The sequence below is a fragment of the Hippopotamus amphibius genome, chromosome 3, assembly GCF_030028045.1.
Source record: "Hippopotamus amphibius kiboko isolate mHipAmp2 chromosome 3, mHipAmp2.hap2, whole genome shotgun sequence".
NCBI lineage: Eukaryota > Metazoa > Chordata > Mammalia > Artiodactyla > Hippopotamidae > Hippopotamus > Hippopotamus amphibius.
This window is the reverse complement of record NC_080188.1, coordinates 111,635,247-111,707,335: the sequence shown is the minus strand read 5'-3', so window position 1 is coordinate 111,707,335 and position 72,089 is coordinate 111,635,247. Positions and strand designations below refer to the sequence as shown.

The 72,089-nt window shown below is 35.9% G+C and overlaps 4 protein-coding genes and 2 pseudogenes across 4 annotated transcripts in view; 3 read left to right on the top strand and 3 right to left on the bottom strand.

Annotated features, from left to right (window-relative positions):
• LOC130849237 (olfactory receptor 5M3-like) overlaps positions 1–8,191 on the top strand; it is a 15,712-nt gene extending 7,521 nt beyond the window's left edge. Inside the window, exon 2 of the mRNA XM_057727981.1 lies at positions 7,250–8,191. Within this exon, the coding sequence (XP_057583964.1) occupies positions 7,250–8,191 (942 nt within the window). The remainder of the gene's footprint in view (positions 1–7,249) is intronic.
• A 6,773-nt stretch (positions 8,192–14,964) lies between these two features.
• LOC130849596 (olfactory receptor 5M9) lies at positions 14,965–15,906 on the top strand. Its single transcript, XM_057728590.1, has one exon. The coding sequence runs from the start codon at positions 14,965–14,967 to the stop codon at positions 15,904–15,906; it is 942 nt and encodes a 313-aa protein (XP_057584573.1).
• A 7,762-nt stretch (positions 15,907–23,668) lies between these two features.
• Positions 23,669–24,625, bottom strand: LOC130850239 (olfactory receptor 1038-like; annotated as a pseudogene).
• Positions 24,626–47,521: 22,896 nt separating this feature from the next.
• On the top strand, positions 47,522–48,481 carry LOC130849539 (olfactory receptor 1038). Its single transcript, XM_057728505.1, has one exon. It carries the CDS (start codon positions 47,522–47,524, stop codon positions 48,479–48,481), a length of 960 nt encoding a protein of 319 aa, XP_057584488.1.
• Positions 48,482–53,731: 5,250 nt separating this feature from the next.
• LOC130849899 (olfactory receptor 5AL1-like) lies at positions 53,732–54,546 on the bottom strand (annotated as a pseudogene).
• Positions 54,547–63,577: 9,031 nt separating this feature from the next.
• Positions 63,578–64,519, bottom strand: LOC130848675 (olfactory receptor 5AL1-like). The gene has a single exon (XM_057727094.1). The coding sequence runs from the start codon at positions 64,517–64,519 to the stop codon at positions 63,578–63,580; it is 942 nt and encodes a 313-aa protein (XP_057583077.1).
• Positions 64,520–72,089: the final 7,570 nt, after the last annotated feature.

Sequence of the window (72,089 nt, the reverse complement as noted above, 5' to 3'; positions counted from 1 at the left end):
CTACCCAGCACTAGAGCTTACAGGTTCTTTGGTGGGACTAATGGTGGCCTCTGGGAGGGCTCACACCAAAGAGCACTTCCCAGAATCCCTGCTGCCACTGTCCATGTCCCCTCAGTGAGTGACAAGTGCCCTACACCTCTGCAGGCAACCCTCCAACACCAGTAGGTAGGTCTGGTTCCACCGTCTATGGGGTCACTGGTCATTCCCCTGGGTTCTGGTGAGCACACTGTTTTTTGTGTGCCCTCCAAGAGTGGAGTCTCTGTTTTCCCCAGTCCTGTAGAGGTCCTGCAATCAAATCCCACTGGCTTTCAAAGTCTCATTCTCTGGGGATTCCTCCTCCCACTGCCGAACCCCTTTTTGGGAAGCCTGAAGTGGGGCTCAGGACCCTCACTTTAGTGGTTGGACTTCTGTGATATAACTATTCTCCAGTTTGTGAGTCACCAACCCAGCATTTATGCGATTTTATTTTAACATGATGGTGCCTCTCCTACCATCTCATTGCAGCTTCTGCTTTGTCTCTGGATGTTGGGTGTCTTTTTTGGTGAGTTCCAGTGTATTTCTGTCAATGATTGTTCAGCAGTTAGTTGTAATCCTGGTAATCTTGCAAGAGGGAATGAGTGCCCATACTCCTACTCTGCCATCTTGAACCCTCCTTTCCTTTATTTTTTTAAAGTATTTTTTGTTCTTGATCATAGTAGAAACTAGCTGAACCCTCAGTAGTTCTAGTACCTTCATTTGTAACTTGTGATACATTTTTTATCTGATTTCAAAATTAACACATCATTAAAATAACAGATGCCCTGAATTTTGTTTTTTACAATACTGTTGCCTCGTTTTCAAAATGCTTTTATTTGAAAGATGAGAAAAATTTTGAGTGTGAGTTTGATTGTGAATGAATGAAATCTATAACCTTTTTTGTTAAGATTCAAGTCCTACTCATTATCTTTTATTTACCAATATTTTATAAGGTCATTCAAAACTAAAGCTGAATTTTCACAAATAAAGGAAAATTATGCATGTATTATATACGCAAAAATATACATTGTATATGTTACACATATATATGTTTGTACATGTGGGGATATTTGTGTGTTTTTACCTACGTGTGTGGGTGTGCATGTGTGTGTGTGTTTCAGAGCTGTCAACTTGTTCAGTACTTGCCAGGATTTCTATTTAGGAATTTCTCTGAGGTTCCAACTGTTGTCACATAATATAACTGACATGATTATATCATTTATATATTATATATTATAATATTATAATTATAATGTATAACTATATATTACATATTATAATACATATTTACATATTATAATTATAATATTATATTCTATCTTGTACATCTTTTTCCCATTCTACAACATGTACAATTTCAAACTGCCTACTTCACCAACAATGATATCACTTTATCAGTTTAGGTATATTCTGACCATAAGTTATAAAACTTAGTCAATTTGAAAGCCAGACAATTTCAGAGATTGTTATGGCCACTAGTGTTATTTCTAACTAATATGAACAAACTACATAATCATTCAGATAAAAGTTCTTGTAATGCATACATATTTAAAATGTTTACACTTAATTTGAATCTTTTAGAATTTATTATTTGCATGAACTTTGAAGCAAGATACTAACACTAATTCTCAAAAACATTAACTACCATTAGTTATTTAATAATCTCTTTATCTCCACTCATTTTAAAATGCCAATAATCATATACATAAACTTGTTTATATTTCTTTTGATCTATTTCTCAGCATTTTAACCTGTTGTTTAATTAATTAATTCACTCATTCATTCAGCAAACATTAGCTGAGTGACTATTATGTACCAGGCTCTGTTTTAGTTATTTGTGATCAATGAGCAAAACAGAAAAAAAAAAAATCCTTGATCTCATGAGGCTTATATTCTAGTGGTGTGAGATAAGAATAAACAATTAGCAAAATACATAAGTAAATCATAGAGTATGTTAGTGATTATACGGAAAAATATATTGTAAGATAAAGAAGCAAAGGAATACCTCTGGCTTAGACATGAGAATGAAGGTTGATTTCATTGAGAAGATGATAATTGAGCAAAAACCTCCTGAAGATGGTTTAGAGATCAGCCATGGGGGTGCCTAAGGGGCAGGGTTCTAGGCAGTTGGAAGAGCTAGTGAAAAGGCCTCAAGATGCAAGCATTCAAGGAGTGTTTCAAGGACAGATGGAAGCCATTGTGGCTGGAGCCCAGGGCAATGAGAAAATTAAAGGCATAAGACATCAGAGGCATAATAGGGGATTAGTGGTCAATCATTTAAACTCCTGTGAGCCATCAGAAGACGTACCCTGAGAAAATGGAAAGCTCTGGGAAGGTTCCAAGCCAAGAAGCAATGTGAAATAACTTGCTTTTAAAGACCCACTGTGGTTTTTGAGTTTAGGATGGAGTATAGATGCATGAGAGCCTATAATTCAGGCAAGAGAGGTGGTTGCTAGAACATAGCAGTAAAGGTGGTGAAAGGTCCTCAGATTCTGGAAATATTTCTTCTGCTTTGATATGCCATAATTTTGGTTATAGGGAATAATACTTGTTTCACCTTTCACTGGAAAAGCCAAGTAGCACAGATTGTGAAGTACAGAACATAGGCTGGGCTTAAGCAGGGTGAGTGATGCCATTACCGAGTTCAGTGTGATGCAAACCCAGAGCAAATTATGTTACTTGCTCCCAGGACACTTTCAAAATAACTTGAGTTAGGGAAAAATTAAATTGTGTAAATCTGTTACAAAAAAAAAAAAAATCAAACCTCAGCAGTCGACTCTCCCTTTAGAGATGTAATTTCCCCTGGGTCACTTCCAGATGAAGACTCTTAATTGCTTCTTCTTCTTCTTCTTCTTCTTTTTTTTTTTTTTTAAAGCAAACATTTAAAGGAAACTTCTCTTGTGGACTTCCAGTTTCTCTTTTGTCTGGTATTATCTCTTACACAACAGTCACTTTTCCATCCTGCTTCCTTATTGGAAATACTTCCCTTGATTCTGAGGTTGGTATACAAATACATCTATCTGGAACTTGAAGATGAAGCTTGTACTGCATATTTTATTTCCTTTTATTCACCACTAATTAAGATTAATATCAATTATTCCATGTATGTTATCCCTGTGTGGAGCTGTATATTTGTGTGTTTGTCAGAAAGAGATAGAAATTTTCTATAGAGATTTGATTATTTGATGATTATGAACTATTAATGGAAGCTACAATTTCTAGGAGTGCACTTAATAATAATTGTACCTTGTATATTGATTATATGTTAATGTGTAATATATCTTTTCATATTCACAAACACACAATGAAATTAATATTGTTATTGTTACATCATATTAAGACAGAGAGAAATTAAAGATGAAACAAAATAAGAATAAAACCTGCCCAAATTCATAAAGTAAGTCATGGAACCAAAATTCATGCAACGTTTGACAATAGAACCAGAATTCTACAACTTCGGTACTTAATGTTTCCTCATTCCTGGTCTTGGGGGAAAAGTAATCCACACTTATTGGTAACAATTTCAAATACAGAGTGATACTACATGAGAAGTTTGTGTATATATTTTTGCCTGGAGATAGTGAGGAGAATTGTCTAAGGTCTCCACACCCTTCACTTTCTTCCAGACCTCATACCCTCTAAGATCAGACCTGATCACTCCACTTTCCCTGTGAGTTCAGTATTGCTATCTATTACCTGGCTAATGACCACTGAGGTTTTCATGTATTTAGCCTCTGCAAAGTACTAACACCACCTATGTTTTATATCCTTTCTTTCTGTGTCATCCTTGGTACCATGCAATTAGACCTGACTTTCCAAATAAAAATTCTTCTATTGCTCATCCTTTGAAAATGGGTGAAAAATACAGGCACAGTCTGTTGGCTCAATGTCAGTGTGCTCTGCTAACATGTTTATAATCTCTTTTTAGGCACAGAATCTTTCCTTCATCCTTGTGTTTTCTCTATCATTTATGATGGTGTCTAGAACACATTTTTCATTAATTTCTCAGTCTTTAAAAATCCTTTTTTTTTTCATTTTGGGCATTCATTTCTTTCAAAAATTAACATTATTTTTAAAAGTTTTTATTAAGTTGCATTGCTTGGTCGGCTTACAAATACTCTGTGTTCTATTTTCTTATTCCTGTTTCCTTGGACTGAGCATGTCCACAGGCAGCTCAAAGTAATCCCGTGGCATATCTGGGACAAATACAGTCCTCCCTTAGTATCTGAGGGGGAGTGCTTCCAGGATACCACCCCCCCACCCCATGAGCCAGGATCCCAATATCTGCAGATGCTTAAGTCCCTTATATAAAATAATGTAATGTTTGCATATAATCTATGCACACTTAAAGTCATCTCTAGATTACTTGTAATACCCAATACAGTCCAAATGCTATATAAACTATTGCTATGGTGTGGCAAATTCAAGTTTTGCTTTTGGAAGTTTCTGGATGTTTTTTCAAGTATTTTCTATTTGAAGTTAGTGGGATGCATGGATGAGAAATCCACGGGTAGGACTGACTGTACACATTTCCTCTCCCTGCCAGACTTTCCAGGATCATCTCCAAACCTGGCAACCTAGCAACACAGTACAGAGCATACAGCCAACAGAGAGGGAGGATAGTTTATCAGGTGTCTTTCTGCTTGGTATTACCTTTTTTTTTTTCTTTTTCCCAAAAATATGAAAACAGCTTTTCGAGGGTAAAAAGCAAGGTTAAACAACCAGTGTATAATTTTTTTTAGATTTCAGTATTTAAAAGTTAGTTAAAAATAATTTTCTGTTTTTGTCAGCAAGGTTCTGCAGAAGCTTAAAAAAAGAAAAAAATGTGATCCATAATTGGGTGATCACAGGTAATACACGCATAGAGCAGTTTGTAACACTTTTACTTCACACTCTTGAGAGGAAAGCAACACCATCCATCATATTCTCTCAATCCCTAGTCATAATGCAACTGATGTATAATTTTGTTTGCACTGAGTTTTCCCTTTTTTAGCTTTACGAGAGTCATATAAGTGCCACACACAAATACTGTGTATATCTGAGAAATTTTGTAATAGAAATCCCCAAACAAAAAATACTCTTATATTACTACTTTCCACCTTGTGATTTGATGTTATCTTTTAGTTCTTAAAGACTCACAAATATATTCCTTACCATGGTGATCTAACTTTTGTAACATGAATGATAAATTGGTAGACAAATAATTTTGGTGAATGTGTTAATACACATGCTATGAATAGTAAGCTGAAGGATAAGAAAGCCAAGTGCTATTGATTGAGTCTTTAATACAATTTTAAGGAAACTGTGTCTTAGGCATAGATTGATACTCACCTATAATTCAATGTGATCACATCTATTATCTATGTTTCAATTTATCTGTTTACATTTGTGTATTCTTAAATCCAAACAAACATCTCAAATTGACTGTCGAAAACCTCTTTAAGAGGAGAATGAGTTCCCTGAAAGTAAAGTGAAGCCTTGGGATTGGGGGTGGATGGGGAGAAGAAACCAAGATTATACAGAAAGGGTGGTATTCTTTAGATCTTTAATAGTTGTGATTCTTAATTTTTAAGCTATTTGTTCATGCCTTAATTTTTCATTAATTAGCTTGATACTCTGGAGTCAATTAGCCTCAGTCTAATCTGCTCCGGTTGGTAGCTTTCTCCTTTCTCCTGAGGAAACATTTTGTTTTTTTCAAAATGGGGTGAGTAGAGGCCATGGGTTACCTTGATGGATAAGAGAGTATTTATTTTTACTATGGCAATGAAGTTTCCCTTCCTGCCTGCTTACATCTTTCCTGGTTATCACCCAGGGTTAATTGTGAATAGGTTCCCTCAAATTGTAATCGCACAAAGGGTCATCCTGGAGGGTAAAACAAGGGAGCTGGGAATAATTGAATGACATTTAACCGTTAGAGAGCATGGCACAATCCCAGCTCCAACAAATTCATTGTCCTGTTGAAAAGCTATCTCAAGATGCTTATTGAATAGAATCACACTGTGTTCTACAGCACATAGATGTTTGCTGATGCTCACAGAGTCTCTCTCTCTCTCTACCTTGCTTCCTCTTGCCTTTCTCTCATATGTAAGCTAAGTAAATGCTAGCTAGACTAAGTGTAATAGAATTCTTTCCCACACAGTTCTGCATAGCTTATTTTACTAGACCAAATGCATACCTCTAAGAATTTGGAAGAGATATAAAGATTTCTCATTATTTGATGAATAGACACTTGTGGATTTTTCTCCATAATACTCATTAACACAAAGCAAGGCACTAGTGTTTTCTCAGGAAAATAATTTGTGAACTATTGTACTGCAAAAAGGTTCATAGGATACAATCTATATTTGAAAATAAATCTGTAAATATCCAAGAAGCTTTCCTAGAACTCCACGGCATCGCCAAAGATGAGTCAATCATTCCTCACTTTTGGCCCCCAGAATAACGCGGCAAGACTACATCATGGTTTTGGAAAGTTTATTTACATTAATGCCACTCTCACTAATGACATTAATCTCCTTGTCTCACTTACCTTTGAATCTGCAGAACATAACAATGGAGCATATCTAGCAGACTATAACTACCTGTTAGATATGCAAAACAGTCCCTATACAGGGAATATGCATAATGTATGAAAGTGTTTAAATGGTTTACTCCTCTATTTTGAAGAAGACTGTTATCAGTTTGTCCCTCTTTAAATGAGTGCAAGTATGACATTAGATTAAAAATAATTTTTTATTTGACATTTAGTGCTGATAAATTATTGGACTAAATGGCTTTAATCTATAATCATGGAGAATATGCCTCTAATAAAAAAGAGAAAAAAGTATTATTTTTGAGCTATGTTAAAAACAGAATCGTAACCCTCCATAAATTTCTTAAAATATGTAATTACCAAACATGCCAGTGTTGGAAACAAGGGATATTTAAGAAGGAAACTTGGACAATTGGTCAATTATAATTTTTAGAACTAGCATGTTTCAATCACATTTTGTACAACAGTTACGTAACTGAGGCTGTGTATTTATCCTTCTTGGTAACCTTTAGCATGTGATTTTGCAAGTGCTCAGAAATGATTTGCTGAAAAGAGCAGCAAAGTGCAGTCAGAGATGATTAATAAAGAAAAAAAAAGGAAAGGGGGCATGAATAAAAATATAAATTAATAATAATCAATACTTGATTTTTAAATGTTTCCTTTTAATTATCACAGAGACTTGTAACTAATATCGACCTAGAGCTGAGAAAAATGCTCAATTTCACTGATGTGACAGAGTTCATTCTTTTGGGACTAACCAGTCGTAGGGAATGGCAAGTTCTCCTTTTTGTCATTTTCCTGGTGGTCTACATCAACACCCTGGTGGGTAACATCGGCATGATCCTGTTGATTAAGGTCAGCCCACAGCTCAGCAGCCCCATGTACTTTTTCCTGAGTCATCTGTCATTCGTCGATGTGTGGTTTTCTTCCAATGTCACCCCTAAAATGCTAGAAAACCTGTTATCAGAGACAAAAACCATTTCTTATGCAGGTTGTTTGGTACAGTGTTTCTTCTTTATTGCTCTTGTCTATGTAGAAATTTTTATTCTTGCTGCGATGGCCTTTGATAGATACATGGCGATAGGGAACCCTTTGCTCTACTGCAGCAAAATGTCAAGGGTTGTCTGTATCCGACTGATTGCTTTCCCTTACGTGTATGGTTTTCTGACTAGTTTGGCAGCAACATTATGGACTTATGGCTTGTACTTCTGTGGGAAGATTGAGATCAACCACTTCTACTGTGCAGACCCACCTCTCATCAAAATGGCCTGTGCTGGGGCCTTCGTAAAAGAATATACAATGCTCATACTCGCAGGCATTAGCTTCATATATTCTCTGACTGTAGTTATCTTATCTTACCTCTTCATTCTCACTGCCATTCTCCGGATGCGCTCGGCAGAAGGGAGGCGCAAGGCCTTTTCCACCTGTGGGTCCCATTTGACAGCTGTCATCATATTTTATGGAACCCTTATTTTCATGTACCTCAGACGTCCCACAGAGGAGTCCGTGGATCAGGGGAAGATGGTGGCTGTGTTTTACACCACAGTGATCCCCATGCTGAACCCCATGATCTACAGTCTGAGGAACAAGGATGTGAAAGAGGCCATGAACAAAGTGATCAGCAGAACATGTTTAACAAAATAAAGTTGTGTCAATGTTGTCCTCTACTTTTCATGAATATTTGTTTGTCAACAGATTATTGCTTAGCACATAGCTTGACTTTTTACAGAGCTAAAAAGTTTTGTATTGAAAAGAAAAGCAATAGAAAGACTAAAATTTACAGAAAAAAGTAGATTGACACATTTATGTTGATTAAAAAAAGTCAAGCTTAATTAAAAACTAATTAGTATAAAATAGTATTTGAGCCAAAGTTCACAGGTACACTCATTGAAATTGTTCCCATACTTAGCTAGAATGAAAAAGTCTGTTTTTTCTTCTTCAAAAATACAGCAGATGAATTTAAGACCTAGTTATCAATTTGCATATTTAGAGAGGAATTTAGGTCAGAAAAAAATAACATATTTCATTCATTTTTCTAGTGTGAGGACATAAAAATTGTAGCCTTGTTAATGGTTTTGACATTGTGTGATATTTAATGATTCTTTCAATGTGAAGTGTAGGTCTCTTCAGAGAGTACCATTTTGAAAATAGCAACCCTATCATTTTTAATCTTTTCAATTTTTTGGTGTTTGAGAGACACAGCATGGTAAGCGTCTCTCTTTTACAGATTCCAGTAATAATTATATTTCAACTCCAAGTTTGCCTGGGACCAGATTGTTCACACCTCATGTACCCAAGCCAAAGTGTGTTCATTCTGACTGAAAAGTGGGTAGAATTAGTGGATGTGTCATTTTGAAAGCATAACATGCCAAGGCAGAAACAGAGACACAGATGTAGAGAACAAATACATGGACACCAAGGGGAGAAAGTGCGGGGGGCAGCGGTATTGGGGTGGGATGATTGCGATTGCCATATATTCATTATTAATAAGAAAAAAATATCAAATTGTACACTTTAAATATATGCAGTTGATCGCATGTCAAAAAATAAAATAACATTTAACTGGCAAAGAAAAAAAAAAAAAGAAAGAAAGCTCAGCACTCCAGATTACACTTGAAAAATTAAGTTGATATTTTGTGAAAAACATTTTGTGACTGACGTATGGTACTTAACTATTTTTAAACAATTTTTGTATTTGAAAGAAATAATGTATTTGATGTGGTCTACTTGTTGTTAGCAATGGTAGGTACCAAAACAAAAATATTAAAATAATTTTGCTTCTCTCTTGCAGCTGATTTTGTTAAATACAAACATGAGGCAACAACTTTACAACTTGGACGTCCAAAACGTTTCTATGTCCTCCGATGTAATTAAATGAATAAATAAATAACCTGCTGTCTTGATGCAGAAAATAGATAACTGCTGAAGTATTATTCGTGCATTTCAATTATGCATTTACGTAATCAAAAATTTATTTGCAAAGATGCAAATATAAAATGGGATTGATGCAATTTGAGAACAGACATTCTTTGTCCATTTTTAAGTTTTTACTTTCCTCAAGGGGAACCAGAAATGCGCATGAACTCATTTCCACTTAGATGCACATATATCACGAGCAACATTTTAAAGCTATTTGCATATAAACAAGTTGTTATTTTAAATTAAATTATAATAATATTACTGTGTCTATCATTTTAAGTCTTAATCGTCCTAAAGAATTTGAGATTTTACTTATTTAATGTTACCTTTTGGGTAAGTTAAAGTAATTTCTTTTGGTGGTAAAATCATTGACTTACCGTTTGTTGGAAACTTTGAATATATCAAATTAATTGCTGATAAGTAATACATTTTAAAACACAGTTTTAATGTATTTTAATACTTTATTAGCAAGTAGATTTGCATGGTTTTTGCTGCCTCTTTTTTTCAAAGTCAAACCACTTTCTTTGCCTTTTTTTTGAGAGTTGGTTTAGTGTTGTTTGAAGAATGATGATGTCAAGGTCAATGGTTTTATCATGTTCCTGTTTTTAATTTTCAAATTTCAAATCAATTTGTGGATAATTTGGAACCATTCATTTTTGCAATTCATCCAGTTAAATTTTAGGTCACAGTATCTAATCTTTAAGACCTCTTCTGGCTTATAATTTCCCCGAGTCTGGATTCTTCAGCAGAACTTCAAGCAATTTTGCCATTTGCTGAAAATTCAAGATAGTTTTTGTAAAATACTCATCAAAATAGATCTCATTGTTATATTATTTCTACATCTATCAACATTGTTATATTTAAGCATCTCCAGTATAAAATGTATTTATCTTTCTCTCTCTCTCTCTTCCTTGCTTTTTCCCTCTTTAACATACACATGCAAGCGAGCACACACACACACTCACAAACACAATACTTTCTTCTTTTCAAATCTACCTTTTATTGAGAGATTGCATGTTAAGTTATAATAACCTGGTGCCAACGGGTTTACCTGACGCACCTTCTCTGTAATAGGTAAGCAGGACCTCAGAGGTCCTGGGTACTTGTGCACTGCAGCAGGCAGAGGAAATCTACACCTGAGCATTATTCTGTCCATGATTTTCCAGGCAAAATGGAGGTGGTGTGTTGTTTAGAGTTTATGAACAATAGTTGGTGCCCTGGTTCTTTATCCTGGTAGCTATCTATACTTGGTAGAAAAAATTAACTTCATACTTAGTTTACATATGCATATTTTTACTCTTCAACATAGGGATAATATTGGTCACCATCTAATAGAGATGGTGAGATCCTACTTGTGAACTGTAAATGGGTGAAACTGCACAAATCATTTCAATACTTTTAGTGCTTCATATAAGACAGGCGTGGTACTAAGAGTCATCCCAATATTCTCTGAGATCACCACCCACACTGTGAGATAGCAGTTTCCCTATTCTCCAGATGAGAATTGAAGTTGAGAATAATGACTTATTTAGACTCGTAATTAAGGTGCAGAGTCAAGACTTAATTCCTGATCTCTCTGACATCGAAGTTGATGCTCTACTGACTCCCAGAAGCATCTAAATTATGTGAGACAAATTATTCTACTACAATCAACTTCCTCACCAATGACCTCTATTTTTACTCATTCTCCCTACACATTTCCATGTGATCTATACTTTTGAGGCAACTGGAATCTATAAAACAACCACAAGATGCATAGGGCATGCATGGCTGTGATCCTCTGTCCTGGCAGATGAAGCTTATGAGAATTATAGTACAGCAGAAAAGAAAGTGACTGACCCAAAATTTATAATGTAAACCAATAATATTTTCCTGAGATGCATAATTGCCAAGCGTGAATGAAAGAGGGCAGAACACATGTGAAGGTGGGAGAGATTACACCATAATATCAAGAATTTTCATTTCTTAATTTTATCATAAGAATTATACTTCTGATCAATACTCCTTAACTTTTCCCCCTGAGATGTTTCTAGGATTTCAATTATTACTTGTTTCATAATTACCTGGATAATTCCTTGGGGGAGATGCTCTCAATGCTTGTAGTGTTCAAGATGCTGTTATAAATAGTGAGGGATTATCATTTGCTTTTCTTTGCTGCTGAAGGTAGGTTTGCAAATTTTACACCCTTTGCAATAGAGAATAATGTAATCACTTCTTTTAATTTTTATCCTGTTTCGAAGAGGAGACTAAGACCTTCCTTGTAGACTTATTTGTTATCACAGTGTTTTATTGTGTGGAATTATATTACTGGGAAATATTATTATTTATATTCATAGCTTATTTAAAGCATGCTAAGAATGATCTTGCTACGATGGGATTTACACAACTTTCATTCTTTATTTTTTCACTCTTTTGCCTCTTCTCTAGAAAGACCATTGATTTTCACTTTGTGTTTTAAAATGTATCTGGATGGAGTTGAAGTTATTGCATCAGTAGGAATGGTTGGACCAATAGTTACATCTTCACTGTTTTTCTTCATTAGAAATTCCTGAAAAGTTAATAAAAGTGATTTTTTTGAAATTTGTAAACTACACATTGTATATTATTAATTGTTTTAATAGATGAAGTATGCATATAATAAAGTGGCTTTCTCCCAGAAGCCACTAGGGTCAACTGATCCTAGGACTATGGAACAGCTTAACTTTGAGAGGAAAAGAAAAGCAGTGGTCCATTAACTGTGGTTCAGCCTCCTCTAGGGCCATGCCAAGCTCTTCTGGTCCATCAAGGATGAATTATCAAAAGGATAACTTACTTCTTTTTTGGAGGATAATCAAAGTGAATTTTCAATGTAAAGAAATAGAGTATTAAAATAAGTTATCAAATAGGTGGCAGCGATATAAGTTTATTAAGGGTATACGACTGGAGTCAAACTAATAGGTTTGCATCTCATACTGGCCAATTAGTAGATGTCTGATCCAGGGAGACTTTCTCAGTCTTTCAGTGCTTCAGTTTCCTCATTTTTTAAAATGACTATGCTAATAGAACCTGTTTCATGGGACTTTTGCATGCCAAAGATTTTGTAAGCTGTTCTTACTAATATCTTAAAGCTGAAGCTGTTGCTGCTAGAAGAATATTGCCTAGAGAGCTTATTAACTATGGATACTGTATAATGCATTATATGAAGTTGACCTGGAGATCAGGACACTTAAAAAATCATGTGTGAATATTCCTGAATATCTATAATATGTAACAACTAAGGTAGTCTGTTTGAAGTGTTCTAAGATGGAAGAGACAAACTCTATTACCATAGAGCTAATGATTATTAGAAGAGGAAGAAAATGCACATATGATACAAGAAGCAAAATTGCAGAAGTAGTATTAGTTTATATTTCTTAATTGCCTTGATGCTTTTTTATATATTTTATACTTAGTAGAATCATTAATGCGAGTCAGACTCCATTAATTAGAGAACTGTGGGTTCACTGAGCACTGTCAGGGGTTTTTATACAGGGAAATCCTTGATCTTATCTCTATTTCCCAACCAGAGTCCGCAACTCTCATCTGGCTAAGTATTTCCACACTTAAAAGAAGCCAGAAGATCTACACTCATGAAAATCTAGAGTAAGGGGAACTCAGATCTGAACCAGAACTTCAGTGCCTGTTATGTTCTGTGCCCATTCATTTTATATATGATGTATTTAATTACTGTATGAATAATTTCAGGGGTAGGAAAATAGTCCACAGGGATTAATTACGTTCCTAAATGTGCTCTGTTACTAATTGGAGGGGGCCATGATGCAGTCATAGAGTTTATACACTTTTTAATATTAGAGGAATATCTCTAGCAACACTCTTTGTCAACATGGCAGCTGATAGTTCCTCTTCTAAACTTTTCAGTGTTTATTGTCTTCTTCCCCTACATCCCTACGTAGCTGGCTACTTCCCCCTAACTCAAAAGTCACATCCTCAAAGAGATCTGTGACCACTCTGTCCGCATCCTGCCTCTCCTTATTTCTGATGTTATCAGCAGGCGTTTTGTGTGTGTGTGTGTGTGTGTGTGTGTGTGTTGTCAAAGCAGGTTCACTCTGTGAAGTATTTCCTTTGCATATTTATCATTTACTCCTTTTCAATAAGAATAAAGTATGAATCAAGCCAGAATCTTGTATATCTTGTTTAACCCCATATTTCCAGTATTTGAAATATTTCTGGATATAATATTACTAATATATCTGACATGTAATTGGCTTTGATGTTAGTATAATGAACTAATGTAAGCAATTATAAACAAAGGCCATTTATATTTCAGTTATATCCCCTTCAAACACTGTTATTAAATTAAATTAAACACAAATTCCCAAATGATGCTAATCCTACAGTGCATCTTTAAGAACTCAGAGCAAATTTTTACTTCTCAGAAGAGTCAACTGGGGAGGTATATTGAAGGGAGGCAATATTATTTGGGGATGTTTTCCTTGTAGCCATATTGAATTTGAAAATAAATAACTAGACACAGAATTGATTGTTGCTGAATCAGTAGAATGTGAAATGAAACATAGTAATTTTTAAAATGTCAACTGAATTTTATTTTGTGATATTTTTCTAGAATTTATCTGTTGACATAGTTTTGATAGTGGTGATTGAACCACTTTTAGTTTACTTTTCTGAGATAACTATTAAACTGATGTAGTCTTTGCTGTTAATACTTCTTACCTCAACCTGCAAGTAGCAGTAGTCAAGCAAGTAAAATGTATAAACAAAATAAAACATGACTAGGAATTTCATACACTGAAAGCCTATGATATCACATGCTGGCATAACATAGGGAAAATATGTCAATGACTAGATTGTAGGACCAAGGTATAAGGCAATTGCCACATAAAATTACATAGATAAGAAGTTATCTTCTAAGGCACATAAAAATGGGTAAGTTAATTTTGAATGTGTATTTGTATTTTTATTGACATTCTGAGGTAAGTATCATACATGAAAACAGTATTCATGAAAATAGTATTCAATGGAGTTTCAAAGGATTCACTCTTTTTATTTCCCTAGTTTGCACTAAGTGGCTATCTGACGTTGGTTGAATATTTAAGATTTATGTGTCTCAAGGTTTTCACAAGACAATATGTTGGAATGGATTTAGTCATTCTCTGACAGCTCTCCATTTGGCTTCACTCCTACTAGAGCCCTATGATGTTCATATTATTGTAATAATTTAGCAAAACATAAATGTGTAATTCTAAAAATATATGAATGTAATTGTCTCTTTTAGAGTTAAGAAGCTGATAAATATTGGTGGTAATTACCTATAAGACCTATTAAAAGAAATAAATGTGCTTAATAGTCTTATTAGTCTTGGATATTGTGCAAAATCTACATTGATTTTAAATTTGAATTAAAATACAGATAAATATGACTCAAATGTCTCAAGAATAAAACAAAGCCATTATTATTATTATTTCTTTAATTTGTCCATAGGCAACGCAGACTGAGTCTAAATGAACACAATGCTAAATTTCACAGATGTGACAGAATTTATACTTCTGGGGTTGACCAGTTGTCAGGAGCTTCGCCTTCTCTTTTTTGTGGTGTTCCTGGTAGTTTACATGATCACTCTGGGGGGGAATATTGGTATGATTGTTTTGATCAGCATCAGCCCCCAGCTGCAGAGCCCCATGTACTTTTTCCTGAGTCATTTGTCTTTCGTGGATGTGTGGTTCTCTTCCAATGTCACTCCAAAGATGCTGGAAAACCTACTATCAGAGACAAAAACCATTTCTTATGTGGGGTGTTTGGTGCAGTGTTACTTTTTCATTGCCCTTGTCCACGTGGAGGTGTATATTCTGGCTGTGATGGCCTTTGATCGCTACATGGCCATCTGCAACCCTTTGCTTTATGGCAGTAAAATGTCCAGGACCGTCTGTGTTCGGCTCATCTCTGTGCCTTACCTCTATGGATTCTCTGTTAGCCTGATCTGCACACTATGGACCTATGGCTTGTACTTCTGTGGAAGCTTTGAAATCAACCACTTCTATTGTGCTGATCCTCCTCTCATCAAGATTGCCTGTGGGGGGGTCCACATCAAAGAATACACCATGATTGTTATTGCCGGGATTAACTTCACGTATTCCCTCTTCGTGGTCCTTGTTTCCTATACCCTCATTGTAGTAGCCGTGCTGCGCATGCGCTCTGCCGATGGGAGGAGGAAGGCGTTCTCCACGTGTGGGTCTCACCTGACAGCTGTCACCATGTTTTACGGGACCCTCATCTTCATGTATCTCAGAAGGCCCACTGAAGAGTCTGTGGAACAGGGGAAAATGGTGGCTGTGTTTTACACCACAGTGATCCCCATGCTGAACCCCATGATCTACAGTTTGAGAAACAAAGACGTGAAAGAGGCAGTCAACAAAGCAATCATCAAGGCAAACCTGAGGCAGTGAAACTGCAACAGATAATTCTGTGGTATGTTGCTACCTGTTATAAATGTCCAGGCATAAAATTCCTCACTCAAATAGTACTGTCTACATATACTAAGAGGTCCAGTCTAACACAGTGAAGCTTCACCCCATGAATGGACTCTAAATACTAAGCCTGCTTTATTCTGCATGTGCTCACTCACATATTATTAAAACTGACCTATTAGCATCATTCACAAGGTATGCAAAATTGTGCTTGGTGTATTCATTAGAGAACTCACAAATAGGTTTCAATAAATACATGTTAATTTGGAGGTATCTTTGTTAGAGTTGAACATGATTTCCTAGGATATACATACACTGTTCACCTAAGTTGCATAAGTAATACATAATTTCATGAGAACAAAACTAAAATTCATCTCTTTTCCACAAATACAGGATGTGGATGGACCCTGATTTACCAAAAAAATTTTCAATAACATTCATACATACATGGACTTTTGAAAACAAAATTGTATTCAGAATCTTCAACTAGCATCACAATACAATCACAAGGTTTGTTCTCAGTCTGCATTGCTTGATAATAACAATATTTGTGTTTCAAACAATCTGTTTACCTAATTCTACTCCTTGGTTTGGATTCTGGTTAGATTTCTTCATTTTAAAAGTGTGAAATATTTATGAACTAAGACTATCCTGTCCTCGTCATAATTTAAAAAGTGAACCATTATGAATTTTCTGATATTGAAAATCTAATTCTTCGTCATAGGACTTTGCCCTATTAAACCTTTTGCTAGGTATGATTTGAAACTATTGTTTGATTCCAATTTCTTCTCACTAACATTATGTACTTTGGTTCTGTATTTAGCAGCTTACACCAAGCTTTCAATGCCTCGAGTAGATCAACCAAAGAAGACACTCTTCACTAAATGCCATTGCACTGGGCATGTATTAAAATTTAATCAATACAGCTCAAAATGGTATCCATTTGGACCCAGTTAAAAGTCCTCAGATATTCACTGTTCAGTTTGTCTAGATCAGTGCCCACTGAATCTACCATCATTCTTGCTACAGATAAAACACAACTTTTTCTGCCTTTGCTGATTCTTGTTCATTTACCACCATAATGCAAATGAGAAGTAGAAGTAATTTCTGATGAGTGAGCTTATTCTTGAGTAAGGACTAATCCGATTAAAGGGGGTGCACAATTGAACATGTGCAAGAAGACTCTGAGAAGTAAGGTATCAGTGTGGTAACATCACTGGGAAGATGGACTCACTCAAGCATAGAAAGTGTTGTTACTCAGGCTAACTTACTAACCGTAAGCCACTTTCCCTCAGATTGGATCTGAGAAAAGGCAGATGGTGGGAGGACAGACTTCCTTTTCATAACTTCAGGCTGTGAGCAGGCAGAAAGAGTACCATTGATTGGTATTGGAAACTATATTACCAAAGGTTTTTTTTTTTTTTTTTTTTTTTTATGTTTTCAAGACATCCAGATTTGCTTCTAAAGAGTTAGTGCCAAGCATGAAAAGGTGGACGGCTCAAGAAACAAATCCTTTCACAGCGATTGTAACCTGACACTCTAAGACCATATTTTGTGATCCTTATGGCAGAGATATGTGTCCACTATTTCATTTTTCCTTTTAGAAATAAAACACTTGGCCATCCAACTATTAACCACGATTCCTGTCTTTTCTTATCAGACAGGCACATTATGTTTTTTTTTTTCTTCAGATCTTTATTGGGGTATAATTGCTTTACAGTTTCAGGCATATTAAGTTATAAAGTTTTGGCAATCAGCTGTCAGTAGAAAGTGATGCCCAAAACCTAGGGGTCATCTCCTCAGTGTTAAAGCCATTAGACCTGGACTTTTTTCTCTCCCTTCCCGCTTGAAAATGTTGCCGCTGATATGACTGCTTCAGACCCAGGCATGGAAGCTACACACTGAGGGTCTAATTGCCTTACCCAAAGCCTGTAACTCACACTGCTGACTGAGAAAGGAATAAAATCCTACCTTATTAAGTCATTGAATTTTGGGAGTTCACTAATTTTAGCACTTAGCTATAGTTCTGTAATTGTCTTATATTTCTGTCCATAAAGATTATGCTTTGGCATCTCACCTCTGCATTTTACCATTTCCTAGGGCAAAATTTGCCTGAAGATGATTAAGTCACCTCAGAAGCTGTCTATTCTAGTATTAAGTGAAAGGCATCTGGTCCTCCGTCTTAACCAAAAGGAGGGAAAACTCAAAACTCTGGTCTTAGATATTAGGTTATATCCCTTTGTCCTAACTACTTGATGAGTCCTTGGACTTGTCATGACCTCCAATTGTCACATTAGCTGGTTTTGATTCCCTTTTGACCAAATTTCTAGGTCACTTCACTTGCCTTTTCAGATATTTACAGGTCTGTCTCTTAGGCTCAGGGAAAATCAGCCATTTTTTCTGCACTGTGTTTGTAGGTGTAGACCAGTTGTGTCTTCACCAGCCATTTGAGCCAATGCATCTTTAGCTATTGTTACCTAATATGAGCTGTGTCCCCCAAAAGTTGTATTGAAATCCTAACCTCAAGAACCTCAGAGTGACATTATTTGGATATGGTCATTGCAGATGTAATTAGTTAAGACAAAGTCATATTGGAAGAGGGTGGGTCCTTAATCCAATGTGACTGATGTCCTTACAAGAAGAAGGGAATTTGGACACAGACATAGAGGGAGAATGACCTTGGAAGATAGGCAGACTGCAGTGATGCTGCTACAAGCCAAGGAATGCCTGGGGCTACCAGAAGCTGGAAGAAGCAAGGAAGGCTCCTCCTCTAGAACTTCAGAGAGAGCACAGCCCTGCCAATACCTAGATGTCAGACTTTTAGACTCCAGAACTGTGACATAACACATTTTTTTATTGTTTTAAGCCACCTTGTTTATGGTACGTTGTTAAGGCTGTCTGATAAAAGGAATACATTTCTTTGCTGTTTTGTTGCAATGTTGGAACTCTTGTGTTTCTTCGATATTTTTAGTTTCCCAGGCTATCATCCTTTCTGCTCTGGGGGCTCTTCAAATTTATCTGAACTTTTTTTTGGTAACTGTGTGGTTTTGCTGCAACCTCACCTGAATCCAGTGTGCTACCCAGAGGAAGGGGCCCCAGACTCTTTTTCAAAGATGCACTAACCTTTAAATCCTACTCACATTGCCAATCTCAGGTTCAGCCCCTATGGTTTGTGGGTTTGCTCCCACTCTTTAGTTTACTGTATAAGCTCTCTGTTATTCTCTTAAGTATTATGCTTTTGGAATTACAAAACAAGAAAAATGAAAATAGCAACAACAAAGGTATTTTCCTTTCTTGAATTTTTACCCTTGGCAATTGACAGTTCTGACTTCCAAGATTAATTTCTCTGTTGTGGTGCTCCCATAACCCCAAAAGAAATCTGCTTAAGAGCTTGAAAGTGATACCTGTAATTCATTTCTTCTCTCCAGAATTTGTACCATTTGTATGCACTTAAGAGTACCTCATTGCTGCTTTAATAATGGTATTGGGGTTGGGTGAGGCAGATGTAAGAATAATTTTAATATACATAATTTAATAGGGCAATATTGATGTTTTCACCCAAATCTAAAATCTAATTTAACCATGAAAACTTTACTAAGATACCTTGGAATAACTTAAGCTAAAATGGTTATCACACATTTCTGATTAGCTTGTACAATCATTTCCTTTGCTAGTATTTTCCAAAATATGATACCTCTGATGATTCTATATAGTACCCAAACATTTGGCTGTTTTAAATGTTCGAATGTGTATAATTTTGTAACTTTCCATTTATAATGATTTGGCACAGATTTTTCTCATTTGCAATGGCTATATACAGTTTACTTTTCAGATTTATTTAAACAAAGTTTTGAGTCAGTTTAAGAAAAATGTTAAGCAAATAATAAATGTGTTATGTCAATGTAGGGAAAATCATAAGGCATAATAATAACTAAAAATCAGAAAACATAATTTTTGCCAAGTCACCACAATCACACACACACCCCACTATCACATATATGTATACATAGTTACTATATATATATAATATAATATTATATATGTATACATTATGTATTATGGTATATTACATATATAGGTAAATATATATTTTACCTATATATATATGGATCTATGTATATATTTCAGCAACATCTTGGGGTACTATCTATCTATCAGACACTACTTCTCATGGGGTTTATATATACCACTGCCACTTTAATTTTTTCAGAGTTCAATCTGCACTATCCAAGACTATTAAGTCATTCAAGTAAGAAAAAATCTAGTAAGTCATTTGTGAAGTCTCTGTTGTTAAACTATTTTTGTTATGTTATTTTTAATCATATAATATCCAAAATAATTTGAGATAACTCAGGTATCCAATGGGTTTCTCACATTGTTCAATAACCTATGACTCTAGGACAGAATCAGCTTTGAGTTCCTGAGCTTTATCAGGACACTACACCCAAAACTTAATAATGTTAAGGCAACTTTTCATCTTTTTCCCACCACTGAGAGGTGCCTTGAGGGGCCTGTTTGATAGACATCAGAGACATTGTCCAAAGTCATTTAGGTAGAAGTGGTAAAACCTAGATTTGATCTCAAAACTGTAAGTTTCCAAGAACTAGCTTCTTTCTACTTTACTGAGATGCCATAGCTTGAATGCAGAGAAACCGATTACTGGTAATGCCTGGGGCTGGGTCATGAACCTTTTGGTGAGATGAAAGCAGGAATGACAGAGAGAATAAAAAGGGAAATCAGTTCATGTTAGAAAAGGGCTCATACATAATCGTGGCGTGTACCATCGGCGTGGCTTCACTTTGTTCATTTGATAATGAACTTCATTGTTCATTGTTTATTGTTCGTAACTTCCTTATCGAGTGGACAAAATGTACTGCCTGGGTATCTAGATCCATTCTGACATCTATCACAGTATGTAGGTCTTAGTCTTATAATTCCGCAGGTTGATTTATCTAGAATGCACTCACTCTCTACCAGTCTTACTGTTAGATGAGGTCATGAAGAGGCTGTGACTGCTAATTGAGCCATGAGATAAATCCTGACAAATCAGAGCCTCTGCACCCCCACTCTTATCCATGGAACATATGTTCTGCCCGCTGTTCCTACAATAAGAGGGGTTTTCAAGGACACAGCCTTGAGGGAGTAAAGTATTGCTCAGACCATCTGGTTGTTATGCCTGACTGAACTCAATAAAAGTCTCTGAATAAACTTTTAAGGTGCTGGCAGACAGATGCAGGGATCTAATTTGTCTTGTCACTGGCCAAGACAAGACTCATATGTAAGTGCTGTTGATTGTTAAACCCACCACCTACTAATTTAGACTGGTCTACCTTTTCCTTAAGCATCTCCTTTCCCTCTGTGTATGGATTTTAGATTTCACTGAGGTTGCAAATTAACACATCAAAAGAGTTATTTTAATTTAGATCCACAAAACCACTCTAAATAGCTTAATAAAAACAACAGGCAAGCACTTTATGTTTTTGTTTTGTTTTTAAAGAAAATCACAGTGGTATCCTATGAAACTCAAGAGCAGAGAATGTAAATGAACTTCACAAGAAACCAATATGTGGGCACTGGGTATTTTCAGAACAGAAGTTGCCAACCTCTCTCTCTGCGTGAGTCCACATGGGTTTCTCTTGTCAGAGCTTCTTTATCTTTCTTTGTCCACGCACCAGCTTTCTGTCTCTCAGTGCACAGGGAAGGCTGCAGTGGACACCTCAGGCCCAGAAGTCCCCTAACCTACAAATAAGTCATCAGGTGAGACTCACCAGAGTTACAGGATTACAATTTCAACCTTCTTTGAAAGACATCTGATTGATATATCCTGAGTCCTGTGATCACTCCTATATTCTGTGCTTGTAAGGGTAGGGTCACTAGGACAATGATGGGTGTCACACCACACCTCTGTGGAGGAGGGAGATTCTCAGAGGGGAGACAGGTTTGTAAGGAGGAAAATGTCTAAATTGTGTTCATTTTGTTTGCTTCATCACTCATTCACTCACTCTTTCACCATCATTCAGAACGGTTACAGGGGTTATATTAGACACTGAGAGTGATTAAAGGGAGGAGATAAATTCATCCTACAGTATCCGAGGAATTAAGGATGCCAGACAATGCCTAAACCATGTGTCTAAGCCAAACTCAAGCATCTCATAACATACTGGCAGACTAGTTAGTCAGGCAGAAGTGATATTTGCACTAGAATTTGGTAGGCTCAACACAAATAACAAGGACTGATAAATTGCCCCTTATTTAATTATTTTTTAACAGGTTTAGGAACTTTCTTTTCCAGGTTGGTGCTTCCTTATCGCATAAGTGCCCTTTTTCTCCTTGGGGCTTGAAACAATTCTTCCGCACACCCCAAGGCACTCATGCTACTGGCATTTTTGCCTTGGGTGCACATTAATTGCCTTAATCACCCTGCTCTGATACATTAACTTTCTTTGCATTCTACTAACTCACATTTATTTTTGTAATTATTCGATTGCTGTCTGCCTCTTCTACCAGAGTGTTCAGCACTGTCAGGAATGTGTTTGATTTTGGTCTCCAAGAATGGCTCCAATCTGATGCTTCAATAAGGTAGATATTGAACATTAGAATATGAGTAAGAAAACAAATCTATTCCACTCCAGTTGAAGGTTTAAGTGAGTTTTGGATTGTATCACTTTATAATCACTCCAACATAGAACTATATTCTTGGCATTGATAGAAGCCATGTTTATCACTTGGTTTTAAGCTACCCCTTCCTGTGCTCCAGTGAATTGTAGCCTCTTCATATCCCTAAAACATCAAAGGAACTTAATCTTTGCTTAGGGAATTCAGGGATAGGTCTGCATTTTTGTTTTGAGGAAGTAATCAGAGCTTAGGAGCAGGCCACTGCATGGAATGACATGGGGATGGACAAGAAACTTATGTTGCAACCTTCCTTGTCTCTTTTCTCTGTCTCCACAATGTGCTAAACAGAAACATTTTCAAAAGAAGAGGCTAAATCTTATTTTCAGTTGAATAGAAACTATCCAGGTCAAAACTATCAATGTCATATTCCCTAATAGTAGCAATTTGTTAAAAATGGGTGATGACTTAGAGAGGTGGTATAGGGAGAGTGGGAGGGAGCTTCAGGAGGGAAGGGATATGGGGATATATGTATAAATACAGCTGATCCACTTTGTTGTACAGCAAAAACTGGCACAACAGTGTAAAACAATTATATCCCAATAAAGAGCTTAAAAATGTAATTATAGTCTTTAAACATTTCCTCTTATTATAGATTACATCAAAAATAATACTCATGTAGAGACATGGATGGACCTAAAGACTGTCATACAGAGTGAAGTGAGTCAGAAAGAGAAAAACAAATATAGTATATCAACACATATATGTGGAATATAGAAAAATGGTACAAATCAACTGGTTTGCAAGGCAGAAATAGAGACACAGATGTAGAGAACAAACATATGGACACCAAGTGGGAAAGCGGGGAGGGCTGGGGGGGGGATGAGTTGGAAGATTGTGATTGCCATATATACATTACTAATAAGAAAAAAAATCAAATTGTACACTTTAAATATATGCATTTTATTGTATGTCAACTGTATCAATCAATAAAAGTTCTTAAAAAATAGGACTCGTACAAAATTATTTTGTTCATATAAAGAGCAGTAAAAATGAATTTACTCCATCAAAAGCTAATAAAGACAATATATCTGCATGTGACATTGTTCCAAGTCAGGCATTGTCCAAGTCACTTTTTAAAGTTTTTTAGAGGCAGAACATAACATTTTTCAAAGGCTTTGCTCAAGGCAGTTTTTACCTCTTGGTTCCTCAGGCTGTAGATCATGGGGTTCAGCATGGGAATGACTATTGTGTAGAACACAGAGGCCATTTTGTCGGTGTTGAGGGAATGGTTTGATCTTGGCTGCAGATACATAAAGATCAGAGTCCCATAGAATATAGTCACTGCAGTCAGATGAGAAACACAGGTTGAGACTGCTTTGCACCTGCCTTCTGTAGACTGGATTCTCAGGATGGCAGCCACTATGTACAAGTAAGAAATAAGGATGTTGGTTAAAGAGCTGATCATGTTGAATCCAGCGAAGATAAAAATCAAGATCTCTTTGAGGCTGGTATCTGAGCAGGCAAGGACCATCAAAGGGACATCATCACAACAGAAATGATTGATGACACTGTGGCCACAGTAGATCAATCAGAAAGTAACAACTATGTGGAGCAAAGCAACAGAAAAACTGTATAAGTAGGGGCCCATTACCAGCTGCATACACATCTTTGGGGACATGATCACCATGTAGAGAAGAGGACTGCAGATGGCCACATAGCGGTCATAAGCCATTAGCACAAGAAGGAACATCTCCAAAATCAAGAAGTTCAGGAAGAAGCCCAGCTGTGTTGCACATGCATAGAGAGATATGGACCTGTGCTTGGTCAGGACCGTCTCCAGGAACTTGGGGGCTATTGATGAGGAGTAACAAAGGTCCACAAAGGCCAGATTACTGAGAAAAAAGAACATGGGTGTGTGAAGTCGAGAATCCAGTCAGATTAAGGAAATCATCCCAATATTTACTACCAGAGTTAGAGAATATACCACTGAAATGAGCAGAAAAAGAATGATTTCAACTTCTCTCTGGACTGAAAAGCCCAAAAGAATGAATTCCATCACTCTGGTGCTATTCCTTTCAATCATTTGTTCCAACCTCTCAACTGCTGAAAAAAGACAAGTTAAAGACAAAAAAAATTATCAGGACTAATAAATTGTCATCAGACGCCAAATCTTGTGTGTTTTAGCCTGAGAAATTATGGCTCATTGAAGCAGAATATCAGAACAAACAACTGCTTCCCATCTCAAACTCTCCTCCCTGGGTATTTATAATTTTATGAGGTCCAAAATTGGGGGCCAGTGAAAATAATGCTTGTAAAGTTATTTACTATTTTAGATTTAGATCATTTTAAGTTATATTGAAAAAAATAGAAGAAAGCAGTTTTAAATTTCTTACTCCCATATTTTCTTTTGGTGGAATGAAACTTTAATTTGCTAAATTTCTTATCTGTTTGAATAGACATTTATTTTATTCTAACAAATATATATTATGCTAAAGGCAAAGTTAAGAAGTATATTCAATGTGTAGAAAAAGGAAGCCATTAAATAGTTCTACTTGTGGATCAGGAAAATTTTGAATTCATATGTAATTTATTCATTTTCAAATACTGCTTTCTAAAAAAATAAATAAATACACTTGGAACAGGTCTAGAATCTACATATTTTAAAATATATAGTTCTCTGTACTAAAATGTTCTATATTTTGGATATTAATTATTTTCAACAGCTGTAATCAGGAATGTTTTCTACAATCGCTTGTAAATTTTCAATGAAACAACAGCATACATTCCTGCTTTTGAAAGTTAACCTCTTTAACTAGAGAAAAAAATTCTCAGGGAATAATACTCCTATCTTATGATGTTCAGCTTGCATGGTGTGGTTATTGTGATTCTGTACCTCTTCACTTCTGAGGCTTATTTCAGGATGAAAGTAAAAAAAAAGTCTCACCATATCAAATTAAAATCAAGTGTACAAAACAGAAAGAATAGTCCCCTTTTCTCCCCAAATATGTTAACTAAAGGGAAACTTTTTTTTTAAACAGTTTGCTGTGAACAGTCAGAAAGTGTGTCCTTGTAGTTTTTCTTTCACTCTCTATTGACTCAGTTTAATACTATGACTTGGACCTAATGTGTTCTCTGAAAACAAACACACACACACGTACATAATATGCATACAGATATATACATATATATGTATATATACAAGCACACACACACTTACTAAGTACATACATAAAATCTGACATGGAAACAGTTTTCCCCCCATCCATTTACTTCCCTCTTGATGGAGTCAAAACCCACCTTGTGAGAGGTGTGTTTGAACTGACTTGTCTTCCTGAACTGGAATCTTAAAACAGCTATTGATACTATAGCTCACTATTCTGGGAATAGAATAGAAGAAATGAGAAAGTATTGATCTGGTCACCATTTGCCCACTTCCATTTATACTAACATACTGACTCTCGTCTCACTTTTGGTCTTCCATGATAAATATCACTTTGGATATTTTAGAGATAATTGGTAGAAATTTCGGTATTGAGTTACTTTTCTTTGTGCATGCACTGGAATCAGGCTTACTTTCTTATTTTTCTTCTTTGTAATAAAAGGAAAAATTACAAAACCCAAACACACATAAATTTTGAATTTTGAAGAAAACAGATCCTATTTTGTGAATTTCTTTCACCTACAAATGTCTCTTTTTTACATTTTTTAACCCATCAAGTTTCCCCTGAAAGAAAGGCAACTCTCACACACACAAACACTCTTCACCCTTAGGAACTGGCTTCTGAAGTTTTATCAATAGATAAAAAGGCTTTTCTTCTTCTGAAGGAAGCCCAAATCTCAGGCAGCAGTTGAAAGAGATATTTTATTTGGAGTGCGTTGAGAAAGGTATTTCATTTTTGTGTCAGCTTCATCCAGTTGGAGCAGAGCCAGGCCGAGTCATCTATTTTCTTTTAAATGGGGAAAATCGTGGATGACTTGGAAAAGGAGGGTTATAGAAATGACCAACAGTCCTCTTAACCAACCTGGTAGTGGAAGAAATCTTCCCCTGAATGTACCCTCAGAGGGACTCCTTTCCAAGGACTATCTTGAATAGCCAGTGTATGTGAATGTGTGAAACAGGCTTTACATAGTGCAGTCTCTCCTCCTTTGAGAGTTAATTCCTAATGTTCCCCAGACATGACTGCACCAGGGTCATTGACCCTCCAGGGTGCAACTGTGATTAGAAAATTCCAATTAGAAAAAGATGGGCAATGAAATTAAAACCTCTAATACCATGCACAAAAATAAACTCCAAATGTATTAAAGACCTAATAAGGCCAGACACTATAAAACTCTTAGAGGAAAACATAGGAAAAACACTCTTTGACATAAATCACAGCAAGACCTTTTTTGACCCATCTCTTAGAGTAATGGAAATAAAAACAAAAATAAACAAATAAGACCTAATGAAACTTAAAAGCTTTTGCACAGCAAAGGAAACTATATAAACGAGATGAAAAGACAATCCTCAGAATGGGAGAAAATATTTTCAAACGAATCAATGGACAAAGGACTAATCTCCAAAATATATAAACATTTCATGCAGCTCAATACCAAAACAAAACAAAACAAAACAAAAACAAAAACAAGCAACCAATCAAAAACTGGGCAGAAGACCTAAATAGGCATTTCTCGAAAGAAGACATACATGACCAAGAGGCACAAGAAAAGCTCAACATCACTAATTATTAGAGAAATGTAAATCAAAACTACAATGAGGTATCACCTCACACAGGTGAGAATGGGCATCATCAGAAAATCTACAAACAGTAAATGCTGGAGAGGGTGTGGAGAAAAGGGAACACTCTTGCACTATTGGTGGGAAAATAATTGATAAGTCACTATGGAGAACAGTACGGAGGTTCCTTAAAAAACTAAAAATAGAGTTGCCATATGACCTAGCAATCCTACTGCTGGGCATATATCCAGAGAAAAACATAATCCAAAAAGACACATTCACCCCAGTGTTCATTGCAGCATTATTTACAATAGCCAGGTCATGGAAGCAACCTAAATGCCCATCAACAGATGAATGGATAAAGAAGATGTGGTACATATATACCATGGACTATTACTCAGTCATAAAAAGGAGCAAAATTGGGTCATTTGTAGAGACATGGATGGACCTAGAGACTGTCATACAGAGCGAAGTAAGTCAGAAAGAGAAAAACAAATACTGTATATTAACATGTATATGTGGAATCTAGAAAAATGGTACAGATCAACTGGTTTGCAAGGCAGAAATAGAGACACAGATGTACAGAACAAACATATGGACACCAACTGGGGAAAGAGGGGTGAGGGCGGTTGAAGTGCAATGAATTGGGAGACTGGGATTAGCATATATACACTAATATGTATAAAATAGATGACTAATGAGAAAAAGATATCAAATTGTACACTTTAAATATATGCAGTTTATTGCATATCAATTATATCTCAATAAAACTCTTTTCAAAATTCTTTTTATATTTTAAGTTCTTTATTGGAATATAGTTGCTTTCCACTCTTGTACCAGCTTATGAGGTACACCAAAGTGAATCAACTGTATTTATACACATATCCCCATATCTCCACCCTCCCGCGAAAAACTCTTTTTCAAAGGAAAGAAAAAAAAAAAAAAAAGAAAACAAAAAAGAAAAAGATTAGCCTAAAAAGACAAAGGTAACTTTAGGTCATATTTGAAACTAGAATGATAAAATCACTAGACCTTGATTATGTATGTCCAACTCAATTGGTTGAAACAAAGCAAGAAAAAGCAAAATACAAGTGGCAAACAATTTGAGTATCACAACTATTTCTAATGCATTGTCATCATTTGTCTACATTTGTCCCTTCCATTCCCTGTAATCTTCTTAGTCAGGGGGATTCTGATTCAATAATTTGTTTCACATCTGCTGAGTATGTTTTATACCTAGAAGTTGTAAGTTTTTTTCTTTTTTTCTTTGCTAAGTGTGGACCTGAAAGCAATAAACACCCTTTACCTACCTAAAATCACATTGCATTAACTTGTTGTGTGACCTGAGGCAAGAATCTAAGCTATTATTTGTCCAAATAGCTAATTGCCCTGATATTATTAATTAAATAATCCACTTTTCTTATTAATTTATAATTAGAGTTTAAAAATATCACCTCATTTACTAAAATAATTCAAAAAAATCAACCAGCTTCTGTATATAATAAAAGCCTTGGAGTTTTAGAAAACTTGATAGGTATAGGGCATTTTAATATATCCTTTATTTTGTGAAAAGAAGTTTTTTTTCCAGAATGTAAATAAAGTTGTTGCCTAAACAACACAGGTTTGAACTGCATGGATCCACTCATATGTGAATTTTTTCAATAAATACTGCTACAGTACTATGTCATCCAAGATTGGTTGACTCTTCAGATGTGGAACTGTAGATACAAGCTTACTGTAAAGTTATATGCAGATTTTCCACCCTGTGGTGTTGACATCCCTAACCCTGAGTTGTTTAAGGGTCAATTGTGTATGTATGCTGATAATAAAATTTGATACATAGAAAAATATGAAAAAATGTATAATTCATCTGCTAGAGGTAACTGCTCTTTAAGTTTGAGGACAATTTATTTTTCTTTTCTCCTTCATATTTTCATGTATTTTATTATATTGTGCTCATAGAGTATATGACAATTTACTGCTTATAATGATCGTTTTTTTCCAGCAAGTCAGTCGTCCATCAATATCTATGGGGGATTGGTTCCAAGACACCTCTCCCTACTCCCCACCCCCTGCATCCCCAGACACATGAATGCCCAAGTCCCTTACACAAAATGGCGTAATACAGTCCTCCCTCCAGTCCAGAGGTTCCGTACCAGCGATTCACCAACTGTGGATTCTGGATGAATCTGCAAATTTGGAAAGCACAGATTTTTTTTATATACCCTTTAAGATTCTTCCCAAAGTATGTTTCTAATATATCTATTGTAGTTCCTATTTGAACATTTTATTATTTTTTCTTATTAGTAAGATAATATGCTATGATAAATTCTTACTCAAAATTGGTTTAGAATGATCCACTATTTTTAAGATAAAATACTAAACAATAGAAATGTCTAGTAAGGGAATCTGTCTACTTTAAAACTTTTAACTTATTGTTAAATTATCTTTTTTCAGCACTGTTCCTTGCCAAGTTGTTTGTGTTTACATGTTGCCTCCAGTTTATGCCCTCCTACTTCTCTCAAAATCATTCTAGTAAGCCTTCTACTCCCATGATTCCATGTAAAGTCCACTTAACAAGGTCTTGTTATTTAAACTATCAGCCACGTTTGCCATAGTTAATCATTCCTTGATTAACTTTCTCCACTGGAATGTTCACACTCTCCTGATCTTCCTCCTGGATGTTCATTCTCAGTTGCATTGTTGGTTCCTCCTTATTCGCTTGACCTCTAAATGTTGGAGAGACACGAGCCTGGGTCCTTGTCATTCTATCTGTTTATATCTATACAGCTTCCTTTAGTTGTTTGTGTTGTTGTTTTTGTTTATAAGTTTGTTTCTTTATTTTTGGCTGTGTTGTGTCTTCTTTGCTGCACACAGGCCTTCTCTAGTTTTGGCAAGTGGGGGCTACTCTTCGATGTGGTGGGTGGGCTTCTCATTGCGGTGCCTTCTCTTGTTGTAGAGCATGGGTTCTATGTGAGCAGGCTTCAGTAGTTGCAGCACAGGGGCACAATAGTTGTGGCTCATGGGCTCTAGCATGCAGGCTCAGTAGTTATGGCACACATGCTTAGTTGATCCATGGCATGTGGCATCTTCCCAGACCAGGGCTTGAACCCAAGCCCCTTGCATTGGCAGCCAGATTCTTAACCACTTCACCACCAGGGAAGTCAAGCTTCCTTTACTTGCTAATTTCATGCAGGCTTATAGGATTTAACAGTGTATATATGCCAATGACTCCCAATGTAACTTTCCATCCCAATACACTCCTCTGAATTCTAGACTCTCATATTCAGCATCCTACTGGACACCTTTACTTGGGAGTGCACTAAACATTTTAGATTTAGTGTCTGAAACTGAGTTTCTAATACCATTCCCCTCCCCATTTCAAGCCAGGGGGGAAACTTATGATTGCTCCAAGTGAAATCTTTAAGTCATCCTTGACTTGGAGGAATTCAGGCTGGTGCTACCTTCCAATGTATCTGACATCCAACCTCTTTTTACCAATTACAATGCTACTCTGTGGTTTTACCTGTCATCCTTTCAGCTAGGTTCACTGTTTCCAATCTTTCCCTCTTCAGTTTATTTTTAAAACAGAGTAATTCTTTAAAACAGTAAATTAGGTTATCTCACTCCCTGGCACAGAATCCTGTGATGGTTTCTCATTTCACACAGAATAAAATCCAAAATTCCTACAAGGGCCTAGAAAACTGGGAATAATCTGGCTGTTGCTAGCTTTCCAAAGACCACAGTTATCTTAATCCCTACCTCCCATTCCCATCCTTTTATCCAGAGGGACTCTGAATATTCCAGGGCAGCCAGCCTTAGGTATTTGCATTTGTTCCCTCTGCCTGGGATACCTTTTCTTAGCTCTCTCACTCTTCTACCCCTGCACACTTTCACAGTGTGAAATGAGGGAACACTGAAGCCAGATTACGTAGGCCCCAGTTCTGGCTTTTCTGGTTCGTGCCATGGTGATACTTAGTCACAAAGCATCCTGTGTCTTGTTTTCATTATTTTTACAGTGAAAATGGTAGTAATAACTGCTTCTGGTGTTGCTTTGAGGATTAAATTAGTGTGTAAAGTAGGCAAAGTATAAAGGGTGAAAAGTGTGTAAAGATCTAGAATCATGTGTTGATTGTCATAAATGCCATGCCAGCGTTAATTACTAGTACGCTACATCTCTTCCCTAGTTTACTTTCTTTTCCTCAGTATCGTTTATCATTATACCAAATTTGTAGTTGGTTAGTTTGCTTGTCGTTTCTGTTATTTACTGTGTGGGCAGAGGTTTTAGTCTCTTATTAGCCTCTTTATATGTATTTATTGACATGAACTAGAGACTCAATAAATTTGACTCCCAACAGAGATGTGAGAGTTTCCCTTTTTTCTGAACTAACATTTATAATTACATATAGTTTTCACTTTGCCAAGTTCATTCTTTAAAAATGGTGTTGTCTCTTTTATGCATATTAAATAAGTAAATTGTACATTAATCATTAGTAAAATTTAAATTTTACTAATGATTAAATAAATATACATAAAGCAAGAAACTTTTAAAATAAGGAGCTTGGCATTGTTGGGAGTCAAACTGCCAAAGAGTTTCTCTGAGATTGATTTATTGCCCAACAATAATTTATGCGTCCCCAGCTCATGTCAGGAACTACAGATAAAATGGCTAAAAAGAAACTTCAATGTAGTTATTTTTTTCTTTTCTTTTTTCTAAATTCCTAAATCAATTTGTGTGAGGCTTTTTTGTTTTCTTTACCTAGTTTTTGGTACTTAATTCCTAATACACCTCTTTTCAGGCTTTCTTGCTTAAATACAAAGGAGGATGTGGCTGTTCATGGACAGTCCTCTGCCTGTGCCTCCATTTGTACTCCTTTAGTTTTTTTTTTAAATAAATAAATAACTTTATTTCTGTCACCAAGTAGCCTAATACAAGTCCTAGACAATTCATTGAGATCATTTTTAAAATATCTTTTTTTTTTTAAACTCTTTATTGGAATATATTTGCTTTACACTCTTGTACCCGTCTTTGAGGTACACCAAAGTGAATCAGCTGCATCTACACATATATCCCCATATCCCCTCCCTCCTGCGGCTTCCCCCCACCCTCCCCTTCCTGGTCCTCCAAGGCATCTCCCATGAAGTTGATCTTTTGTTATACAGCATCTTCCCACTAGCTATCTATGTTACAGCTGGTAGTATAAATATGTCTATGCTACTCTATCACTTCATCTCAATTTCCCCTTCTCACCTTGTCCCAAATTCCCCTTCGCCCCTCACCCCAGCCCTGTGTCCTCAAGTCCATTCTCTAATTCCGTATCTCCAATCTTGCCTGTCACTGGATTCAACAGTACCATTTCTTCAGATTCCATATAGATGTGTTAGCATACAGTGTTTATTTTTCTCTTTCTGGCTTACTTCACTCGGTATGACAGACTCTAGGTCTATCTACCTCATGACATATAGTTCAATTTCATTCCTTTTTATGGCTGAGTAATATTCCATTGTATATATGTGCCACATTTTCTTTATCCATTCATCTGTTGATGGTCATTCAGGTTGTTTCCACGTCCTGGCTATTGCAAATAGTGCTGCAATGAACATTACGCTACATGTTTCTTTTTGGGTCATGGTTTTCTCTTGGTATATGCCCAGTAGTGGGATTACTGGATCATATGGTAGTTCAATTTGTAGTTTTTTAAGGAACCTCCAAACTGTTTTCCATAGTGGCTGTAACAGCTTAGAATCCCACCAACAGTGCAGGAAAGTTCCCTTACACTTTCTTCTCAAGTGCACACAGAACATTCTCCAGGAGACATCACATCTTGGGTCACAAATCAAGCCTCAGTAAATTCAAAAAAATTGAAATCGTATCAAGCATTTTCTCTGACCACAATGCCATGAGACTAGATATCAATTAAAGGAAAAAAAAAACTGTACAAAATACAACCACATGGAGACTAAACAATACGCTATTAAACAACCAAGTAATCACTAAAGAAATCAAAGAGGAAATAAAAAAAATACCTAGAAACAAATGACAATGAAAACACAATGATCCAAAGCTTATGGGATGCAGCAAAAGCAGTTCTAAGAGGGAAGTTTATAGCAACACAGTCCTACCTCAAGAAACAAGAAAAACATCAAATAAACAACCTAACCTTACACCTAAAACAACTAGAGAAAGAAGAACAAAAAGAACCCAAAGTGAGCAGAGGGAAAGAAATCATAAAGATCAGATCAGAAATAAATGAAAAAGAAATGAAAGAAACAATAGTAAAGATCAATAAAATGAAAAGCTTGTTCTTTAAGAAGATAAACAAAATTGCCAAACTTATCAAGGAAAGAAAGGGAGAAGATGCAAATCAACAGAATTAGAAATGAAAAAGGAGAAGTAACAACGGACACCACAGAAATACAAAAGATCATGAGAGACTACTACAAGCAACTGTGTGCCAATAAATTGGATAACCTGGAAGAAATGGATAAATTCTTAGAAAAGTGCAATCTTCCAAGACCGAACCAGGAAGACATAGAACGTATGAACAGACCAATCACAAGTACGGAAATTGAAACTGTGATTAAAAAACTCCCAACAAACAAAAGCCCAGGACCAGATGGATTCACAGGTGAATTCTATCAAACACTTTGAGAAGAGCTAACACCTATCCTTCTCAAACTCTTCCAAATTATAGCAGAAGGAGGAACACTCCCAAACTCATTCTATGAGGCCACCATCACCCTGATGCCAAAACCAGGCAAAGATGTCAGAAAATAAGAAAATTACAGGCCAATATCCCTGATGAATATAGATGCAAAAATCCTCAACAAAATACTAGCTAACAGAATCCAACAGCACATTAAAAAAATCATACACCATGATCGAGTGAGGTTTATCCCTGGAATGCAAGGATTCTTCAATATATGCAAATCAATCAATGTGATACACCATATTAACAAATTGAAGGATAAAAAACATATGATAATCTCAATAGCTCAGAAAAAGCTTTTGACAAAATTCAACATCCATTTATGATAAAAACTCTCCAGAAAATGGGCATAGAAGGAAATTACCTAAACATAAAAAAAGCCATGTGTGACAAACCAAGAGCCAACATAGTCCTAAATGGTGAAAAACTGAAAGCATTCCCTCTAAGGTCAGGAACAAGACAAGGATGTCCACTCTCACCATTATTATTCAGCATAGTTTTGGAAGTGTTAGCCCCAGAAATCAGGGAAGAAAATGAAATAAAAGGAATCCAAATTGGTAAAGAAGTAAAATTTTCACTCTTCGCAGATGACATGATATTATACATAGAAAACCCTAAAGACTCTACCAGAAAACTCCTTTAGTTTTTATTTAAACACACACACATATGCAATTATTATTTCCCTGATACTTTTAAGCTGCACATTTGACTTACTCCTTAAAGCAAGTTTATTTTATTTGTTTTTCACAGAGTGACTTAGTTTGATATCTTTTAGTATAATGTTTGCATTGTGATGAGATATCTGTGTCCTGTCCAATTTCAAGAAAATGATCAAACCATAGTCATAAGCTATCATATTTTGGTTCATAATTTCTATCCCAAGAAGAATTAGGCAATACCTTGCCCAATTATCGCAGCTCACAGACCACCACCTACATCCAAATGGTGCACACATGGCATATGCCATCTTATATTGCTGTATGTATATTGTATATTTGCTGTTTCAATCCTATTTCCGTTTGAGTTGACCGTTACCTAGCTGACTCTTTCAGATTTCTTCATTCAGGGAAGGATTAAACTCATTGGTGTCCTTTAGTGCATTCTAGCAGGGCCTTCTGGCCATAGCATGTCAAAAACTTGAATTGTGAAAAAAGTAGTAGTGACACTGACTTCGAAAAAAATCTAATCAGTGATTCTATTTCCAAAATATTTGATATTGGTTAATATGCAGTACCTCTCTACAAAATTTACAAGTTCCCAAGTGCCTATTGCTTTCCCATATTATATAATATTGATATAAAAGAAATTAGGTTAACATTTCCATTTCTAGTCAGGCTGAAAAAATTCAGAATTTCTGGGATAATTAACAAAATGCCATTTTTTTGGTAGCTGCCATTCTTCACTTGCTGATTTTAATTAAGTAATTGCTGATCATTAAGTAAAGAAACTGAAGTTAGAGTTTGTGTCAATGATGAAACTGTGTCTCTGGGTCTTATTACAAAACTCTTCACTGAAAACAGAATTCCCTACTGTAATTGCTAAAAGTGGGTTTACATGCTAATCAGTTTCAAGGGGCCTTATTAAAATGATGTTTCTCAGCTTTTCCATGGGGACATATTAACAGAAACCAGTTTCAACAGACATAAAGTTTCAACTCAATATTGATGAATTTGCAGTGTAGTTTGAGTGTTGAAATAACCATGTAATTCCTCAGGTATGGCTCTGTTCTCTGCCTTGAAGCACTTTCCTTTGGGAGAGGAGACTGCAGGTGGGAAGAGAAGAGGCTTTTGAGGAGGATGTTGGTTTGTGCTCAGGCTCTTCTATTATCTCTGCGTGTACACTTGGGAAGGTCATAAACTCTGAGCCTCAATTAAGAAATAAAAAAATACTTACAGCAACAGGCGACTTTGAGGAGTAAACCTTTGATGGATATTAAATTACTTCACAAACTGCAAATTGATGCTGCTGTGCTGGTTACGAGTAGAATGACAATGATAACAACAATGGCAACAGAGTTTAAGACGTATTGGGTGCTCATTACATGCCAGGCAAGGTACTCAAAAAGTCTACATGCATTATATGATTATTCCTTACAAAACAGTATGGTGTAGAAAAATGTTCCCACATGTTAGAGAAGAGAAACTCAGATAATTTAAATAATTGATCTCAAGTTACAGCTGATTAATTTGTTAGCTAGAATCAAGAATCAAGGTATAACTGCAGAATGGTTATATATTTCAAAATTAAGGTAATGCAAAATTCTCAAGAAGGTATTATTATAGTGTCCCTTTCAGTATGTGTAACAAAAATCTTGGATACTTGTGTTATTTGTAGTAATAGTATGATAGATAGATAAATAGGTAGAGACATAAATAAATACATACATATATACATACATATAACATTTTATATATATATATATATCAAAGAAATTCTTTCTCTCCCTGCAAATAAGAACCCCACTCTAGAATCCCTTGATCACAGCAGCATAACCCAGAGAACAATAAACTATGAAAGTACATCTCTAAATTCTCTTATTTTTGAGGTACACACACACCACCTATAACATGTAATTTTTTTCATTTTGATTTCCATTTTTTTTTCTGTTATCTTTTCAACATAGCAGTTTCTTTCAAATTCACTGCATGCTTTTCCACCATGTTAAGCCACTATCTTGTTCCAGGGAACGTGTTGGAATGTCTCTGATTATATCAATCTGTGTGTAAGGCATTTCTATGGTTTCTATTACAGGATTTAGTTCAGATTCATGAATAGGAACGATGGCGCTCTGTTTATCCATGGCCCTGAGTGTCTTTCTAACGTCTCCTGCTTTTCCCCTCCTTGTCTGCCATAAAGTTTCTCTCCTTCATTGACTGTGGCTGTACTTCCTGTACTTGCACTCTCTGGGTCACTGAAACGCTTTTCCACAGTGTTTCCTTTCTGCAAAAATGTCTCATTCCTTCTCATCTTCCAAGTACAAGCTCAAAACTTAACACTGCGGTAGAAGTTTTACTAAATTAACTCAATCGTCTCCTTACATGATCCCCAAAAGTGCAGGGTGGATGTTCATTGATCATTTCTTGGTAAACTCTGCATCTTCCTGTTCCAGTTATAATTTTCATATGATATTATACAGGTATTTTCCATATATTTCTCTCTCATTGAGCTACCTGAGAGGAGAGACGTTGACAGAGTCGTAACTTGAACTCCAGTGACTCAGGTAGAGTGGCAACTCAGATTATTATTTTTAGTAAATAGTGGACTAATTCAAATGAAACCTAAAAGAAAAGCAGCAAACTATTGGGATATTATTTTCTTTCATGCCTTTTTTATTTGAATATTTTTAATGTATGTCTTAGTTCAATACACATACAAATAATAGATCTCACACTATTGTAAAGAGATTTCCTCCACAGTAGTTTTTACATTTCTAATAATAGGGGTGTCATTTAGGGGAAAATTTTTATTGTTCAGATTACTGATTTCCTTGGGTTTTGCTGACCACATTATTTGTAAATTATGTTTTTGTTTCTCACTTTTAACCATCATAACTGTTAGGCCTTGAGGGAGGATGAACAAGTTTCTGGAAATCAGTTTAGTTAGAAAGATGGCAAGTTTCAAAGATCTTTTTAATCCAGAATGCTTATTAAAGGCTTTATAATTGCCTTTTAACCAAAAACTATATTTAATACTCCTTTTGGAATTAAGACCAATACCCTCTGGTTTAAAAACCAAATCATCCTTGCCTTTGTTTACATATATTATATCCTCCTTCTATGTCTTAGTTCTAAACTCTTCATTAGTCACGTTCAGAGATGTCAACTTCAAAAGACAACTTCTCACTCATTTAGAAAACATTTTGAAGATTTTATTTATATATATATATGTAATATATATAAATATATATAAAAATTTCCTGTGTGAAGATTTGCTGGCCTCTATGATAATAACTTTAATAGAGATGTACTAATATTTCAAAGCCCAAACTGATACAACTATTGACAGATTTTTAATTTTTTTAATCTTTTTACTAAAGAAACTAGTTATTATATAATCAGCATTTCACTATGGAAATTTTCAAGTCTATACAAAATTAGAAGATTTGATATAGTAATTCCCCTCATAAAAACTGCCAACTTCAGCATGTCCATTCATGGTCAGATATGTGTCATCCATATCTTTTATCCCATCTACTAACTCCCAAAGTTATTTTGAAGTAAATCTCAGACTTCACACCATTTCATTTATTGATGTTCTCCAGGCATAGACCACCAGGAACAAGCGTCTAGTCAAGGTGGTGTTACTGTTGCTTGTTTCAACAAGGGAAATTGCATACCTGGGAAACAGGGGCACTTCAGCAAGAGGTCTTAGGGACTGGACTTCTATGAGATTTCAGCCTGTGAGGTTATTTATGGTAGGGTTCATGGAAGCATGGTTGCCCTCCTGATTGGGTGCTTTGTGATAGAGGCAGCATTTTTGTGATCTGGTGTGTTGATAGTTCTTATTCAGAAAGTGGGCATATTGGAGGAGGGCTAAAGCTTTAATTGGTAAGGAAGCAACAGTCTCTTGTATCAGCCCAGTGAGTAGGGTGTTTGATCGTTTTTTGTGGTTTAGGCGGTGCTATTGATTTCACTAGTGCTCTCGCATTATTACAGAGTGGTTCTGCCCTTGTCTCACTTCATGGCCATCACCATGTAAACTCTTCTCATATCTGTGTTCTGTGAGATTATTGATATTCTGTAGCAGAATGCTACGACTTGGCTTTTAGTGCCAGACCAGATTCCTGCTGACAGTTGTCAAGAGATGCTTTATCCTTCCTCACATCCACACAGTTTTCATTTCAAATATATAATTTTGACCACATGAATAAAATGTGAAAAGTTAATATTTTAAATAGATAGTAAAGATCCATGCATATGACAAACCATTTCCCCATTTCTAAGAATAATAATTTTGGCCTTTCTTTCTTTCTTCTTTTCTTTCTTTCTTTCTTGGCTGTTTTGGGTCTTATTGCTGCACGTGGGCTTCTCTCATATTGTGGAAAGGGGGGCTACTCTTCATTGCAGTGTGCAGGCTTCTCATTGCGGTGGCTTCTCTTGTTGTGCAGCACAGGCTCTAGGTGCACAGGCTTCAGTAGTTGTGGCCCACAAGTTCAGTAGTTGTGGCACATGGGCCCTAGAGCACAGGATGAGTAGTTGTGAGGCACGGGCCTTGTTTCTCCGCGGCATGTGGGATCTTCCTGCACCAGGGATCGAACCCGTGTCCCCTGCACTTTCTTAACCACTGTGCCACCAGGGAAGTCCCTTGCCCATTCTTTAAGTACTGGCTTAAGTGTTTCATTTTCCCAGAAGTCTTAGAATGCACCCACCCTTGCTTAAATACATAAGGTAATCATTCCTACCAACAAATTCCCACCACATTTAACTATTAAGAGTAAATGGAATTAACTGCAATGGAGTTAGAGACTTATTGATCAGATTCCTGAGAATCAAACCATATAATTTAAATTAAGAGACAAGTATATATAAAATAGGTAACTAATAAGAAACTGCTGTATAGCACAGGGAACTCTAGTATATAGAAAATAGGTGTATATAAAATAGATAACTAATAAGAAACTACACTCTGGAGCTGAAGTGAAGTATCTAAGATAGAGAAATAAGTTTAAGATTCATTAATAATTGAAGTTCTGGGCGTAAGAAAAAATCTATAATAAAGTGAAGAACTAAAAGAAATAACAGCAGACAATTAGAGGCCAAAACTGAAATCAGTGAAGTAGGAGAAAAACAGAGAAAATGTGATCCTTGCCAAATTCCCAATGACATTTTTTACAGTCCTAAAATTCATATGGAACTACAAAAGACCCTGTATGGCAAAAGCAATCCAAATTCAAAAGAATGAAATTAGACCCTTTTCTTATATCATACGCAGAAGTCAACTCAAAATGAGTTAAAGATTTAAACATAAGCCCTGGAACTATAAAATTCCTTGAAGAAAACACAGGGAAAAATCTTCATGACATTGGGTTTAGCAATGTTTTTTTGCATATGACACCAAAAGCACAAGCAATAAAATCAAAATTAGACAAGTGGTGCTTCATCAAACTAAAAAGCTCCTATACAGCAAAGGGAACAATCAACTGAGTAAAAAGCAACCAAAAAGGTGGGAAAAAATATTTGCCAACCATATAGCTAATAAAGAGTTAATGTCTGGGAATTCCCTGGAGCTCCAATGGTTAGGACTCTGTGCTTTCACTTCCTAGGGCGTGAGTTCAATCCTGTTCAGGGAACTAAGATCTGGCAAGTTGTGTGGTGTGACAAAAAAAAAAAAAAAAAAAATATATATATATATATATATTTACTGTCCAAAATATGTAAGGGACTCCCACAACGCAATAGCAACAAAACACAACAGAACAAATAATGCAATTAAAAAATGGGCTAAGGACTTGAATAGGCATTTCTCTAAAGAGGACTGTAAATGACCAACATGTATATGAAAATATGGTTAACATTGCTAATCATCAGGGAAAGACAAATCACAACCACAATTTGATTATCACCTCATACCAGTTAGGATGGCTATTATTTTTTTTTAAAAGGAAGGAAAGAAAGAAAGAAGGAAGACAGAAAGAAAGACAGAAAGAAAGACAAAAAGAAAGAAAGAAAGAAAGAAAGAAAGAAGGAAGAAAGAAAGAAAGACAGAAAGACGAAAGAAAGAAAGAAAGAAAGAAAGAAAGAAAGAAAGAAAGAAAGAAAGAAAGAAAGAAAGAAAGAAAAAGAAAGAAAGAAAGAAAGAAAAAGAAAGAAAGAAGGAAGGAAGGAAGGAAGGAAGGAAGGAAGGAAAGAAAGAAAGAAAGAAAGGAAGGAAGGAAGGAAAAGAAAGAAAAAAGAAGGAAAGGGATGTATGTTGGTGAGGCTCTCTCCATGTGTTGGTGGAGAAATTGTAATCCATGTACACAGTTGGTGGGAATATAAAATGGTTTAGCCTCTATAGAAGACATTATGGAGTTTACTTGAGATTAAAAAAAGACCTACTATATGATTCAGCAATCCCATTTCAATATATATATATATATATATAGAAATCATAATCTAAAAGAGATTATCTGTACCCCCATGTTCCTTTCAGTATTATTCATAATAACCAATATATGGAAACAATCTAAAAGTCTAACACTGGATGAATGGTTAAAGAAAATGTGGTATATACATGCAATGAAATGTGATTCCGGCTTAAAAAGGAAGGGAATTCTACCATATGTGACAACATGGATAAACCTGAAGGATATTATAAGTAAAATAAGCCAATCACAGAAGGACAAACAATGCATTATTCCACTTACGTGACGAGTCTAAAATAGTCACAGAAACAGAGCAGAATGGTGATTTCCAGGGGCTGGGAGGAGGGGTGAATAAGGGTTGTTTAATGGAAAGAAAGTGTCAACTATATAAGATGAACAGCTCTAAAGACCTTCTGTACAATACTTTTTCTATAGTTAACAATATTTTATTGTGCAGTGAAGAATTTAAGAGGGTAGATCTCATGTTAAATGTTCTTACTACAATTAAAAAAAGAAACAAAACAAGAAAATCATGGTATTGTAAATGACAAGAAGTGAGATGAAGTACAACATTTTCAAATTTCAGAGGAAATCCAACTAAGAGTTGACAAATGTTTATTGTATTTACCAATAATATATGATAGTCAGATAAGCTAGAAAGGACTGGGGTTAGTGGTGTAGGGAAAAGCTGGAGGGAAAAGACAAAAGATTATGAGAACTTGGAAGCAGTAGACAACTTCTTCAAGAATTTTGGCTAATGCTATGAGTAATGTTTTACACACACACATTTTGAAATTGGTTTGAAAATGGTTTTCTAGTTTGAAATTTGTGGAAAAAAATGAATCTTGCCATTAATAATAACACATTTCCTTTATTGTGCAGATTTACCAAGATAGAGTCTGACACTGGTAGAAGCAGTTCTGTTTTTCAGAGTAATTATCTGGATTTTTTATGTTCTGATTTGTCATACTTTTTAAAAAAATTTTTATTGAGATATAATTGACAGTACAATAGACTTCATGTATTTGAAGTGTACAATTTGATTTTTTTTCTTATTAGTAATGTATACATGGCAATCCCAATCTGTCTTACTTTTTAAACTAAATATCTTTTGAATATTAACTACTTATCATAGAGTTTACTGAGTACTTTACATACATTGTCATTCAATATTCACTAAAACTTAAAAGATGTTCTATTTTTACTCGATTTTACAATTGAAGAAATTGAGACTTAAAAAGAATATGGGCATTGCCCAAGTTCTCATAAGTTTAAATTTAAATGCTCATTTTATTCTTTCACAGAACTTGAATTCTTGTTGAAATGAATCAAGGTTTACAGTCTCTTTATGTTTTTGGCCATAGTATAGCCTACTTTTGCTTCCATGGAAACTGTCTGATTGGTATACTTGAAATATAGTTCCTTCAGAGAATACAGATAATTAAAAATAAACTTTAAACTCCTCAATATAATTTGTCCAGCTCATCATACTCTGAGAGAAACGGGTAAGAAAATATTACAGTTTTCAGATATCTCTAGAGGTTTGAATTTAGACTCAAGGGGATCTAGGAACTATTAAATCACTGAAACAACTTCAGAATGAGTGCATTGAGAGCCAGGACCAGGGCTCAGCGGGTGAGCTACAGGAAGTTTATGTAGGATGTAAATCTCCAGCCCTTCACCCGGCACGTAGCTTCCCATTAGAAACCTCTCTCCTTGGTGAGCTGTGGTATTAAATGGAATCATAATACCTCTAACATCCTAACTGCATTTCTTACTTTCATACTCACTGCTTTTCAGTTGTTTCTACAGGATACCTGTTTGCACTTAAAATACTTTATCTTGACCTCTCTCTCTCTAAGTGACCTTATAGTGAGTTAACCAGATAACTTTCTAGAATTACCCTCCCTGCTGCAGTGGTACCCACAAAAGAAAACTGTTTCTTTTGGCTGATGGATTAGAAATACAAGAGCAGATGAGGTTTCCCTTCTAAAATTCTCTTATGAGGGTGGGTCACCAAGAATGGATCTATGCTTAAGTGTTGGTAATAGTGTTTTTAAAATCCATTTTTGGTACTTGGAAACACAACACATAAGGTAAAAATTACCATCTTAAATAAAGAATAGATACTCACCCTAATTTTTGCAATCTGAAGTAAAATAGAAATCTACTGGTACCTCATTTCTCTAATGTTCCTTCTCAAAATAATTTTTTGGCCTCAAACATGGCTCCGAATAATCAAATTCAAACCAGGGCTTCAAGCTTTTTTTTTATGCCATGTCATGTCATTTGTATGTGTTTTGGGATGCATGGAAAGAACACATGATGGCTGAAGAAGGGGTCATGTCTGCTCCTCTGCAGTGCACTGCTGGTTCACATGCCTCTGCAGGGTGGATGGTAAGTTCCCATAAAGAAATCAAGCTTGGTGTTGCAGTGGAATGAAGGATGCTGGTTTGGCAAAGCCACCTTAGACCCTGATAAAGCCAGAGCAGAGCATGATAACACTAGGTAGTGAGCAAATCAGGAAATGTCTTGATTAATAAAGCAGAGAATAGGAGAGAGGAGGTTTCTCAATGACCATTCTTTCCTATGATTAAACACTTCTTGTGCAAAGCACTTCTGTGCAAAAGTAATAGATTTTTACAGCTGAAACTATTTCTTTGGTTATTTCATGTTACTTCCTTTTATTTTACTTCTCTAAAATTCAAACATGCACACACACAGATTGGAGTTTTATTCATGTAACTATAAGTTTCTATAGATTCTATAAATTATAGTGGTAAAATACTTCTGTTTGGATTATAATTACAATTATTCTTAATATAAAGTTATTAAAATAACCTATATATTTCCAATTCTGATGAATGATGATTAAACATAAATTTAACTTTTGTTTGAAGTTTGTCTTATTAATGAGATGAGAATGTCTTGCTGAAAGGAATTATCTAAATGCCTAAATTATTTAGAACTCTGAATATTTTAATCCGTGGAGCAAGGGACCATACAAATTTCAGATGAGTAAGAATATTTTCATTTGTAAAGTGAGAGAAAGGTGGATTTTGAGAGGGGCAGACAAAAAAGAACCAAAAGCACAGGTCCTTTCTTAAGCAGATCACTTTCAAAAAGGGACAGATATGGAAATGGAAGGCTGGAAAATTAATTTTCTTAAACTAACTGGTCATCATAATCCTTGGTGAGACCTTTCATATGAACAAAACTAGGCATACTCCACCGTGAATTTGGCCGGCATGATGGAGTCATGTACTCAAACTAATTCAACCATAGATAGGTTAGGCGAACACAACGAAAAGAAAAATAAATAACTTGGAAAGCATGGGTGGGCTCTGCTTATCATTCTAACCATTGAATATGTTCTTTGGTCTATTGATTCTCAAACATGGCCCTACTTTGGAACCAACTGGGGAGCTTTAAAGGTATTGATGCCTCCATGCTACCCAGATGTTCTGATTAAATTGGTAGTGGTTACCTGGGTATTGAGATGTTTAAAACTACATAGGTGATTTCACTGTGCAGTAAAATTTGAGGCAAAGCTCACTCTAGGAACGATGGAATGAAGTGAGAAACATGATGCTTTAAAAAAAAATTGGGGGGTGTAAAATGTGCCAATGATTTTAAGGATTTCCTCTCAAAATTGACAGAGTATGGAAATCACTGCATAAATGGTGAGACTTTGGGGCAGTAATCACTTCAGAGCAACCTATAGAAACTAACTAGAGTCTATGAAGACACATGACATTTGAAAAACTAGGAGAATTGGTAAAATAATAAAATAATCTAGAGAGTTGTAAGATAGGTGCAAAGTCATAAATGCTGTACTTCATGAGGATTTGAACAGGTTTTCATAGGTAATTTTGTTTTCATGTGATTTTTAAATTTATTGAATTTGGAATCCAAATTCCACCTTATTATGCAACTCTGCTATGAACTTATTTTTTCTACCATTAATTTGATGCTTCAGTATTCCACTTAATACTAAATATCCAGCATCGTTAGTGTTTTCATTGATACATTTATCTTCTTACAAGCTTCCCTCTGATTTGGCTTTACATGTTTGTGCTTTGGAACCACCACAAATCCTGAAGTTATATAAAAGAAATATAAAAGAAACTCTAACGTACAGATGGCCTTTGTTATTTTAATTAAAATATTATGACAAATTATAAATAAATCTCTTCCTCTAACACCACTTGTCAGTGAAGGTGGTCTGTTTCACATTCACATTGTATGGTAGTATTCTTATTATTCTCAACTAGGGTTCAAATCATGACTTCACAGCTGGAATTGGTATAAAAGATTTTGTGAGAAAATTTTGAGTAATTTCAAGCCCCATACATCATTAAGAGAACTCAACTCTGAATATTCTTGAATGAAGAAGTTATTTACCAAGAAGGACAGTGTGGCATAGTAACTTTTTAGAAGCTTGGTCTCCTATAATTTTACTTTGGCTAAACTACAGCTTTTGTTTGTGTCTTCTCTAAGCTTTAAAAATTAGGTTCATGCTAGAGAATAGTGGACATGTCTGCCAGGATTGTTGCACATTGAGCAGCATGGCTTGATGATTAGGAATAAGGGCTCTGCAGTCAAACACACCCAGTCACACCCAAACTATACCATCTACTCTCTGTGACCATAGCCTTAAGCCTGTGTTTTTTCCATTGCTTATCAGGGATGATGGGATAGAACTTTCCACATAGTGTGTTAGCAAGAGACTATATCATAGGTGAATTCATGTCTTGCACTAGGTAGAGTATCTGATAAATACAGTCCTCAAATGCAACAGATAAATAATAATAGTAATAAATAAAGTTTGAACTATGAAGGATTTATACATGATACTCTCTAAAGGCTGCTTTCTTTGTTAATATTTTATTGTTCCAGTATATGGAAAATAAAGACAGGAGCAAAAATAAAACCCAAATAGGCTACCATTGGACTTAAAGAAACTAGTCCTCATTTTCAGAGCTGGCAAAAGTACAAATAATTGCAATTATCTGAAGCATTCATCAAGAAGTCCTATAAGTGACCCAATTTTGTTTCTTTTTTATGGTTGAATAATATTCCATTGTGTATACAGATGGAGGTGATGGGAGGGAGATCCAAGAGGGAGGAGATACATGAATACATATAGGTGATCCACTTCATTGTACAGCAGAAACTAACACAATATTGTAAAGAAACTATACCCCAATTAAAAAAAGAAAAAATAACTCATATATATTCCCCAAATACTTATATATACTTACATAAAACTTTGTTTATAACTGATTATTTCTTTAAGATATGTTGCTAAAAGTGAAACTTACTAGGATAAGTACTTTGGATATTTTAAGTCCTTGAAATATATTGACACATATTTTTGGGGAAAAGATGTTTATTTACATGTAGTTTAGAATAAGTTATCTACTTAATTAATGTTATCTTTGGAATGCAAACTTCAAAATGTTGTAAATATTTAAATTGGAAAATAATCCTAAATCTCTTTAATTCTTATGCAAATAAAATTGTGTGTTTTCCCATAGATCTGGTCAATTTCCTTTTAGCATCCATAGCATCAAATACTTATTTTTTTTTTAGTGAACACCCATCATTTTATTTATTTATTTATTTATTTTTTGATTCTTCAATAATATCAGATTTATTAGCTATCATAGATATATATATATATATATATATATATATATATATATACATATTTACACTACCAACTGTAAAATAAATAGATAGTGGGAAATTGCTGTATAAAAAAGGGAGATCAATTCGATGATGGGTGATGCCTTAGAGGGCCAGGACAGGGATCGTGGGAGGGAGTCACGGGAGGGAGGGGATATGGGGATATGTGTATAAATACAGCTGATTCACTTTAGTGTACCTCAAAAGCTGGTACACGAGTGTAAAGCAATTATATTCCAATATGGAGCTTAAAAAAAGATACTTATTTTATACCCGTGGGGGAGGGGGTATGGGAAAGTGTGTAAGTCATACTAGATCATTCTGATTTTTTTTGAAGCTGCAGGAACATACACAAAATTGGAAAATGGGAATATAAATATACATTCATTTCTGAATTGTGTATTTTATGCTGCCATATTTACATGTGCCTTGGAAATTTAGTGGCACCAAAAACACAGGAATATTTTTGTTAGCTGCCTCAAGTGCTTCGTTTCAGATACGACTGAACTTTTAATCAGCATCTTCCCATATTTTCTGAAGTTACAAAGCAAAGAAGTAACGCTTCTTTGCAAAGCAAAGTAACGGTTAAGAAGACAACTCTGAGAGTAAAAGGCTCCTTATCCTGAGTTAGTAATGGCATGTCATTGGATAGCTAAAGCATACCTTTTGCCCACAAGATGACATGATTCAAGGCTAGAAGATACTAAGGATCACCTTCCCCAACACTGGCAGAGGCCATGAAAGGTGTCATTTTTACTCTTCAATTGACAGCAAAATCTGCAAAATCCATCAGAATAAATGGCTGAAGTTAATAGTACTTTTGTCACTGAATTTATCCTCAAGGGAATTACAGGCCGACCAGAGCTTCAGGCCCCATGCTTTGTGGTGTTTCTGCTCATCTATCTGGTCACAGTGCTGGGCAACCTTGGGTTGATAATCTTAATCAGAATGGATACTCGACTCCACATGCCTATGTACTATTTCCTCAGTCACTTGGCCTTTGTTGACCTTTGCTACTCCTCTGCTATCACACCAAAGATGATGGTGAGTTTTGTTGTGGAACACAACACCATTCCTTTCCATGCTTGTGCAACACAACTGGGCTGTTTTCTCACCTTCATGATCACAGAGTGCTTCCTCTTAGCTTCCATGGCCTATGATCGCTATGCAGCCATCTGCAGTCCCCTGCGTTATTCCACACTGATGTCAAGAAGAGTCTGCATTCACTTAGTAGCAGTTCCATACATATACAGCTTTCTGGTTGCCCTATTCCATACCATTATCACCTTCCATCTAACTTACTGTGGCCCCAATGTCATTAACCATTTCTACTGTGACGACCTCCCTCTCTTGGCCCTGTCGTGCTCAGACACACGCATGAAGGAAATTCTGATCTTCGCCTTTGCTGGTTTTGATATGATCTGTTCCTCTTCCATTGTCCTCACCTCCTACCTCTTCATCATTGCCGCCATCCTAAGGATCCGCTCTCCCCAGGGGCGACACAAGGCCATGTCTACCTGTGGCTCCCACATGGTGGCTGTTACTATTTTCTATGGCACGTTGATCTTTATGTACCTGCAGCCCAAATCGAACCACTCCCTGGACACAGACAAAATGGCCTCTGTGTTTTACACAGTGGTGGTCCCCATGTTGAACCCACTAATCTACAGTCTGAGAAACAAAGAGGTGAAAGATGCCTCCCAGAGAGCCTTGGAAAAAGGGTGTGAAACTTTAAAGATGTTGAAATTAAGAAAATAATAATAACACTTTACTAAATACACGAAGAGAAATAAATCAAGCTTTCTCTTTTCAACATTGCTTGTCATTTTTTACCAATCAACTGAAAATGTGATTGTGACTTTAACAGACCAAGATATTTTCTACAAGGACCCAGGCCAATTCTGGAAAGTCAGTTTGATTCAGAGTCCTGTTCAGGCCATTATAGCCTTTAAAGACCATGAAATTATCTTCAAATCCAAACACAAACACACTCTCAAACACACATACTTGTATCCCAAGCAAAGGTAGCAGCATCTTTTTATTAGAACTCAGGAGTCTGGAACCAAGACTGCCCTGAGATTGAATTCTATCCTCTTCCTTTATTAGCTGTGCAACCTGGGATGATTAACCTGAATTCTGTGTGACTCTCTTCCCAACTTTACAAAATAATGGGACCCAACTGATTGGTTCATTTTGAAGACTTTGCAGGTTAATATTTATGAAATGCTTAGAACAATATTCTGTGATATTAAGTGCTATGTAAGTGCTTATTATATAAATGCTTGTTATATGTAAGAAAAATTAATTCATTGAGCTCTCAAAAGCTTATCAGTCTTTAAGTAAGAAGGACAAAGCCTGGTTAGGTTTCTACTACCTGCCAGGAACTTAATCAACTAGTTCTACTTAATCCTATAAATCAAATCTAAGGAATGTGTAAGGTTTCACATTCCTTAGAGTTGGAATCTAAGGAATCATCTGGGCCTCAACTATTTATAAATTGTCTAAGGTCACATAACTAATAATATGAACATCCTAAATGCAAATTCAAGTCTATCTGAAGTTTGTTTTCTTAAAGCTATAGATATTAAGAAAAAAATGGTATTATAATATAGATTATACTAAAATGTGTAATTATAGATTTTTAAATATAATTGGAAGAATGTGGTTTATAAGAAATTGCATTTTATAAATGAATAAATTCAATGTACTTCATATTTGTTCAAATAGAAATAACTGTAGGTTACAATGCCATTTATTCCATCACCCTTATAATATTATAACATGAAATTTAAAAAATTAGTGATTCTAAATGCACTTATTATTTTGACATTTCATAAAAAGTAATTACACTACTGATTTAATATTATATTATTTTACCATTTTGGAAGCAGATTGTGATAATTACAGTCATTATATAGAATGCAGTTTGAGGTTTGTAATATAAGGGGTTTATTTCCTCTTCTTCACTTAATTTGTGAGTAAACCCATGTATGTTGCCATGAGGTGCTTTTAGAACCTTGTGAGATGAACGAATTCTCAGATTTTTAAAGCCTGTTTGACAGAGAAACATGGTGCTTCTATTCACTGCACCTGTTCTCTTCTTGTGAGTGTATATTTATATGGACAGATACCCACACATATTCTCATGTATCACATACAGGACACATAGGAGCATCATAGGAAGTCTCTTTTCACAGGTAAAGAAATTCAAACCTATATAATTTTAATGCCTCACCTGAGGAACACTTCTCTTCTGGAGTTTCCCTTTCTCTTTGTGCTTCATAGAATTATTTACAACAGCAATATTTAAACACTAATTGAACTTTTCATGTCTACACAACTTTAATATCTTACCATTAGCAATCATTTCTTAAGGTAATCCTTACTTTTCTCAGCGAAATGAACTACGAAATTCAAGTGTAATCAACAGACGTGACACAGCTTCTTCCTGAACAGATAGATACACACAGTTCTGTGCAGCCTTTAAAACTGTATTCCAGCAATTGCTCTAGGTGCCTGAGCTCATCTCTTGAAACATCAGTCCTTCTGTCAAAACATCAAAATCAACATTCTTAGGTGGCCTTGGGAGCAGCACTCCCCAAGGACTATCCCAGGCCTGAACCCACTCCAACTCCAGTAAACCTGGCAAAGCCACCATTTGCAAGCAGTCTACATGGGGGCTGCTCCCACACAAGGACACTCCTTCAAGGCAAGGAGAGGTAGATGTTTTGCCTAATTCATAGAAACAGAAACCCAAAGTCAAACAAAACAAGGAGACAAAGGAATAAGTTCCAAATGAAAGAACAGAATAAAAGCCTGGAACAAACCCTAATGAAAAGTTTCCAGATAAGTACCTGATAAAGAGTTCAAAGAAATAGTCAGACAAGACTCACCAAACTCGGAAAAAGAATGGAAGAACTCAGTGGGATCATCAACAAAGACTTAGGAAATATAAGAAAGAATCAGCAGAACTAAAGAATACAATGACTGAATGTTGTTAAAAAGTACGTGAGAGGGAATCAAGAGCAGATTAAATGATACAGAAGAACAATTTGGGTGATCAAATAGTGAGAAATCACCCAATCAGAAGAGCAGAAAGAAGAATTTATAAAAATGAGAGAGTTTAAGGGACTTCCATGACAACATCAAGCATACTAGGGTTCACATTAAAAGGGTCCCTCAAGAAGAAAGAGAGAGAGAAGGGACAGAAAATATATTTGAAGAAATAATGACAGAAAACTACCCTAACCTGGGGAAGAAAACAGACACTTTGGTACAGAACGCAAACTACACGTGAATTCCTTTCAGTTTCTTGAGTAAAAATTGAATTGTTCTTAAAAGAACAGCACCCTCTTTGTATAACTTGTTTTTAAATGTTATATTTGAACAAAATATAATCACTCAGTTCTATAATTTACTCACTAACAATAAGAAAAGGAAGAAAAAGAAGGAAAGTACCTGACATTTATTGAGTGTTTGCCATTGTTTGGCCTAATTCTATATGTTTAGCATTTATCAACTCATTTAATCCTGTTAACAATGCAAAGAAGTAAGTCACACACATTCAAATTTAACAATGTGAAAATCAGGATTTACAAAATAAATAAAGCAGTCTTTAAACCATTTTCCTTTTAAAAAAGGACAATTAGAAAACATATGAAGTTAAAATTTCTTGAAAAAAGGCTTTAATTTAATCTAAAACTCAATCGTTTTAGGCATACAAGATTTTCAAGGATATGTCCAGAATGTAAGTATTCTGATGAATTTAATGTACCGTTTTGTGTTGCTTACTGATGAGTCCCTCATATTCCCTCAAGTATATTTATGTTTACATATTAGTTCAGAGAAGGCCACATTTTTTAGAATAGTTTGATCTCTTCAAAGGACCATTACAGTGTAATCTACGAAGAAGAATCACTAGAGATCATATATCTGTAGACTAATTGTTTCCTCAGACTTTCTTCTTGGCATTTAACTTGGTCTTTAAGTAATTAAATTAAGCCTAGGATGTTGATATTATATAGGTGATAACAGAGGTTGAGGACCATTAGAGTTCATTTCTCCTGAATGTCTCAACTTACATGAGAAAATTGGGCCTCAGAGTTGTTAAGGTCCTTTCCTTAGGTTCTAAGCCAAAGCTGTTATATAATAGCAATGGGACCCAGTGACGTCAAATTGTAGAAGCGAAATATGGTTAGACCTTATAGGAACTGTTAAGATTCTGACTCTGGGGAGATAATGGGAGAGTCTCAGAAGCTTCCAAAATTAACGTCACTGAAAGGTAAAGGAATGATAGAGGCAGAAGGGCCTCTGCCCCGGATGTGGTGACTTTTCCCTTACTTTTCTTTTCCAGAGTATACAAGCCACATGAAGGGTTCATTTGTTGTGCCAGATTAAGGCTCACATATCCTTCAAATTATTTTTTTTATTAAAGAAATAATTTAAATGTAGTTTTTGGATGATAATTTTGTGAATCGCAATTCGTTCTTTAAAAATTTGTGTTGTATAACTATTGTTGGAAATAAAAGATAGTCATTAAAAAACTAAGCTTTAACAAAATTAAAGTCAGATCTTATTTTTCCTCAGTTATTAGCTACATGTACACTAATAAATTACACAAATTGTTTTGAAATTCTTTATTTTTAAAATACCCGTCTCCATAGGGTGTTATAAAAATTAACTGAGACTGTCCATTTAAAGATTTCACATAGCATCAGACACAAAGAAAAACATTCAATAGATGTTAGCTCTATTTTTACTTTGAAAAGTTTGGAATTATGTAAATTCATAATTTATTAAGACAATCTTTAATAAATGTAACAAAAGTAGCTTAATTTTTTTGTTTCAAGAAGAAAATATGTTTATCTTAATAGCAGGAATGGAAGAACCAAAAAAAAAAAAATTCAGTTCAAAATATACAGGCACAAAAATAAATTTAAAAGAATTAAATTGCTTTAAAGATTGCAATAAAATAATTTGTTAGCTTTTATATTTTCACTTTGTTGATTTTAAAATAAAGCATATCATGTTGGCAAATTTTTCTAAAAAGGCTATTACCTGAAACCAAATAAAGAAGATGATTTATGCAACAACAATGCCATAAATAATGTTACTAATTAAGTGTAATAGTCAACATTTATGAAGTGCTTGCTGTGTGCTTTATATTTATATTTATAAAGCACACAGTGCTTTTATATTTATAATCTTATATAATCGTCACACTCAGTCCAAGAGAAAAAAACTATTACTGCTTTTGCAGATGAAGAAACCAAGATACAGAAATGTGAAATACTTTATGCAAGATAACAGCTATTACTTAGAAAAGCTAAAATTGCTAGCCAAACTGTGTGAAGGAAGAGTCCACATTCCTAATCACATTTTATATAGAACAGTCAATGAATTATAACAGTGGGAAATGGCTCCAATGAACTAAACTGATAAGCTTCAGGTGTCACCAAGTGCTCAATGTCAAGGTAGCTCTGCTGGTGCTATCCTGTCAGCTGAATGTAGGAAGAGGAGTGTTAGGAAGATTACCCAGAGTGTCAAAACCAAAAATCCTTGCTATTAAACTTTGTCTTGTTTTCCGGATTATGTATGCAGCAAACTTAAAATACAAGATATCAAATGTTTATCTGTTTTAGTCTGACCCATATGACATGGAATTCAGATAAAGCCCCTATGCCTAATATTCTGTTTTTTTAATTATAAAGATGTCTGGTCAAACTAGATTGAGATTTCTCTGTCTGTCTCTCTGTCTGTCTGTCTCTCTCTCTGTGTGTGTCTCTCTGTCTCTATCTCTCTCTCCCCTTTTACAATTTAACAACTCAAAATTTATGAAATGTCTTTCATGGGGAAATCACTGAGGATGAAAGAGTGGATGAGACATATTCTGAGTAAATGTGAGCACTGGAAGTGAGGAATTTGTTGCATCACTTATCAGCATTGTGACTCCAGATAAGCCACATCTCCAAGTCTTCTGATCCCTCCCTATCCAATGATTTTTTCCAGTTATTTGATAGCCAAATGAGACTTTTCTATAATTCTTTTCAGTGCATTTTTTTACTTCCTGATTTCTCAAGCTATAGATCAATGGATTTAGCACGGGAATCACTACCACATAAAACACCGAAGCAAATTTATCTGTGTTCAGTGAATGACTTGACTTGGGCAGTAGGTACATAAAAATGATTGTCGCATAAAATATGGTGATGGAGGTCAGGTGGGAGACACAGGTAGAGGAGGCTTTCTGTCTGCCTTCAGCAGAATGGATCCTCAGGATGGCAAAGAGGATGAAGATATAAGAAATTATCATGATCAGTAAAGAGCAAAGGGTATTGAAGCGATTATCTGACTGCAGAGCTTTTCAGGCATGAGAATGACATAGAGTAAAGGGTTGCAGATGGCAACGTACCTGCTGTAGGCCATGATTGAGAGCAAGTACTGTTCACAGACTATGAAGGTGATGAAGCAGCACACCTGGATGGCACGTGCATGAAACGTTACACTTTTCACTTCACACAGAAAATTCACCAAGGTGTTTGCGGTGACAGATGAAGTAAAAGAAAAATCAATAAAAGCCAGATGGCTGAGAAAAAATACATGGGTGTGTGAAGCTGTGGACTGACTTGTATTAGCACAATCAAACCAAGATTGCCCATGACACTAGCTAAATAGATGACCAGGAAGACAGCAAAGAGAATGGCTTGAAGCTCTGGATTATCTGTGAGGCCCAAGAGGATAAACTCCGACACTGCTGAATAATTGCCTTTTGCCAAGGTAGAGATGTAAAAGTTTTTTTACAATAAAACCCCCAGAGCACACATTCTGAGTATTCTTGTCTCCCTTGGCAATAATCAAGCAGATGTTAGGAGCTGGTTCTGACCCAATCTGATCTTATGTTGAATGCGTTCCAAGGAGACTCTTCATGTAAATTCTGGTTTCAGAACAAAGTGATTTGTTCTATGCAGAAATTCCAAAGCAAGAAATTCTGTGGGGTTTTGTAAAGATAGAAAGAAGGCATTTTATTTAAAATCTTATATAATTGAAAAAGCTATCTCATTTATTTTTAATAAAAGAAAGTAAAGATTGACCATTATTTGAGCACAAATATTTTTTCCCAAAAATTATTGAAATACTTTAAACAAACTTACACTAATTTTTTGAAAATTTTTAATTACAGGAAATAATAAATTTAAAAAATTGATCCAGAAGAAGTAATATGAAAGGTAATGTTAAATTCTGATGATCTCTATACCAAATATTCAGGTTAATTTTTATTTACTTTGTTCTTTTACTATGATTTCTAGTTTTCTTTAAATTATTATGTAATATTTGTGAATTAAAGGGAGAAAAAACCCTTAGAAATGTAGATAGTCTTGCTTTTTTGAAATACACGTGACATGATTAAAAATACATTAAAGTGATTCAGAAAACACATTTATCATGTATCTTCTAACATCCAAAGGCAAAGCAGGAGAAAAAAAAATTAGGATAAATTTGTAGAAATACAAACTGTTTTCTTGCAGAATAAAAGAAAATAGCTTTTAATGATCTTCATTTGAGCCGAAGAGAGATACATTTGATTTTTCTTTTCACTGCTTTACCTCAGATCATCTTTGCATCAACCCTATAGACTGGCAACATAGCTATCATCTTCACTCCCAGATCTGGAAACTGAGTGTGAGAGCTTAAATCCTGTTCATGCTTCATGATTAGTGTGGGGTGAAGCAAAATAACTCACTAACTAGTTCTTAACTCCCTAACCTTAATTCATAGTTTCTAGAAATGAACTATTTTCAGTGAGGCAAGAATTTCCCCATTAACTAGACAATTCTGGAAAGGCAGTCTTTAAGTCTGGCTACCTCAAGTGTTTGAAACAGTGCCTTTTTTATACTATGTGCTAAGTACATCAATTTTAGCTCTTAATTGTAGTAGTGATTTACAGATTTAGGCTTACTCTTGAGAAACCTGTGTGTAATCCCATCATACAGATGACTGCAGGAGGGTACTCTTTTTGTAATATTTTGAAGTGTTCCTCCATTGCCTCACTGACCTGTGATCTCAGGTCATTGCCTTTCCTAACTCTTCCTCTTTCTAGCACTTATATTTCTCTGATGTGTCAGCACCTGTGTAGCTCTTGCTCTGACTTTCCCAAACTCACCAATATCTTCAGTCATTTTAGTTTCTTTTTCTTAAACTGAAACTTGGCTCATCCTTGAAAACCTACTTCTCTCCAAGTCTCCACAGGCTGCTCTGTTTGAAACTCTCCACATATTTTAAATCTGGCAGGTGAAATAAGACATTGCTCATGCTTGCAACATTATTCCTTATTTATTGCCACTTCTTGTATTCGAGTACATTCCCCTGATGCTTGGAGGCTTATACCCATATTCACTGTCCTCGCATCTGCATTCAGGTCACTCCCTCTCATTCACTGAAGGCTCTGGTATTAATACAATTCTGTTTCTCTTTCACAGAGTTGTCATCAGCACCAATGCACACCACATATTTAACAACAAGTCTTCTCAGATCCTTACTCTTGATATCCGGACGCCACCACCATTCGGCTTGAGCTTTCCATGCCCGTGGTTCCATTTTGAAGATTGTTTTATATGGCAATTGATCCAATGTTACATACCCAAATTAAAACATTCTTATGACCACATCTTTCTGCCCTTTCTGTTCACCTCAGTTAGGACACTACAACTTTTAATGTATCCATTCATGTCACTATTCCTGTAATCCCTCTAATTAACCTTTATCTACTGTCACATCTTATTGAATTTGTATCCTACAGAGCTTAAACTCTGCCATTTGTCACTACAACTACTCTCTGCAACATCCAAGACTTTCTTGCCCTATTTCCTTCCAGATATACCAAAATCTGGGTATTTTTAAATGTACTTCTCTCTGAAGTTTTTCCTGAACTACCAATAACACTGTTTAGGCAAAAGTGAATTATTACAAACTTATCACATTCAAAATCAAGTAGTCACTTACTTGGCCTACTTTTCCCCAATCAGTGTCTTTCAGTGTGTATGTAGCTATTTCAAACCCTTGGAGTCCTTCATACTCCCTCATGCCACACCACTTATACTCAGTAGTTGCTCACAATTCCAAAATTAGACAGAGACTTAAGTAATAAAATGAAACTTTCTCAACTTCTTGTCACCGGTTGCACAAAACTACCAGCTTCCACATCTATTCCTTCCACTTTTGAGGGGGTGAGGTGGGTGGTGTTGTTCTCTTTTTATTATATAAACTTATATTTTGGTTCCCAAACTATCTTGTATTCCATATCTTCTTTCTCTACTAATTTATTCAATTATGCCCATCACTCTAAAAGCATGATATTTACAAAAAGCATTACCAGTGACCTCTGATTTCTATTCCTTTACATGTATCCATTAACCCCTATTAGTCTCTTTCCCCCTTCGGTAATAAACACCCTAGACATTCATTCACTTCATCTTTCACATTTGTATCACAACCTATGGTATTCTGAAATTTGTTCTCAGCATAATTACAATGAAATTACTCATTCCAAGTTCACCAACAAGCTCCTTCTTCCCAAAGGTAATGGAGACTTCTTTTATAACATCATTGACCATCAGCTTTCATCAGGAAAGCCATTGTTTGTTTTTTGTTTGTTTGTTTTGTTTTTTGATTTCCAAGTCACCAGAATCTCTGGTTTTCCCATCTTTCTGTACACTTTTACTCTCCTTGGTGGCTCTGCTTCCTGTGTTTATGCATTACATAAACTATTACCTTATAGTTCTTTCCTAAGTCAACTCATGTCATTTTCACATACTCTTGTTGGGAGCTCTCATCTAATGCTATGGGGACAGTTGTCACTTTCCATGCTTATGATGCAAAAGTCTAAATTTCCAGACCAGATTTCACCTTTGAACTCCAAGTATACATTCTAGAGATTCCCAGACAACATCATTTAGATATTCCCAAGGTAACTAAATTTAACATGTTCGAAAGAGAATTCCATAATTCAGAACCCACCCTACCTTATTCATATGCCTTGAAGAATATATTTCCTAACTCAGTGAATGGTGTCATCTTCCAACCAGTTATCCAGATAAGAACCCAAGAAAACATATTTCATATGTCCCTCAAACTTTCACTGATGTACAGTTGGTTATTGAACACACATTATTTTTTCAAATCTGTCTAATTCTAAATTAGATCTTTATCACAACTCTCTGGATTATTGTCTCTAACATTTGTCTTATCCATCCTTTCTGTGCACATTGCATTGAGTGTACTTTCTAACATGAAAATCTTAGCTTGTTATTTCCCATTGACCTTAGGATACAGTCTAGAAGGTTGACTAACTCAAACAAACCCTTCTTTGCAGACTAGCCTCACCTCTTGTGACATTTTTCAGGTAATCTCACGCTCCAGCCATTATGTGTACTATCAGTTTCTCAGATGTGATCACGGATTTTGTACACAGTTAAAGCAGATTACTCCTCCATTTATCTTCACACCTCTAGTTGGCTACTATCTTTCTACTTATCCTTCAGATTTCACATGAAATTTCCCTTCCTCCTAGATGTCTTTCATTACCTCTTAAGTGTTACATCTAACAGTTCATTCACCTGCTAATTTCTTTGCAACATAATCTAAATTTCAAATTCTTGAAGAACAAAGATAGTTATTTTCCATCCTCCCCATATCTAGAAGGATTTGGCAATTAGTAGAAGCTCCAAATATACTAATAGAGTAATGGAACAAATAAATAGAAGGTTTGTGTTACACCAAACCCTTTTTAACTACCTGGATTACCTTGATTTTTCCTCACTACATGCTGCCTTTGAGTAACCCACATCAAAACCAAAAAAGAGTTCAATATACCTTGTGGCAAACTCTGTGAATACCAACAAAGCTTAACATTACTTAAGTGTGGTGAGTATATTTGGTAATATTTGTTGGCCCCTTTAGAATATTTTCCTTGTATTACATCACTTTAAGCAATTTCTGAACAAAACAATGTAATGATGTCTCAAAAGCATGAACAATTACGTTATGGCTAATCTTTTGGGACTCAGTTTGCTTAACAAGCAAGGAACAATAGCTTGAAATTTCAGATCCTTATGCTGAACCTAAGTATAATAAAGGATTAATAACTAACAACAAAGATTATTTAAACACATGGGAAAACAACTCAGAAAATGTTTAACTGTTTTTTAATTTACTTTTTCTACTTTAGTATGAGCTTTACTAAATTTTGAATTTTAGTAAGTCACAAGACATAGTAAATCAAAGTGAATTAACTTTGCTCTTGGACTTTATGAGCCTGCCAAGTAAAGGTTTATCTTGCACCAAAGACCCAACCGTACATCTGAAACCCAATAATTTGTTGAGTTGTAAGAAAATGAGAATTAAAACATAAATTTATAAGCCTAGAGGTACATTTAGTTGAGTCTCAGAAAACTGTTGTTTGAAATTTCTGTTCGAAGAAAACAATAATTTAAAATTAACTTCATTTTGTTTCTTGAAGTCTGCTGGAAAGCACTTAAAGGCATGCAAATCACAGATAAATGAATATGTCTTTTCTTCAAACTCTAACAAACTCTGTTCATCCTCATTCCACACATGTATGTATAGAGTGATAAGTAGAAAGACATACAGATAGAAAATTCATAAACCATGCTTATAGAAAGAAGAAAGAAAGAAAGAAAGAAAGAAAGAAAGAAAGAAAGAAAGAAAGAAAGAAAGAAAGAAAGAAAAGAAAGAAAGAAGGAAGTAAAGAAAGAAAGAAAGAGAAAGAAAACCAGTTGTCTTATTAAATGTGGATATTTTATCCTAGGAACACTGTTCTGCCTTTTATAACACCATTCTGCCTCACAGGATAAAAACAACAGTTGCAGAGAATCTTAAACATATATTGTATAGAAGTCATCTTATCTGTTGGCATTTTTATTTCTAACTAATCTGTAATGATTATCTGTGTGGTTTTCCTTAGAGATTCAACAGAAATTCGAGAAAGTTTAAAAGACATCTATTAGTGTGCACAAAGCTATAGGTGTCTGAAAATATGTTTATCAATTGTTTAAGGAAAACATTTTAAACTTTTTCCTTCTGTTAAAACCATGAAATCCAACTTCAGGATTTCTTATTAAAGCTAATTGCACTTAAAAATTTTTTTTGCAATTCATTCTGTGATCACTGTTGTTTCAACTATTGCTGCATTAAAAAAAGCACCCCAAACTTTACTAGCCTGAAGCAATAATGATTTATTATCTCTCGTGATTCTGTGGGCTAAGGACAACCTCTCTCCACATGGTGGCAGCTGGGGCAGTAGGATGGCTGTCTGGTTCAAGATGACCTCAATCACATGGCTGATACTTGGTGATGCTGACAGCTAGGTAAGTGATGTTTCCACATGTCTAGTTTGGGCTTCCAACAACAGTCTGGTGGTTGGATTCAAACATTTAGCCTTTCCATGGAGAAAAAGGGGCTAGCCTTAGAATTTGTGCACTTGTAAGCATTTTATTGAACAAAGCAGGTCACAGGGCCTATAGCTCTGAGCTACTTGTTGGATATTTCAGAAGACTACCTGATTTGATTTAGTCTCAGAGAAAGAGTAGATTCTGCAAGTAATCCAATGATGTTGGAAATATCTGCATTGGAAAAGAAAGATGTTTGGGTGTCTGGAAAGCCTAAATCAGCATCATTGCACAGACCTTGGAGAAAAGCCAGACCTTGTGATGAGGAAATGGAATAGTTTTCTGTGTCCAAGGCACCCTAGTAGAAACTAAGTGCCAGATGGTGAGATAGCAAGTAAACACTGAGCATCTGCTGCCTACCATGGGCTGGGTATTACAGGTTTTATCAATTCAAATTTCAGTCCAGCACAATAGCAATCCCTCACATGAAGTGATTCATTGACCACCTGATTAAATGAGCTTATGATGGTAGTAATCGATTATATGAACAAGGGGTCCAGATTTTTATATTCCCTATCTGTGCTAGACAGACTCCTGTCAGTCCATGCTGTAGTTTAATGGGTTGGCATTTCCACCTTAGGAAGTTCCAAATAAGATTTGGGCCAAGTGCAAAGAAGGGCTTTTATGCTATGTAGGAAATAGAGGTGGCCCTGAAGGGTAGTGGTGAAAGCAATTTGTCTCAATGGTACAACGTGGTCTTCTACTTCAAATGGGGAAACTGTGGCCTGAAGATGATGGCCATGCACTGATTCATAGACAGTGATAAACAGTGTTGGACAGTTGGTTAGGGAAATGGGAGTAACGGCTCCAAGAATATGCAATTCAGAAGAAGAGAGCATTAGATGAAATTGACAAAGAGGCCCAAAGCATGCTGAGTAGTTAAATTTTTAACTACTAAGGAGTACCCACAGCCAAAGAGGTTTGCAACAATGAGGAAGATTGGAAAACCTATCATATGGGTAATAGGCACCCTCCCTTCTCTCTCAAAACCCCAGGGCTTATGCAATGACACCATGGACAGAGTCGGCACAGTCTCAGGAATGAAGACCATATATGTACCCAATAACACAGCTCCTTCTTACTAGTACCAATGTTGAAGGTCTAGTCTGTTAGGAGCAGAAGTCTCAAAGTCTTAAATATCACACCCCTCTTTTGAGACACAAGTCAGAAACTCATGATGCATCAATTACATCAGACCTCTTCATTATTGGAAGGGATAGCAGTTTGTCCACACTGAAATCAATAGGTTGAATAGGAATTTTTCTTCCCAAGCTGCAGTGTCCAAGGAAGTGTCAACTTTCCATACCTTAAAAGATGTCTTATTCATCAATATAGTAAACCATACAATATTGTCTCAGAAGAAGAAATACCCTGTACAGCAATGAAAGTTTGACATGGCCATGGCATATAGCAAATGGTCTTAACATGTATCTCTTCACCAAGAATCAGGTGGTTTGACAGGAATCAGGACTGGCATATTGACAGCTCAGCCAAGTCCCCAGCTAAGAAAGCGAACTCGCTGCATTGGGTCACTGCCCTCCCTGATACACTGTAGTTTATGAATGAATGGAAATATAGGTTACAGTGTCTCCAATAGCATGGGATCATGGATCTGGAAACAAAGAAGTGATAGTAGAATTGGCCCTTCTCATCATTGCACCCTGTGACCATATTTCTGATTTGATGCCTCCTATTCCGATAGAATTAGGCTTTCTGGATTGTAGGTTTGGGGTTAGAAAGGGCAAATAGTTCTACCAGGGTCTCTATTAGTGTTTTGAGAAACTGGAATCTGTGACTACTTCACATCAGCAAACTAGCAGGCAAAGAAGGAGTGAGACTGCTGGCTAAGGTAATCAACTCTGATTAACATAAGAAGTTAGGGGTGCCCATGCACAGTGGGGCCAGGAAAAAATGTATCTGCAATACAGGAATTCACAGGACATCTTTAGAATGTCCATGCCCAGTGACAATGTCACTGTCAATGGGAAACTGCAAAAACTATAAATTAACAAGGACAGGGCAATTGATTTCCCAGTAACCAGGCAGAATAAAGCTTATGTCACTACAGCCAGAAGTGAGCAGTGCAGTTAAAGTGCTGGCTGAATATAGGTTGCATAGTGCTTGAATGACCATGTTAAAATGTTCAGCCAAGATAGTTTGGCTGTTTCTTATAAAACTAAACACACTTTTACCATACAAATCAGCAATTTAACCAAAGGAGTTGAAAACTTATATGTATTAAAAAACATGCACAAGGATATGTATAGCAGCCTTATTCATAGTAGTTAAAATTTGGAAGCAACCAAGATGTCCTTCAGTAGGAGATGGGATAAATAAACTGTGGTACATCCAGACAATGGAATATTATTCAGAGCTAAAAAGAATGAGCTATCAAGCCATGAAAAGACACAGAGGAAACTTAAATGCATATTACTAATTGAAAGAAGCCAATCTGCAAAGGCTGCATACTGTATGATTCCAACTTTATGACATTCTGGAAAGTGAGAAACAAAGATAATAAGAAGGTCAGTGTTTGCCAGGAGAGGGGGCATTGGGGAAGAGATGAACAGACAGAGCATAGGATTTTTAGAGCAGTGATATACTTTGCATAATAGTACAATGATGGATTAAGTCGTTATACATTTGTCCAAACTCATAGGATATACAACACCAAGAGTGAGCCCTAAGGTAAGTTATGGCCATTGGGTGATATGATACACCAATGTAGATTCATCTATTACAACAAATGTGTGAGTGATGAATGATGTTGATAACTTAAGGTGATGCATGTGTGGCAGGAGAGGCTGTAAGAGAAATCTCTGTACCTCCCTCTTGATTTTGTTGTAAACCTAAAACTTCTCCAAAAAATAAAGTATTTTGAAAACTGTCCAGCCATATAAATAAGGATACTCTAAAGTGAAGAGTAAGGCATTTTTCAGGCATTTTTAAACCAAAACTCTTTACCGAACACCTTGTTAATTTTCCCTCCAATTCAACTATGGAAGAGAATCTTACCTGGTATTTATACTATTTGCATAGTTCATGTCTCTCAAGATAGCCTAAAATTTTCAATATCATAGTGAAATAAGATAAAGTTGTGATTTTAATGTGCTTTTTCTTCACCTCTATTGTTAAAGCATCTTAAGGTCAAAGAGAATGGAGGATTTTCATTTCATCTCTTTTTTTAAAATTCAACTGTTAAACAAACATTTATGAAATATCTGCTATATGTAAGTCAAAATAAGAAAATGCCTATTTTCAAGGAAATAGAGATCAGGAAACTGAGCCCCAGATGACAAGGCTCCTACACTTACTGGCACTGTAAGGTACAAGCCTTGATTTTGTATTTCCTAATTCCATAACCAGCATTTCTTTAGTAACAACACAATCATCATTGATGACTAGAGTGCCCATTCTCAACAATTTTTTTCAGAGCATTTTTTCCCTCCCAATTCCTCAAGCTATAGATCAATGGGTTTAGCATGGGAATCACCACTGTGTACAATATGGAGGCAAATTTGTCTTTATCTAGTGAGTGGCTTGACTTGGGCTGCAGGTACATAAAACTGAGGGTCCCATAGTACATAGTAATAGAAAACAGGTGGGAGGCATGGGTAGAAAAGGCTTTCTGTCTTCCTACAGCAGAATGGATCCTTAAAATGGCAAAGACAATGAATACATAGGATACAAGGACAGCGATAAGAGAACACAGGACATTGAACCCAGCAATGGTTAACAACATCAGCTCTTTGACTCGGGTGTCAGAGCAGGCCAGAGCAATCAAGGGGACATCATCGCAGTAGAACTGGTTGAGCACATTAGAGCCACAGAAGGACATACGGAATGTAGCCACTGTTTGTATGAGTCCCACTGTGGATCCATAAATATAAGAGCTCGTGACCATTCGGATGCAGCATTTCCTAGGCATGAGAACTGCATAGAGTAAAGGGTGGCAGATGGCCATGTACCGATCATAAGCCATAACAGACAGCATCAATAATTCCCAAACTGAAGATGTGATAAAGCAGCACACCTGAGTGGCACATGCGTAAAATGACACACTTTTAACTTCACGTAAAGAGTTCACAAGGGTGTTTGGAGTGATGGCGGAGCTACCGTAAAAATCCACAAAAGCCAGATGACAAAGGAAAAAATACATGGGTGTGTGAAGTTGAGGACTGATTAGTATTAGCACAATCAAACCAAGATTACCCAAGGCAGTAGCTAAATAAATCAATAGGAATACACAAAAGAGAATGCCTTCAAGCTCTGGATCATCTGTGAGGCCCAAGAGGATGAACTCAGTGACTACTGAATTATTGCCTTTTGCCATGAAATAAACAATTCTACACTAAACTCCTCCTGAGCACACACTCTGAATAATCTTGACTCTGTAAGAGATAATCAAACATGTGTGAGAAGGTAGCCTTGGCTTTCCAGGATGTTATGCTATAGTCAGTCAAAGTAGAATCCTGATAAGCACTCTGAATTGTGTGTGATTTACTTGTGGCTTTAGTGTAAAAATATTTGGTTCAGGCAGAAATCCCAAGATATGAAATCCACTAAAAAGCTGTAAAAGAAGAAAGAGTGCTTCAATTGAAATTTTATAATCATTACAATAGCAAAGTCTGTGTTGTATTTTCAAAGAAAAAAAGCATTCAGAATATGAGTGGCTCTGATAGCATGTATCAAAATGATTTCTTAAGTTGTAAGTGTATCTCAGAGAATTATCATTTTATCATTTCATAAGAATATTAAAATTACCAAAATACAGTATGGAAAATATAAGTCAAAATCAAAATACTAACAGTATGTATGTTTAGGCATCCAGTTTGGTATAATTTTAAATTTTTCTTCACTTTGCTTATCTCCATTTTCTGTTTTTTTTTTTTTTTTTTTTTCAATTCACACATAATGTTGATATTAAGGGAAACAGGATTGTGAAATTTTCTGGCTGTCTTTTGGCAAAATACACACGAGTGAACAATTCTCCAGATTGTAAAATATCTTTAAGTAATTAAGATATATCATGTTAGCTTCTATCTTCAAGTATCTAAATGATCCCAATTAAATAGCATTTGGGCAGCATTTAGAAGAACTAAATTTCACAGATGATTTCCATAAACAGTTGGATTCTCAATGCTTGAAAGCTAGCAAAATTGAATTTGTCCCCCTCCTTTCTTAAACAGAGCAGAGGATTAGTTACTTTGATTTTCCTTTATCACTATATTGTCTCAGGTTACTACACACGTGCCTTACAGGTGGTTGAGAAAGGAAAAACATCATAAAATATAAAGAGCTCCTACCAGCTTAAATTTGGATCAATATCTCCTTGAAAACTTTATCTTGGCTACTTCTTTATCTTTTCCCTCACCATCCCCATTTCTCAATCAAACATATTAGAACAGGTATCTGCCTCCAATTATATTTACAACTTAACAAAGTATAATCCACCTTCCTTTCCCATTAAGCCAAAAAATTATCTTCCCTTGTTTATTATCACCTTCCCTTTGCTCAAATCCAATAAAGGCTCTTTTTTTGGCACCTCTGTAGCACTGAACAGTATTGAATACAACTTTGGCTTCCAGAGCAAAGCAGTCTCTGAGTTTATTATTTGTCATTTTGATTCTCCACCTTGGAGGCTCTGCTCCTATTACGTTGCTTTAGATGACATGTTCTTCACGTTCTCTCCAAAGCTCCCCCAACCCCTCATCTTTACAACGTCATTTTCAGTGACCTTATCCAATCCTATGTCCTCAGTAGGCATCTATATGCTGATTATGCACAAATATATATTATTATTCCAGATTCCTTTTCTTGGCTCCAGCTTTAAACATCTAAAAACCTCTCAGAAATGACCATTTAGATATTCATCAAAAGTATTACACACTGAGAAAAGAACTTGATATCTCTGCACATTGGACCTAATACTCAAGACCTGGAATCTGTATTTTCTCTCTCAATGAACAGTGCCATTATCCATTCAGTTTTCCAAGTCAAGGAACAATTATCTTTTCCTTTCCTTTCTGGTCCTCATGCCAATGTTCAATTTCTCCCCCTACTCCTAACAATTTTATACCTTATGCAGTTTTCAAATCTGGTCATTTATATTCCTTCATTGATCCAAACACAATGGTTTTTTGTTTTGTTTTGTTTTGTTGTGTTGTGTTGTGCAACTGAAACTTAACTTTTATTCTTGCCTTAATTCTTTTCTATTTTTTGCTGTTCCTCACATTTCAGCTTATAAGAAGTTTTACAGAAACAAACTTTATTCTTTTTTCTCCTGATGAAATCCTTCAATGTCTTCATTGCCCTTTGGATAAATTCCAAGTTATTTCACATGATTAGCATAGCTCTTGAAAACCTAGTTTCTGCATCTCAAATCAGGCTTCTCTTGGAATATTCTTCATCTAGCCTCCATGTCACAGGTATTCCAAACTGCCATGACTATTCAATTATGAGACAGAATTTATGCATGCTTTATTCTCTGCCCAGGATACATTTTCTCTGTCATCATTTCCTTTGCCTGACTTTCCTTCTACTAAATTTTCTCTACTCTACTGAATGGCTTCCTCTTGGAGGATTTCATGACTTTTCAAGCCAGATTAAGCTCTCCTCATATATACTTTTTTGCCTCCACTGATTCCTTTATCATAACACTTACTACACTATATTCCAACCAATGGTTAATGTCTGTAACACATCCTAAGCTTGAAACTCTTATTTTCAAGCAATAATGTTTCTATTTTATTCCCTATTAAATCATTACCACTAATTGTACCTAATATATAGAAGATGGTCAATAATTATCTATTAAATGGTTAGGTAGATAAAAGTTATAATTAAAGTCCAAAGTCTTTAACACAAAAATAGATTGAGTACATTTTTCTACTACCTGATACCATTCAATATTAAATATGCAATCATTCAATTGAACAACAAACTCCTAAACAGTCCAGTGCACCTGAAAGGAATCTTTGCGAGGCCAGTAACATTTAAACTTACCTGGGTATTAATGAGACAACTTGGTATTTTGTGTATGTAGTCCCTCAGGGGGCTTTTTTTGTACCACATTTATTTTAACAAGTATTGAAAAACAATATAATTATATATTCAAGGACAGGCAATTATTTGATGTTTAATAATTGGAGACAAAACTTTTTCTCTTGAAATGGTAGATCACTTTTTCAGCTATGTTTAATTAAGGAATCTAGAGTAGAAGAATATTTTAATGATCTCTTTTGGGAAAACAATCCGATTAATTACTGTGTCTGCTTTGATTGTTTGTTATATTTGCTTTGAGATCCATCACATTTGTTTTACATTAAAATTATGAAATTATTTGAAATAAATGTTCCATACGGGCCTTATATTTAGTAGCATTGGGTAATTTAGTAGAAACCACTGGATAAAAGTGAATTTCCCAGTCAGTAACATCCAAACCTTCCTTCTGAGATTAGTGTCTCAAACTAATATTAAGATTGACATTTCGTTGCAACAGCAAAGATTAATTTAAAAAAAATGTTCATTTTTCCTCTTCAATCTCTAGGAGACAGAATTAATACAAATCATAGGTCAATTGACATTTCACAAAAATGGATGGACTTCTCCATCCAAAATTTGCTTTGGATGTCTAGATTGATGATACCACACATACAAGAGGAGAAGATAAGAGTCTTGTTCACATAATGGGGATTTCTAGGAATTCCCAAGCTAGTCTGAAAAATGGCTTAGAGGAGCTGGTAATGGTTGTGGGGCTTGGGGTTTTTACTCTGGTAAGTGGGTGTGGTTGTGTGAAGGTTCCTATGTGCAGGAGAAGGCTTGCATGGTTTGCATATTCTGCAAAGGATGGGACAGTGGGTTTCTTGCTCCAAATCTGGAGTAAAAGGAGAAGGAAGCGGTGGAACTGGAAAGCTGTAAGTAGTCAAACAGCAAAAGATGGAGTCAGACACTTCATTACACACCTCTTTTTCTCACAGCCTACCCACCCTGTGAGATCATAGAAGAATCTTGTATTTGCACATTTGAATACATTCTTTTCTGTCCCAAATAGGGAGAATCTTTCTTTGATTCTTGTGATATATGGTAAAATTACTTGTGTAATAAAGCAAAGGGAAGGAGTTAAGGAAGAGTGAGAAACAAAATTCTCTGAGGTGGGAGTGACTGAGGTTTGGACGAAGGCACCAAGAGGATGCAACCTTGTTGCTGCACCAGGTCTTCCGTGGGCATGTACAGCCAATGGACACCAGTGCCCAGACCTCTGAGGAGCATCCGGTACCTGGAGGCTGTGATGTGAGCCTGGGCAACAGCCTGACCATGTTCCAGCCCAGGGTCTGCCACCTTGTCAACTGGGGTCCCCCAGGCCATACCCAGGACACCCTGATCCACTAGTGGTCTCCTGTTGGAGGAGGGGATGGTGCCTAGGCTGAGCAGGGGAAACCCTCAGAGCCCTTGGCCAACAGCCAGCCCTGTGCATGACCAACGCCCCAAAGCTGCCCTGTCTGCAGAGCCAGGAGGCACCACCCAGCTTCAGGGAGATACGGGTGTCCCAGCAAGTCATAGCCACAGGATGGTTTTAAATGAAACATTCTGAACTCCCTGAGGAAAAATAAAACACAAAAAACCTTGCTATATATGTTATATTTTTGGTTCCTGAGCTGTTGCCAACAGCCTCGCTGTTTAGCCTGCCACTTGGAAGGCTGCACAGGGAGAGATTTGTGGCCACAAACGGTGGAAGCAAAGAGAGGTTGCTAATGAGTTTGTCTTAGAATTTCTCCCGGTGGGCAAAGGTGGAGTCCCTGCAATTCTAATACATATTGTTGAACCTGGGTTAATGCCTTAAGGCAAGTGGAAGGTCACTGCAAAAACCTCAGGAGAAAGTCATTTGCCTTTCTCAAATGCACCATGCTTTGGGGGTTTTTTCAGTGTCCTGGATCTGGAATCCTGAGGAGCATGGTTAAGTTTAATAAAGCAGATTGACCTCGCCCTGCTGCATGAAGTCTTGTTGACAGCTACCTTAACTAAATACTGCATTGGGAAACTTGAACATGTTTGGCACCAACCTCTCTCAAGTGGCTGTGAAATGGCGTATTCATGGGGACATTCTCCAAAAGCCAAAGCCGTGTAGAAATGAGGGGTGGGTGTAGCTGACAGATGACCCTCCAGGTTTCCCTTGTGTTTCTGAATGTCTTTTAGGCAGAGACACTTTGGTCTGGGATATTTTTTAAGGATATTTATATAGAAAACAGCTTTGGAAAACATAGTGTCTTTCTGTGAGAGGAAGAGAGTTTTGTTCACTGCCCAATTTCATAAAGATAATTTGCCCCTCCAGGGAAAATTTTCTTGAAGTATATTATGTAAGGCTCAGGCTCCTTGAGCTCAGGGTTTCTCAGATGTGACAAAGCCCAGCTTCTGTTTAGCACCAACCTGGGCTGCTCTGTGCCACCCCTTTGAACTTGGGGGGCAAGGGAAACAGACACAAATATGAAACTCATGAGCTTGCTTGGTTGTGAGTAATGAAGTCCTCTGTCACTGACTCTGCGGCCTGTGTCTTCTTCCCGAATTTATGAAACTGTAGCCAGCTAACTAGTTAGCTGGAAGTTGAATAAAATACCACACCCTTCACATTCTTTGATAGTTATGTAATTCCATTCAAAGGTGGACATAAAAGACAATGGAGAAGAGAAATCCTCTAAGGGAGCTTAATTTCAAGCAACATATTTGGATGTTGACTTTTCTTGAATGAGAGCTATCCAAAAGTAGGACTGTACAGTAATTCATGCATATTGGGTAGTAGTTTGGCTTGATGACCAGGGATTTGGAAGTAACAAATAAAAAACTTGGCACAAGCAGCTCTGGGGATTTGGTATGTGGAGCGTTTTCTCTGAATGTACAGCATGGGAGAGTGTGTCTATGCAGTGCTCACCTCAGGACATCCTCACCAGAGAAGCCTCTCAATAATCAGATAAGTGTGAACATAATGCTGGAGATGTGGTCGGTTTTTATACTCAGCCACCTCCGCCCTTATACAGTGTACTCCTGGATAAGGTCATCATGGAAGGATGGATGGTGGTCACTTGTGGCTCAATAACACAGACTTGTACTCTGTATCACTGATTACTATATATACACTGCTGGGTACCCGACCTGTCAATAGCAGAAAAAAACACCCTCTGTTCAATTTGACCATATTCCATGGAGGGACCAGCCAGCCGGGCCTCTGGTGGCAGATTTATTATATCAGCAACTTGCAATATTGGAGAAGCAGTAATTTGCCATTACTAGAATAGACACAATGTGGTTATAGATTTCCCTTTCCTGTTTGTTAAGCTTCTGCTAAAGCAAGCTACTTATGCGAATACTTTCTTAAATATTATTATAGCTCAAGCAACATTGCTTCTGAACAGGACATTTATTTTATAGAAAATGAAGTATAAAGTAATACACAAACATAAAATCTACTTGTCTTACCTGAAGTAGCTGATATGACAGACTTTTGCAATGGCCTGTTGAAGGCTGAATAAAAGTGGCAAAGGTATAATAATTTTAATAATGAAATTTTTCTCTTGGCCAGAATACATAGGTCTAAAAATCAGAAATCCTCTTTTACCCATTTACATTTGCCTCCTTTACCCATAACTCTGTGCTCTGCTGGTTATTGGTTTTTTATACAAAGGAAGATTGATCCAAATAGGGGAACAACAATGTTTCCATTTAACTTATGTATGGATTTCTTGTCAATAAATGGACTGTGTTGGCATGTCTGTTGTAAACTAAGAATTACTGTGGTTACCAAAAATGTCATCCCAAAGATGTCCACATCCTCATCCCAGGAACCTGAAAATTTGTTAGATTACATAACATGAGGAAGTTGGCAGATATAATTAAGATTATGGATTCTGAGTTGAGGACATTATGTTATATTATTTGAAATCCTCATAAGTGAGAAATGGTATTTCTCAGTGTTTTATATTTGAGTGACTGAGTGATACTCTCAATTAGATGACTTTCCCCCTCTCCCTTTACATACAGATTTGGCATTTTTGACACCTAAACATCTACAAGAAGAACATTATACATTTTTAGTAGAATGATAATTTTAATTATTTGGGATTGAATCAAACCACCAATGAGGTGAACGTTCATGGAGCTCATTGGATTAACTCTCATTTTAAAAGTAAGAAAACTGACTCTTTAATGAGGCCCAGAGAATTTAGATCCCATAAGTAGGCCATGGAGTCGAAAACAGACTTCTTGAATGTAGAAAAATAAATTTCTGAAAAAATGTTTTAAGCTATCAAAAATGTTTACAAAATGAGGGTTAAAGAAATTAAAAGAGAACTTCTCCATTCTTTAGTCAATGGCACTTAGGTTATTTCCATATATTGATTATTACAAATAATGCTGCAATGAACATAGGAGTGCAGATATCTTGTTGAAGTAATATTTTTGTTACCTTTGGATAAAAATCCAGAAGTAGAATAGCTAGGTTATATATCAGTTCTATATACAATGGAATATTTATTACTCAGCCATTAAAAAAAAAGATGAAATCTTGCCATTCGCAACTCCATGGATGTACCTGGAGGGTATTATGCTAGGTGAAATAAGTCAGAGAAAATAAGACAAATACCATATGCCTCCACTCATATGTGGAACCTAGCCAACAAAAAAACAAACAAAAAGCAAAATAAATGAACAAGCCAAAGAAAAACACACACACAGATACAGCAAAGAGAGTAGTGGTTACCAGAAAGAAAAGAAGGGAGGGAGAAATGGGTAAAGGGGGCAAACTCTATGGTGATGGATGGAAACTAAACTTTTGGTGGCAAGTATGCTGTGATGTATACAGAGGTTGAAATATAATGTTGTACACCTGAAACTTGTATAATGTTATAAATTAA

Bases quoted from the DNA above. Each gene is read 5' to 3' on its own strand.
- LOC130849539 (XM_057728505.1), top strand. From the start codon at position 47,522: ATGGCTGAAGTTAATAGTACTTTTGTCACTGAATTTATCCTCAAGGGA.
- LOC130848675 (XM_057727094.1), bottom strand. From the start codon at position 64,519: ATGGCAAAAGGCAATAATTCAGTAGTCACTGAGTTCATCCTCTTGGGC.
- LOC130849596 (XM_057728590.1), top strand. From the start codon at position 14,965: ATGAACACAATGCTAAATTTCACAGATGTGACAGAATTTATACTTCTG.